Source organism: Mustela nivalis, assembly GCF_964662115.1.
Source record: "Mustela nivalis genome assembly, chromosome: 18".
In the NCBI taxonomy this organism is placed as follows: Eukaryota; Metazoa; Chordata; class Mammalia; order Carnivora; family Mustelidae; genus Mustela; species Mustela nivalis.
The window spans coordinates 50,307,523-50,377,089 of record NC_139037.1 but is presented as its reverse complement, the minus strand read 5'-3'; the positions used below and the strand labels follow the sequence as shown (position 1 = coordinate 50,377,089).

The 69,567-nt window shown below is 49.4% G+C and overlaps 3 protein-coding genes and 1 long non-coding RNA gene across 9 annotated transcripts in view; 1 reads left to right on the top strand and 3 right to left on the bottom strand.

Moving 5' to 3' along the window:
• LOC309852805 (V-set and transmembrane domain-containing protein 1-like) overlaps positions 1-6,238 on the bottom strand; it is a 16,902-nt gene extending 10,664 nt beyond the window's left edge. For 2 of the 3 annotated variants that reach the window (XM_082710135.1, XM_082710136.1), the window contains exons 1-3: positions 5,998-6,238; positions 805-840; positions 394-678 (exon numbers count right to left, since the gene is read on the bottom strand). In XM_082710135.1, the coding sequence (XP_082566261.1) occupies positions 394-678; positions 805-840; positions 5,998-6,031 (355 nt within the window). In that variant the 5' untranslated portion in view covers positions 6,032-6,238. The remainder of the gene's footprint in view (positions 1-393; positions 679-804; positions 841-5,997) is intronic. The other variant, XM_082710137.1, reaches the window with a different exon arrangement.
• A 5,178-nt stretch (positions 6,239-11,416) lies between these two features.
• On the top strand, positions 11,417-16,707 carry LOC309852794 (T-cell-interacting, activating receptor on myeloid cells protein 1-like). 2 transcript variants are annotated; one of them, XM_082710116.1, is made up of 5 exons: positions 11,417-11,563; positions 13,214-13,249; positions 13,381-13,671; positions 13,947-14,243; positions 15,725-16,707. In XM_082710116.1, exons 1-5 carry the CDS (start codon positions 11,530-11,532, stop codon positions 15,856-15,858), a joined length of 792 nt encoding a protein of 263 aa, XP_082566242.1. In that variant the 5' UTR covers positions 11,417-11,529; the 3' UTR covers positions 15,859-16,707. The 2 variants fall into 2 exon arrangements, 1 of the variants encoding a protein (XP_082566242.1); XR_014305389.1 differs by having other exon boundaries at positions 11,437-11,563; positions 13,947-15,085; positions 15,298-16,707.
• A 7,730-nt stretch (positions 16,708-24,437) lies between these two features.
• On the bottom strand, positions 24,438-38,645 carry LOC309852817. Of its 3 annotated transcripts, XR_014305399.1 has the most exons (8): positions 37,695-38,645; positions 37,011-37,271; positions 32,947-33,748; positions 30,528-32,815; positions 30,084-30,489; positions 28,527-28,902; positions 28,009-28,287; positions 24,438-25,014 (listed from the first exon to the last, which is right to left on the bottom strand). It is a non-coding gene; the product is annotated as an uncharacterized lncRNA (long non-coding RNA). The 3 variants fall into 3 exon arrangements; XR_014305401.1 differs by lacking the exons at positions 32,947-33,748; positions 37,011-37,271; positions 37,695-38,645 and adding an exon at positions 25,404-25,524 and having other exon boundaries at positions 28,527-28,614; positions 30,084-30,119; positions 31,998-32,339; XR_014305400.1 differs by lacking the exons at positions 32,947-33,748; positions 37,011-37,271; positions 37,695-38,645 and having other exon boundaries at positions 30,084-30,119; positions 31,998-32,339.
• A 1,983-nt stretch (positions 38,646-40,628) lies between these two features.
• Positions 40,629-68,260, bottom strand: TARM1 (T cell-interacting, activating receptor on myeloid cells 1). Its single transcript, XM_082711140.1, has 13 exons — positions 67,997-68,260; positions 65,401-65,436; positions 64,998-65,288; positions 64,426-64,722; positions 59,512-59,556; positions 59,002-59,085; positions 58,872-58,899; positions 58,121-58,442; positions 46,401-46,641; positions 45,926-46,216; positions 45,354-45,650; positions 43,689-44,063; positions 40,629-43,552 (listed from the first exon to the last, which is right to left on the bottom strand). Exons 1-12 carry the CDS (start codon positions 68,028-68,030, stop codon positions 43,921-43,923), a joined length of 2,109 nt encoding a protein of 702 aa, XP_082567266.1. The 5' UTR covers positions 68,031-68,260; the 3' UTR covers positions 40,629-43,552; positions 43,689-43,920.
• Positions 68,261-69,567: the final 1,307 nt, after the last annotated feature.

Here is a 69,567-nt window from a genome sequence, read left to right as displayed (position 1 = left end):
TGACATAGAGAAGGAGAGCACAAGCAGGGGGAGTGGCAGAGGAAGAGGGAGAAGTGTGCTTTCTACTGAGCAGGGAGCCCGCCATGGGGCTTGATCCCAGGACCCCAGGATCAAGCTGAAGGCAGATGATCCAAGCTGAAGGCAGATGCCTAACCCACTGAGCCATCCAGGTCCCCTAAAACTCTATTCTAAAACACTCCCACATCCACCTCGTTGATCCACACTCAGAATCTCTGATGAGAACCTTTCCCCATACTCACTTCCTATTTCCACCATATTTTACATTCAAGTGGTCACATCTGTCCATTTCCCGGACTTTTCCTTGCCCAGCCAGGTTCCATCACAGCACAGGAATATATGCCTCAAGAGCAAACCTGAGGCAGCCTTTCTCACCTCTGACCTTGAGCTGTAGGTATTCACTCTCCCCTGACCACTCCTGGGAGACCATTGTCTTGTAGGCGCAAAAGTACATCCCAGCATCCTTTGGCTCCAGGTGTGTAAGGAGGAACTCAGCCTTGTGTCCTGTGGACCTCTGCTCCTGCCTGTACCTGGAGTCCTGCAGCTTCCCCAGCATGAATGTCACATTCTGGAAGTGAGACTGGCACCTCAGGGTCACGTTGCCTCTGTATCCCACCACTAAGCTGGACAAGGCACTGAAGGAGGGCTTGGGAAGCGTCTCTGGAAAGAATTCAGAGTTAGTCTGACTCTTCATAATGATGACCACCAGTGCCCTCCCAGAATTCAGAGCATTAAAGAGAAAATCTGGGTTGCAGGAAATGATAGGGTTTATGCAAGAAAACTCACCATTCTTTTTCTCATCTTCAAAGCCTAGGCTGAGTCCTGGAAGAGAAACCCTCATGAAACATGGGTTGTATACTCCTCTTTGAGTACATATCAGGCAGAAAACGCATGGCTAATTTGTTAGAGATCTATCCTGTTTCTTGGAGGCACTTCCTTGGATTGATTTTTTTTTTACCTTTTGCTTATGTCCCATTGTTTTTCATTCAGGAGTTTCGTTTACGTACAAAGTTCCAGCAGCCTTTACCCATTTATGATGTTGCTTTCAGGATCAGTCTTTCTTTCACCATCTAGACATCTTTGCACATTTGCCTATTTTTTCTTCTCCTGCTTTCCATGACTGCACTTTTCACCCTTAAATAACACAGTCATTATTTTACTGTGGAGTGTGAGCAGAGGGCTTCCTCCCTGATTCAAATGGAGAGAAGTCGCTCTCTCTGACAAGATTCTTCTTTTCTCAAGGAGTTCAAGGCATTCATGGTCCTAAATGCTCTTTCTACATGTGACTTTGATCTTTACAAATGTCAGGCCCTACCTCTCCTGTGTTCTGTTCTATGTATTTCATTCTGGGATAGGAAGGTCATCCCTTGGATGAAAATACGGGAAACCTGTCTTGCGGGTCTGTCAAGCAGTGAAGCTAGAATTTCTCTAGATGTGAGAATATCTCAGAACATCTGGCCCTTGCTTAAACTCAGGGGTTAACTTACAACACAGAAACCCCCAAGTTTCACCAAGAAAAAAGGTACACTGAGGCCAAACTTGCAGTGACAGTGGTGGGATTTATAGGTAGGAAATCATCCTCTGAGTGGTCAGGGAGTCCTAGGTCTCATGTTCCCTTTTTAGTCCTCCCCCAACAAACCGGTTTTTAGACTCATGTTGTGTCAGCTCTGGTATCACCCAATATTCTGCTCAAACAGTGACCGCCCCTTTTTAAAGTAAGCACCCAGATGCCTTTAGTTCATTTTGCTTTATGAAACCCTACTGGAGAATAGGAAAATAGGGTGTAAAGGCCAGAGAGAGAGGTTCTCTTTCTTTAACAAATAAAACTATGTGTCCTTAAGTTACACAACATGATCTATATGTATATACACACACATACATAGAAAAATTACGACAATCAAGCCAATTAACACATCCATCAGCTCCTAGAGTGACCCTCCGTGTGTGCGTGTGTGTGTGTGTCCGGGGTGAGAACACAGAATGATTAACTACAGTCTCCATGCTGTGTGTTGGATTCCTCAGAACTTGTCTCTCTTTCCTAACAAGGGACCACAGCGGACATAGACAAGGAGGACTGTCCTCACAGAAGGAACTGTCATTGAGGGGAATGCAGGAAAACTGGAAAAAAATACATTTCTCAGGAAAGAAGAACAATGAAAACCCACCAATTACCAAGTGTCTGTCATTCGATGGACTCATTACAGACTCTGAACACTGACACACTTATACTCTTTAGCAGGTCCTTGGCGGGCCACTGTCATCTACCCTCTACCCGTGCTCTGAACAACGTCCAGCCTCATTGGGTGCTACAACTCTCACTGAGACAGGCAGCAGTGAGGACATGAGAAACCACAGCTCCCTAAAAACTTAGGCAATGCTGTGGTTTATGATAAGAAATACACATTTGGTCTTTGTCCTGGTTCCTGGCACACAGCTGCTACTAAAGCTCTTGGAATTTTCTTAACCATGTTTTTTTTTTTTTTTTAAGACTGTTTGTTTATTTATTTTAGGAATCTGTACACCCAATAAGGGGCTCAAACTCATGACCCCAAGATCAAGAGCCGCATGCTCCTCTTCTTCTTCTTCTTTTTTTTTTTTTAAAGATTTTATTTATTTTGACAGACAGAGATCACAGGTAGGCAGAGAGGCAGACAGAGAGAGAGGGGGGAAGCAGGCTCCCGGCTGAGCAGAGAGCCTGATGCTGGGCTCGATCCCAGGACCCTGAGATCACCACCTGAGCTGAAGGCAGAGGCTTAACCCACTGAGCCACCCAGGCGCCCCTCCCATGCTCTTCTAACTAAATGAACCAGACACCCGCCCTTGGAATTTTCCAATGGTTGGATGCAATGTAAGTGTCTTTCATTATGTTATGAAGTGACTTCTGGACCAGACCTAAGGATAAGGGCTGGTTGCCAGGGGAACCAACCATAGGATGGCAGGCTCGGAACATTCAATTCTATCTCCTTGACCTCTGGGAATGGGGGAGGGGTTGGAGATGGAATCAATTGCCATTGGCCAATGATTTAATCAATTGTGCTTATGTAATGAAGCCTCTATAAACGCTCAGAAGGATGGGTTCAGGGCACCTGGGTGGCTTAGTTGGTTAAGTGACTACCTTCGGCTCAGGTCATGAACCTGGAGTCCTGGGATCGAGTCCTGCATTGGGCTCTCTGCTTGGCAGGGAGTCTGCTTCTCCCACTGACTTTCCCCCTCTTGTCCTCTCTCTCTCTCATCCTCTCACTCTCAAGTAAATAAAAATAAAATCTTTAAAAAAAGGGGGAAGATGGTTTCAGAGGGCTTCCAGGTTGATGAACAGGGGGAGGTGCAGGGAGAGTGGTGTGCCTGGAGAGGACATGGAAACTTGGCACCCTTGCCCCATACCTGGTCCTCCACATCTCTTCCATGTGGTTATCCCTGAGTTATAGCCATTTCTAGTATACTGGCAACCAGTAACTTAAATATTTCTGTGAGTTCTGTGTGCCTCTCTAGCACATTAACTAAACCCAAAGAGGGGGTCCTGGGAATTCCTGATAGATAGCTGACTGATCAGGTGATGACCCAGACTTGCCATTGGCATCTAAAATGGGGGGAGGGAGTCTTGCGGGACTGAGACCTCACCGACAGGATCTGATGCTAACTCCAGGTAGATAGTATCAGAGCTGAGTTAAATTACAGGGCACCCAAATGGTGTTCAAGAATTTCTTGGTGGTGTCCGGGCCCTACCCCCACACATTGGAACTGGGCACCAGAATCGATCTCCAGATTCCTGTTAAATTACGATTTAACAGGTCCTTTGGACGCATCATCTGGAAAGCTTAAAAATTGCATCTAAAGAATTCTTCAGATTATGTTATATAAAATATTCTCCTATTCTATTGTAGAAAGAAATGTTGGGTGACACATCATGGATCGACCTTAAAAATATCATTCCTGGGATGCCTAGGTGGCTCAGTCGGTTGGGCCACTGCCTTTGGCTCAGGTCATGATCCTGGGGTTCTGGGATCGAGTCCCGCATTGGGCTTTCTGCTCAGCAGGGAGCCTGCTTCTCTCTCCACCTCTGCCTGCCTCTCTGCCTGCTTGTGCGCGCTCTCTCTCTCTGACAAATAAATAAATAAAATCTTTAAAAAATCATTCCTAGAGAAAGAATCCAGACATGAAAAGTCCCATGTATGATTCCATTTACATGATAGATGCAGAATAGCTCCATTTAGAGAGACAGAAAGTACATGGGTGGCATCCCCCTCCCCCCGCCCTGGGAAGGGGGATGGCGAGTGGCTGCTTTGTGAGTACAGCATTTCCTTTAAGGGTGATGAAAACATTTTTGGTGGTTACATAACATTGTGTCTCAATGTCTAAATGTGTCTAAAATGCCACTTGATTGTCTACTTTAAATGGTTACTCTTAGGTGAATTGTATCACATTTTAAAAATTTTACGGAAGTTGGGTTCATTTGCCCTCTGTACTAAAGTATAGAGATTGAAATAGCAGAAGTCCACCTGAGGTAAGAAGCGGAAATGACTAGTTGTGTTAGTTTAGGCACAAAACCTCCATTAAGTGCAACAGCAAATCTGGCTTCCAAAGCAGACTGACCTAGGGATTCAGGGCTGTTAGGGTCTTTTCTCTCAGCTGCCATGTTCATTCCCTCTGAGTATCGTCATGACAGGACCAGGAGCCTGGAAGCAAGTCTGTAGGCAGGTACAGTCTGGTATCTTTGGAAGGTCACACTGAGAACCAAAATTTATCTGAATCCCAATGCTAGTCTGAGAATCTTCCTAAAGAAGTGGACAGCCTTGCTAAGCATTATAGACCCGTCCATGGAATAATGATTCGTTGTGTCCTCCAGAAAGGTAGGTTCAAGCCCTAACCCCCAGCACCTGTGAGTGCGAACTTATTTGGAAACAGCATTATTTGGGAGTAGGCTAGTCCCATAATTCAGTATGACTGGTGTCCCCATAAGAGGTGGGGCGATATAGAGAGACAGACACAGAGGGAAGATGGCCATGTGAGGACATGAGGGATTGCAGCAAAGGACCTGCAAGAAAGGAACCCAAGGACTGCCTACCATCCCCAGAAGGGAGGAGAGCCTGGAACAGAGTCTCCCTTGGGGCCTTGGAGTCCTCAGAAGGAGCCAGCCCTGCTGGAACCTTGACCTTGGACATCTCACCTCCAGAACTCTGAGAGAATAGATTTCTGTTGTTTTAAGCCATTTGGTGTTTGGCACTTCGGGAAATGACTATGGGCAGGATGAGGTGAGTCTCTCGACTGTCCAACTTATTCTGCCCTGGGGCTCAGGGTATAGCCACACCTAAAGCTCAAAGCATTACCCAAAGGAAGGGCTGTATCTCAAAAGAAGGAGGAAGGAACTGGGGCAGATGACAAGTCCTGATATCTTCTGCAGACACCCCTCAGCTCCACCTCACAAAAGAGGAACTGGGAGCTTGGTCAGTGGAACTGCTGGCTCACAGTCTAGAGCTCCTATGAGACCAAGCCAAGGTCATAATCACAGGTCTTCCTATTAACAGGCTCAAGTCCCTTTGATTACATCACACAAGTTGAGGACAGTTAAAATCAGTAGAGAATGGGGTTGGTCAGAAATTTTTCTTTTCATCCATTGTCCCCAAACGTAGCCCTTCTTTATAATCTTGGTCTGTGCCCAAACCCATAGTTCCACACCCTATGTATCCCACCCTCCGCTATGCCAACAAACATTCATGGCAAGAGTGGGATTTGGACCAAGCAGGTTTGCAGACTTCATGGGAGCTCTGTATTGCTTAGCTGAGTAAATGAGGGTATCGCCCCATGACTCTGAACCTCACTTCCCCAGGACCCCAGAACAGAGGAGTGTCACACCACAGCCCATGAAACTCTGACAGGTAGCATGTGTCCAGTACACAGAAGATATCATTTCACATCAACCCCCGCTTCACCGTGAATTTTCTCACCCACCCAAACCCATCTGTCCTAGTCCTGGAGACTCACCAAGGCAAAGCAGGGACAGGAATTCTGTGAGCATACTGTCCCTTTGACTCAGACCGAGATCCCGTCTTCAGTTTACAGTTCAAAGGAAGAAGGGGAACTGGGCCATCGCGGGTCCCTCCTGCCCACTTTGTCTCTACGTTGTGTGGGTAGAGGTCTTACCCCAACACGCTGGTTCTCCACTGCCTGGTGTACAGTTTCCTTCTCACAACTAAGCCAGGAAACCATCAGTGACAACATCTCCCTCATAAATGTCGTGTGTGTGCCTCCAGCTCCACCCACTCTGAGATCTGTCCTATCTCATCTGAAGTCCTGACCAAGACATTTTCCTTAAAAAAAATTGTTTTGGAAAATATTTTAGAGTTATAAATAAAAAAAATATTACAGAGCTCCCACACAACCATCAATCAGCTTTCCCATTGGTAATAGAACTGCTGTATATTATGAAAGCCAGGAAGTTGGCATTGGCACAATACGATGCCTGGGCAAGCACGTGGTAACATCCAGAACATCCTTCAGGAGTCTTTGGTAAAAGATGGGAACCCACTGCTCTGAGAGCAGGGTGGTCAACAGGAAAACAGAAATTTTGAGGCTGAGCCACTTGTCTTTCTGTAAACCTTGACAAATGGGTCCCACATCAGAGTTTTCCTGTGCTTTCTGTTATAGAAGAGAAAGTAAACCAAGGGAAATTGAAAAGCTTCTATTCAACATTTTTTCCCAAATGGGAAGAGGGTAATCCCATTTTCCAGGAACAAAGGCGGGAATACTGGTGAATTAAGGAAGCAAATTCCTCTCTAGTAGTACAACACTCATCTTTCCTTCCCAGCTACACATTGCTTCCCAGGTCCATTAAGAACTCTTGTTGGTTAATGATTGCCTCACATAACTGAAAACACGAAGGCAGTGTTCAAGCATGGGTAGATCCAAAGCTTCAAATAATGGTACTGGGAATCTGTCTTTCTCCATGTCTAGGTGCCTCTTTCCACTGTGTAGACTTCACACTCAGGTTGGTTTTCTTCATGTGGTGGGAAGATATCCAATAGCATCTCCAGGGAGAAATAGTGCGTTAGCACTAACACTTGCAATGAAACTCATAAGGCAGACTCAACGTTGTTTTGATCCTGGTTTATATGCCCATTCCTAAATCAATAAATGTAACCAAAGAGATAGATCACACTAATTGGCCTTTCTGGTACGTACGAGCACACCTGCAGCTAGGAGTCTGGATCAGTTTCTTTTTTTTTTTTTTTTTTTAAGATTTTATTTATTTGACAGACAGAGATCACAAGTAGGCAGGGAGGCAGGGAGAGAGAGAGGAGGAAGCAGGCTCCCTGCTGAGCAGAGAGCCCGATGTGGGGCTGGATCCCAGGACCCTGGGATCATGACCTGAGCTGAAGGCAGAGGCTTTAACCTACTGAGTCACCCAGGCGCCCCTGGATCAGTTTCACTTAAACACAGAGAGTAAGTGACAAGTGGTCAATGTCCCAGTGAAGACAGTTATTCCAGGATACACTGGATATGAATAGGTAGTCATGCAAAAAGTCAGTACTGCCCACTATGTGCGTTTATCTGCCCATCTCAGGCTGTGCCCAGGCAAGACTTTTTCTCCTTCCAAGGACTAATCTATGATTCTTCTCTCCCTTAGCCATGGGTCTTTAACCATGAGATTGCTGAAACCATATGCAGATGCCACAATGTTATCACTCTACATCTGTTTTCTAGAATTATTAGGTCCCCTTTCTGAAGGTATGAGAGGTGTATCTACTGATACACAATGTTACAAGTATTGAAAAATCCTATACTACATCTCAAAGCAGATGTCAGCACTTCTGATACACAATACCCTAGCAGAGGTAACAGACAGGCGAGCCAAAAATGAAAAGTAGATTCTCATACACTCTCTGAAAGGGCAGCGAGGTTAGATTGAAATTATTAGGTTGGATTGAAATTATAGATTGAAGGGACTAAGACTGGAAGAGAAGATAGAGTAAGAAGAGAAGATCCCCAACTCTGGGCCACTACAACTCTGGACCACTATATGTCTATCAAAGACATCTTGTTTGAAGTTCATACAGGCTCCTTGCCTTCTGACTCAACCTCAACCTTGCCCTGCAATTATTTTTTCAGTACAATTCTTCAGAAGTTACGTTTCTGATAAAACGCCAAGGGAAAGTGAGTCCTGATTTTTATTAAGATTTGAAGTCACCAACGTTCCACACTAACTAGTAAGAGGGATGTATGTGTGAATGCACTCGTGCACACTTTCCCTCCATGTCTCCCAGATCCACTTATTTCTGGTCCAGCTCTTTCTTCCATCAGATGGGGTGACTTGGCTCCAGTTCACATGTCCTTCATCTTCCCCCGAGAACAATGTGCTAGCTGTCACATGTTCTTCTCGTGGAAAGGGAAGATGCACAGGCACCAAATCAAAATATGCAGTACCCCTGAAGACCTGGGCTGGAGTGAAACTGTTGCTACTTGCACCTTATCCTGCTGACCAAAGCAAAAAACATGGCTGAATCCGCAGTTGAAGGGCTATTGATGTGATCTATTTCACTCTGACTTCTTGGCCACAGTTACTCATATCCATCCCACGTACAAAATATGCTCATTCCCACCCCAGGACATGGTCCCCCAAATTTCCATCCAATAATGGCATCAGGCTTTAAATCCAGGATCTAGTGATCATTATCAAGTCTATTGGTGGCTCCTCTGGATCCAGGACTCGTGAACTAAAACACAAATTAGCTGCCCCATACATCTGCCATATGATGACAAAACAGAAGTGGGAAAACCACAATACTCCCACTTGAGAAAGCTTCCTCCTTATGTGTGTAGGTGACATAAAGCAGTCACTGGTTTGCAGCAGCTTCAAAAATCACTCTGGGAAAATGTTGCTAGATGCCACAATTCTGGGGGTGGAAATGTTCCTTCACAAAGTTTCATTTCTGTTCTTCATGAGGAGTTTCTCAGCCCACTGTCCTGTGAGGTCTTGGTTCCTCCTTCTGAGATGTCTTTCTTTTATCAACCTTCCTGTCCACTTCTGAAGAAGACCTTGGAGAATATGACCCACTTGATAGATGGCCCATTTTCTCAGCTTGCTTTCTGCACACAGGAAGTTGAAACTTCAAGTCTTTGTATAATTTTTTAAAGCTTAGATTGGCAACAGTTTTGCCAGCATGGCTTTCAAAACCATTGTGGCTTTCAGGGCACCTGGGTGGCTCAGTTGGTTATGCCTCGGACTCTTGATTTTTGGCTCAGGTCATGATCTCAGGGTTTTTGGAGCAGAATTCAGTGATCACTTACCTACAAGACCTAGTGTTCATCACAACAAATTCCCTCCTTAATCGCCATCACCCATCTGGCCCATCCCTCACCACCTCCCTCCAGCAACCCTCAATTTGTTCTGTATCATTAAGAGTCTCTTATGCTTTCCTTCACTCTCTTTTTTCTTTTTCCCCTTCCCATATGTTCACCTGTTTTGTTTTTTAAACTCCACATATGAGTGAGATCATATGGTATTTGCCTTCCTCTGACTGACTTATTTCGCTTAGCGCTCTAGCTCCATCCATTACAAATGGCAAGATTTCATTTTTTGATGGCTGAGTAATATATATATACCACATCTTTTTGATGGACATTTGGGTTCTCTCCATAGTTTGGCTATGGGAACATTGCTGCTATAAATATCAAGGTGAGTGTACCCCTTCAAATCTGTGTTTTTGTAAATTTTGTGTTAAATACCTAGTAGTGCAGTTGTTGGATCCTTGGGTAGTTCTATTTTTAACTTTTTTTATTTTAGATTTTATTTATTTATTTGAGAGAGAGAGAGAGAGAGTTTGAGTGGGTGGAGGGCCAAAGGGAGAGGGAGAAGCAGATTCCCTGTTGGGCTCAATCCCAGGAGCCGGGGATCATGACCTGAGCTGAAGGCAGACAATTAATCCACTGAGCCTCTCAGGTGTCCCTATCTTTAACTTTTTGAGGAACCTCCAAACTGTTTTCCAAGTGACTGCACCAGTGTGCACTCCCACCAATAGTGTAAGAGGGCTCCCTTTTCCCACATCTTGATCAATACCTGTTGTTTCTTGTGTTGTTAATTTTATCCATTCTGACAGGTGTGAGGTGGTATCTTCTCCTGGTTTTGATTTGTAGTTCCCTGAGGTTAGTGATGTTGAGCATCTTTTCATGTGTCTGTTGGTCATTTGTGTGTCTTCTGTTTTTTTAAGATTTTATTTATTTATTTGACAGACAGAGATCACAAGCAGGCAGAGAGGGTGGAAAGGAAGCAGGCTCCCCACTGAGCAGAGAGCCTGACGTGGGGCTCGATCCCAGTACCCTGGAATCAAGACCTGAGCCAAAGGCAGAGGCTTTAACCCACTGAAACACCCAAGTGCCCCTAGATTTTGGGTTTTTAAAAAAGATTTTATTTATTTATTTATTTGTCAGAGATTGAGCAAAAGCAGGGGGAGCAGCAGGCAGAGGGAGAAGCAGACTCCCCACTGAGCAAGGATCCCCCCATCACAGGACTTGACCCTGGGACCCTGGGATCATGATGTGATCTGAAGGCAGACACTTATTGACTGAGCTACCCAGATGTCCCAGTTCTTTATAGATTTTGAATACTATGCCTTTATCAGATATATCATTTGAAAATATCTTCTCCCATTCTGTAGGTTGCCTTTTAGTTTGGTTGCTTATTTCCTTCACTGTGCAGAAGCTTTTAATCTTGATGAGGTCCCAATAGTTCATTTTTGCTTTTGTTTTCTTTGCCTCCAGTAACATGTCTAATAAGAAGTTGCTGTGGCTAAGGTCAAAGAGGTTGCTGCCTGTGTTCTCCTCTAGAATTTTGATAGTTTGTTATCTTACATTTAGGTCTTTCAGCCATTTGGGGTCTATTTTTGTGCGTGGTGTAAGAAAGTGGTCCAGTTTCAGTCTTCTGCATGTTGCCATCCAGTTTTCCCAACACCATTTGTTGAAGAAACTGTCTTTTTTCCATTGGACATTCTTTCCTGCTTTGTCGAAGATTCATTGACCATAGAGTTGAGGGTCCATTTCTGGCTCTCTGTTCTGTTCCATTGATCGATGTGCCTGTTTTTGTGCCAGTGCCATACTGTCTTGATGATCACAGCTTTGCAATACAGCTTGAAGTGTTGTCTCCAGTTTCATTTTTCTTCTTCAGAATTGCTTTAGCTATTCAGGGTCCTATAGACTGGGAATCTCCAACAGTGTCTGCGCCAACCTGTTTCCATCTCCTCAGTGGAATCATTTGGACCCAGGTGTCCAGCGCCTCTGGCTGGGTTAGAATTTGAGCCCTGAATTCACTGTGTTCATATAAAGAGTTTGCATAAATTATGACCTCATGGAGCATTTTTATTCCTTCTCGTTTCCTGGATGTGGTTGGAACACAAAACCTGTAGGTCACATGAGAGGAAGGAAGGGAAGGGTTGGCCAGAGATGTCACCACCCACATCCAGCTTCCCTCCCTGTCGTGGATGAGACCAGAGAGGGGCCCCCAGAGCAGCCTGCAGGGCCAGTATGATCCCTGAATTCCTCTGCCTCCTCTGCTTTGGTAAGTCTCTTGGGCCCGTCTACTGGGATTAGGGGTGAAGGTGGGTGGAGAAAGATGGGACCACTCGTAATGGGAAGAGGGGCAGTAAGGTCTGCTTGTCTCCACTGATTGCTTCGGGTGTGTCAGAAACCCAGGGGGAGTCTTGAGACACACCTTATCGGTCAGATGTTCGCCGGTAGGCAAATACATTTCACGCCATAACCTGTCCTCTGCCTCTGTCATCCCTACTTACTTAAAATGTTATTGACTCAATATCCTAATTTTATTTTGTTTTATTTATTTTTTCTATGTCTTTGAACAAGCACATTCATCTGAAGATGGGAATTTAATGCCAATAGCTTAAATTTAAAAAAATAAAATTCAAATGAAAAGCCAGGGTCACTTAGCAAAAAATAGGTTGGTATAAACATATATGCAAATTAAAGGAGGAAGGCATTAGGACAGTCTAGCCATGGGCTGTTGGCCATCACATTTCTGAGCCCATGCCCAGCTACTTAACTATCACAAAGGGCAGTTGGCCAGAGACAGATGTGTGAGAAGGCTGATCTCTAGCCTAAGGAATTCATTCTTTGTTGTTATCAAAGGAGTGGAAGTGACTGGAAAGGGTTTCAGCTTTCTGATGCCTTGATCAATGCTATAAAATACTGTGTCACTGCATCCCGTGACATCATCTGTAGGGCCCCGTGGTTTGTATCCTACCCCAAGGGAAATACCACTCTGACCCTTGCAAACAGTCCTACATGATGGGAATCAAACCCATGTTGATAAACGAGGACCCTGAGACTGACAGTTCAGGGTTCCTGCTCAGGGCTGAGCAGTGAGTGAGCAGAAACCTCAAAGTTCAAACCCAGGCCTGTCTGGATCCAAAGTCACTGCTGTTTTCACTTGGTCATAATGGGATATTAAGAATGAGGCATGGTGGGTCTTCAGAATGGGAAAGTCCCCAGGGTGAGTCAGCAAATGTCAGCTGGGAAAAGCATAAGAAGATGAAAGATGAGTGCTTCAAAATGTTCAGGGGCATGGTAAAGCTGGGGCACCTCCGGATGTCGATCTGCTGGTGCTAAGAAAACCTGCTTCCCACAAATAGGGACAGCATCATCTTAGCTTGATTGGGTCCCAACGATGTGATTGATTTTCACAATAATCGCTGACCCCTAGATTCTAGGGTAATCCATGGGGCTTTTGTTGCCTTCAGGCTGGTCTATCTGGTGAAATGAAGAAAGGACGGTATTATAAGTTTGAATCTTTCTACCAGCCTTGAAAAATCTGAGCCCTGCTTAAATTGGGACATCTCTTCAGTTGGCCAATGTGCTTTCTTGATTCTTACTGTGTTCCAGGGTGGTTTACACACGGGGGATGCTAAGGAGAACAGAATAACTTCCTTCCAAGTGTTGATGGGACAGTAAAGGCTTGTGTCTCTCAGAGCATGAGTACATAAACTCTCTTAAGAATTCAGGGGTCAGGTCCTGGGGCAATGGGAGGAGCAAGCTACACAGAACTTCTGGGAGAAGTGAGGAAGGAGCCGGGAGCAGAGCTGGAACCACAGACCAGTGTGGGGAAATGAGAAGTCCCATATGCCTGACCTCCAGGGAGGCCCCGGGGGACGGGCTCTGGGCAGGTGCTCATGTCTCATGGACGGTTCTCTTGCAGGGCTGTGTGCTGGCCAAGGAAGCAGGGGGACTGACGGTGAGTTCCTTCAGACAGATCTTCCTTCTCCTTCACTCCAAACTCCCTGTATCACTTCTCTTTCCTTCAAGGGGTTTCCTGGGAGCAGACAAGGGCACCAAAACCCCGTCCTGATCTCTGCTTCCTTCCAGAGTCCCTTCCCAAGCCCTCCCTCAGGGCCTGGCCCAGCTCGGTGATGCCTCGCTGGAGTAATGTGACACTGCAATGCCAGACTTCTACCAAGAATGTCAACTTTGTTCTCAGAAAGGGAAAAGTTCCTTTGGAGTCTGTGCAGTCATGGGTTTCCACAGATGGGCCGGCTGAATTTCAACTCACTGACCTAAAAACCAACAGTGCTGGAGAGTACACCTGTGACTACTACAGACGGGGGCCCCCCCACACACGTTCACAGCCTAGTGACGTTCTCCTACTACTGGTGACAGGTGAGGAGGGTGCCTCAAAGGGACAAAGGGTCTTCCAGGGACGGGTGTTAGGGGGGGACCAAAGGAGAGAGGGGGCAAGGGGCGACGGAGAGACACAGAACAGAAAGAGCCAGGGCTTGAAGGGGAAATCGCCTTCCCGTAGTCAGAGTGGAAAGAGGGTGAGATCAGGGATCTGTCATTTCCCCCACGTGGCGGGAACCCCTGCTGGGAGAACAAGGGTGGGTGGGGGACACAGAGCTTCTCCCCATGACCTTGGAGCCCTCCTTCTCTTTCAGGAGATTTACCTAAACCTTCCCTGCAAGCCCACCAAAGGGGTGAGGTGACCGCAGGAGACACAGTGACCCTGCAGTGCCAGAGGCCAGACAATATTTTTGCGCCTGTAATGTTCGCTCTACTGAAGGAGGGAACGGCAGGGCCCATACGGGTCCAGAGTCCAGTAGGGAAGGAGACAGACTTTTCCCTCCGGACTGTGACAGTCAATGATGCCGGGAACTACAGCTGTGTGTACTTTCAGATGAAGGCTCCTTTCTTGACCTCACAGCCCAGCAGTCATCTTGAGATCCAGGTGACAGGTGAGGCGACAGGTGCATGACTCTTAGGACTTTTAAAAATTTAACTTATTTCTTAATTAAGTTGTTTTTATTTGGGCTATTTTACTGGCTTTCTCCAGTTTTGTGGACCTATAACTGATTTATAACACTGTTAGTTTAAGGTGTGCATCCTTTTTTTCTTTTTTCTTTTTTTTTAACCGGAGAGCATTTCCTCTGTTAATTTCAGATTCCTGTTTCTCCTTCGCTGTCCCGATCATCTCCTTTTTAAATCTCTCCTTTCCTACTTTCTAGTCTTTGGCCTTTGTTGCTTGGCCTTCTGGGAGATGTTCTCAGCTTGTTCTTCCAAACGACCCATCCCGCCCCCACCAGAACCCCTTCTGCCACCCCTGGCGTCCCCGAGAGCGGTGGTCCATCCTGCTGACGGCAACTTCATGGCAGTACCTTTCTCAGTCTTGGAACACGCTGCTCCCCGGCCGCCGGCTGTCGTGACACAGCTGCAGTATCTTCTAAACTTGCTGCTTCGTGGGAGGCTGCTCCCGCATCCTCGGCCTTGTGCATGTTTGTGTGTGCGCTGTGGTCAGCAAACGTTCTGTAGTTAGGACGCAAGGTCAGGGTGGGCAGTGCTGAGAGGTACAGAGGGCATCCTGGGCCCGGTGGCGTCCTCAGGGCCTCTCCCCACTGACTCTGTCTCCTGGGAGCATTGTTGCTGATGGGTTCAGACTCGAACTCTGCACTCCTGGCGTGTGTGAGCTGGAGGAGTCAGATGCCAGTTCCCTCTGGGAACCAGAGCCAATGGTGAGCCCGAGCTCTTCTTGGGTGAAGCTGAAATGAAATGCACGGTGGTCCCGATGCCCAGCTACTAAGCTGGAAATTTTTTTTTTTTTAAAGATTTTATTTATTTGATAGGCAGAGATCACAAGTAGGCAGAGAGGCAGAGGCAAGCAGAGAGAGAGGAGGAAGCAGGCTTCCTGCTGAGCAGAGAGCCCGATGTGGGGCTCGATCCCAGGACCCTGGGATCATGACCTGAGTTGAAGGCAGAGGCTTTAACCCACTGAGCCACCCAGGCGCCCCTAAGCTGGAAATTTTTTGAGCTCGCTGGTTACACTAAGTCTTTCCTACGAGGAGGGGAGCAGACACAGCCCCTGAACGACTTCCCTTCTCTGTGCGGCAACGGTGGGTTTTGGGGTTGCTGCTAAGCCTGGTTCCTACTACGAGGAGGGAGAAGGGGAAAGGGCAGTGCGGGAGGGTGGAAATGAGATGACGAGCAAGGACAGGAAGGGGGAACGGTAAGGCAGAGAGACTGGGAAGGAGACCAGGGAAGAGCCACTACAACTCTCCGGAAATCCCACGTTGTGTTGAGTGACGACAGCGTCGGGAGGTAGAGCTGAGCACTGACCAGGAAACACCAGCGGGTGCAGGACAGTCACACTGGACAGGTCCGCGTAAGAGGAAAGCTCCTTTCCAGCTGCTGCTCATCCCCTCCTCTCTACCATCTCCCCCAGGGGCTGCGTCCCGGGACTACACCTTGGGCAACCTCATCCGACTGGGTCTGGCTGCCGTGATTGTGGTGATTATGGGGGCTCTCGTGGCGGAAGCCTGGTGTGGCCAGAAGGAGTCTCCACGTGGATCCACATAAAACAGCTGAGCGCCTCTCTTGTTTGGGCTGGTGTCGCGGCACGGGGCTCTCTCAACACCAGACTCCACCATGGGACTTCTTGTGGTTCTCAACATAGACATAGATGTCATTTTGGGTGGGTTAGTTCTTCATCACAGGGGACTGTCCTGTTCGTTGTAGGAACACTTAGCACCACTTCTCATGCCCATTAAAGAGAAGTTGAAACCCCAGTCATTGTGGAAGAAGATAGCAAGCAAGTTCTATCGTCCTTTTCCCAACACCCCTAGATGTGGAGGACAGGAGTATGTGGTGTTCCCCTGGTGGACAGCCTGTGTTTGGGGACCAGGAGAAATATTTCTTCTCTTCCTCCCTCTCCTGATCTCAGGTCTGTCCTTCTATGCATAGGCTCCACAGCTATCTGGGGGAGTGAGGCATCCTTGGTCAAGTTAACAGCCTGTGTGAGATTTTGGGGGGAGGTTTGGGAAGCTTGCAGATGAAATGTAACCTCACTTATTTCCTGACATTATGGAAGACCCAAAGTGGCCCCTGTGAGTGTCATCTAGGATTGAGTGAAGGCTTCTTGGACCCCCATATTGAAGGCTTCTTGGTGCTCAGGATGACAGAGATTAAGACAGAATCACTTGGTTGCAAAGTTGTTCATGTATCAAAATCAAAATTAATAAAGTATATGGTACCAGCTCACTTTTCCTGGAACCAGGATATGGAAATGTGGACTTTAACCAAAAAAACTCCATCCACACTAGTTAACTGCGATACAGCATTCCACAATGTTTTAGTAAAAGTAAAAGCATCATGACTTCTTGGTGTTCCATTATCAGAGAAACTTGAGAATAAATATCTTTTACTTAAGTGTGATCTTGGTTTCAGAAATCAGAAGATAAAAACAAGTGGCCTGGAAAAGGATTTTCTGAACCGTGGGTTTATGTCTAAGCCATTGCAAGACATCAAAACTGCTCTCATAAATCATCCCTTGCTCCCAGGACCAAGCCCCAAAGCACACATGCTCCTTTAGGACAAGAAAGATTGGGGTTCTCTTCCCTTGAGACTTCTGGTATATGAAAACTGAATAAATGCCAAACAGTTACAAAAATGGAAGCATCTTTTGAAGGCTTTTATCTAGCATGCACACAACTCAATCCTATTTTGCTACTTACAAGTTAATGATCGATTTGTATACATGTATCGAGTCTTAGAGCAACAGTGTCTTAGAGCAACAGTGTCCAGAAACTGGAAACTAGCAGTGAGATGTTCTCTTTCATTTAAACCTGAAGATGCATCTCCTTGTCTGTACCAATAATCTCCCTTAGAGGGAAACTCAAAACTGATATCCTTTCTTTTTCTTTTCTTCCCTTTTTAAAGGATTTTTATTTATTTATTAGAGAGAGAGAGAGCACAAGCAGGGCAGGGACAGAAGGAGAATCAGACTCTCTGCTGAGCAAGGAGCCCAATGTGGGACTCAATCCCAGAACCCCAGGACCATGACCTGAGCTGAAGGCAGACGCTTAACTGACTGGAGCCACGCAGGTGTCCCTTGGAGGGCCTTTCTGAAAGTGAGACCCAAAGACACCGGTGACCACATCCCCACCAAAGCCTTGCTCAGCATTGTCTGTCATGAACCTCTCACTACAGGCAGACCACTCTCCTTTGTACTCCCTGCCACCCTCCTCTCATCTAGAACATTCGCTTTTTTTTTTTTTTTAAGATTTTATTTATTTGAGAGAGACAGATCAGAGCGGGAGGGACAAGGCGACTCCCCTGCTGAGCAGGGAGCCTGACACTGGGCTCCATCCCAGGACCCTGGGATCATGACCTGGGCCAAAGGCAGAGGCTTAACCAACTGACCCATCCAGGTGCCCAATCATCCAACATTTCAAAGCCTTACTGGAACCCCACAACCTCCGGGAAGTTTTTTTTAACCCCGTCTCTGGCCCTTGGGTGACCTCCAACAGCACTTGGAATTTGTCATTTTTTTTTTAAGATTTCATTTATTTATTTGACAGAGAGATCACAAGCAGGCAGAGAGACAGGCAGAGAAAGAAGGAGGGAAGCAGGCTCCCTGTTGAGCAGAGAGCCGGATACGGGACTCAATCCCAGGACCCTGGGATCATGACCTGAGCCGAAGGCAGGGGCTTAACCCACTGAGCCACCCAGGCGCTCGGAATTTGTCATTTTTATTCCTGATCTTCTTCCTTGCAAGTTCATCTTCCTGCTTAACCTAAAGTGCCCACGAGCTCACCGACCCTCCCCCAAGTCCAGCTAATGAGTTCAGCATACAGCAGACACTCAGTCAGTAATACAGACCCGGACCTGACGCAAGGGAAGCACTGCGCTCTCCCACACTGCAAAATGGAGCGGTCCCCAGCCCTACTGTCTGCCAGAGGGGCGCTCGGCCGCGTCGGCCGCGTCCTGGGGACTACAAGTCCCAGCGGCCCGTGCGGGCCGGACCCTGTTCCCGTGGTGGGGGTGGGAAGGGACGCAGATTTGTCCCTCCGAGCGTGGCTCCAGCAGGAGGACGTGCTGGGGACTCTCACAGGGCAGAGTCTGGGGCAGTTCGGCATGCCCGCGGATGCACAGGGCACCGTTGCTCAGTCCCGGCACCGGTCGCGGGACCGGGAGAGGGCACCTGCGCCCCGCGCGCTCCCAACCTGCACCCCGCACCGCAGAGGCTGGTGCTCGGCTCTCCGCCCCTCTGCCCCTCCGCCCCTCCGCCCCTCCGTCGGTCGTTCCACCGTGCGCGCCGCGTACACCCCGGCGTCCTGCGCGTCTGCGCCGGCGGCAGCCTGAGATCGCGCTCCCGGGCGGCGGGAACCCGGCCTGTCGCGTCCCGGGCGACAGGGACGGGGAGTGGCGTCCCGGGCAGGTGAGTAGCGGCCGCGAGCTCCCCGGCGTGGCCAGGTGCGCGGGCGTTCCCGGGTGGACGCCGCTCAGCCGGCCCTGGGGAGCGCTCCCCGCGCCCTGGGGTGCGCCCCGTAGACCCGCCTGCGCTGGACCCCCGCCTCCGCCTCGCCGAGGAAAGGGGGGGGGGGCGTTCCTGGGGTTCAGGTACTTTGGGTGTGGCATCTCAAGGGCGCCCTGAATATGCAAGGGGGTCTTTTCTCCTCAGAGCTTTCCCTTAGTGTAACCAGTTTAATACCAGTCTTAAGGGAGGGCGCGCCGGACATTTAGCGTTCCTGCGTAAATTTCATGTGTAACATTGTGTTGGATTACGGTGTGCACCTGTTGTTTTGATACATTTATATGTGGTAAAAACGATTGCTGCACCAACAGTGGTCCCGCCGTGTGATTATAAGTGTAATATTGTGTGTATTCATTCCGCCGTGCCTTGGGTCTCCGTGGTTTCTTTACTACTCATTACAGTTTTGTGCCCTGAAAAACGTTATCTAATCCCTGCATGCCCTGCTCATCACCCTTTACTCTGTCGTTTTACGGGTTTGACTTCTTCAGATTCCACATGTGAACGATAGCATACAGAACCTGTCTTTCCGTCTGACTTACCCGGCTTAGCTCAGTGCGCTCTGGGTCCGTCCATGTTGTTGTGAGTGGTGGGATATTTACCTTTAATATTACGTTGTGTATATGTATTACCTTTTCTTTTAAAGATTTTATTTTCAAGTAATCCCTACACCCAGCCTGGGACTGGAACCCATAACCCTGAGATCAGGAGTCGCATGCCGCAGGGACTGAGGCAGCCAGGCACCCCGGTACTGTATCTTTTTACCCATTCATCAGCTGGTGGACATCGCTGTTGTTTCTGTATCTTGGCTCTCGTGAATAATGCTTCGATAAGCATGGGTATGCAGAGATCTCGTTGAAATCCTGTTTTTGTTTCAATTAGGTATATTCCCAGACGTGGAATTATTGGTTCATTTCATAGTTCTATTTTAAATTTTTTGAACATGCTCCATATTGTTTTCCATAATGGTTGGACCAATTCTCATTCCCACTACAGGGAAAAAGGGTTTGGGTTTGAGCTTGGGTTTTTGGGTTTTTTTCACCACATCCTCGCCAGCATTGTTATCTCTTGTCTTTTGGATGCAAGTCAATTCTGACAGGAGGTGACATGTCGTTGTGGTTTGCATTGGCATTTCCCTGATGATGCGTGATGTTGAGCACGTTTTCATGTGTCTGTTGGCCATCTGGATGTCTTCTTTGGAAAAATGTCTGCTTACTTCTGGCCATATTTTAATTGGATTGTTTTTGTTGCTGTTGTTGTTGTTACTAAGTTGTCTGAGTTCTTTATGTATTTTGGGTATTAACCCCTTATCTGGTATTTCTGTTTCTGTCCACCTTTGTAAGTTGGTGCTTTTCCGTTGTGATTTGCTGAGTCTGTGCATTTTTCCATGTTTCATGTCTGCTCTAGATTTTTGCTTTGTGATTACTGTGAGGTTTACATCAAACATCTCCTAGATAACACAGTTCTCTTTCTGCTGATAGTTTATCTTCATTTGCCTGTTCAAAGTCTCATCCTTTTCCTCCTTCCCTTGTACATTTTTGATACCACAAATGATTTCTTTTTATGCCGTGATTTCATTACTGAATTGGTGACTTTTAAAAAAAGATTTTATTTATTTGACAGAGAGAGAGAGATCACAAGTAGGCAGAGCAGGATTCAGACAGAGAGGGGGAAGCAGGCTCCTCGCTGGGTGGAGAGTCTGATATAGGGCTCCATCCCAGAACCCCGAGATCATGACCTGAGCCTAAGACAGAGGCTTAACCCACTGAGCCACCCAGGCACCCCCGAATTGGTGATTTTTAATGCTCTTTTTTCTTTAACCTTCATGCTGTATTTAAGTGTTTAATATACTATTTTAAAAATGTTACGTTTTTCTAATGCTATCACCTTAATCAGAATTTTGTGTATTTTTGTCCGTTTCAGTTTGAAGAACTGCCTTCAACATTGCTTGAAAGGCAGGTGTAGTGGGGGTGAGCTCCCTGAACTTTTGTTTGTCTGAGAAAGTCTTTACTCTCGTTTGTATCTGAAGTTTACTTGGCTGGCAATTTTTGTCTTTCAGTATTTTGAATATGTCTTTCCACTGTCCCCTGACCTGTAGAATTTCTGTGAGAAATCTGCTTATAGCCTCAGGGAAGTTCCTTTACAGGTCTCTGCCTTTTGCCCCTGGCTGCCTTTACCTTTCTTTCTTTATCACAGTCTTTTGACAGCATCATTGTAATGTGTCTTGGAGAAGGTCTTTTCTCTTGAGATAATAAGGTGATCTGTTAGCTTTGAGGATTTACTTATTCCTGTCGGAGAGAGAGCCTGAGCACAAGCAGGGGGGAGCTGCAGGCAGAGGGGAAGCAGGCTCTGTGCTGAGTAGGGAGCTGGATTCGGGACTCGATCCCAGGATCCTGGGATCATGATCTGAGCCAAAGGCTGATGCTTAACCCCAGGTGTCCCTGCTTTGTGGACTTTTATGTCTACTTCCTTCACCAGGTTTGGGGAATTCTTAGCTTTTGTTCCTTTAAATACTGTCTCCTCTCGCCCTCTCTTCTCCTTCTGGTATACCCTTTAATCTTGGTACTGTTTCCTGTAATGGAGTCTGTTGGTTCTTGTAGGGGTTTTGTTTTGTTTTGTTTTTAAGATTTTATTTTTTTGGGGGGATGCCTGGGTGTCTTAGTTGGTTAAACATTGGCCTTCAGCTCAGGTCATGATCCCAGGGTCCTGGGATCGAGTCCCACATCGGGCTCCCTGCGTAGCCAGGAGTCTGCTTCTCCCTCTGCCTGCTATTCTCCCTGTTTGTATTCTCTCTCTTTCTGTCTCTGGCAAATAAATAAATAAAATCTTAAAAAAAAAGATTTTATTTTATGTTTTTAAGTAATCTCTAAACCCAATGTAGACCTTAAATCCAGAATCCTAAGATCAAGAGCCACACACTGCACCATCTGAGCTGGCCAGGCGCCCCTCCTGTACGGTTTATTTGCTTTAAAAATCTTAGTTCTTGGGGCGCCTGGGTCTCTCCTCCAAGTGATCTGCTCTATTTCCAGTGCTTCCTAATGTAGTGTCCATCTCATTTATTGAGTTTTTCAGCTCTAGAATTTCCGTTTGGCTCTTTTTTAGAATTTCAGTCTCTTTGGTAAGATACTCCTTCTGTTCATTAATTTTATTCCTGAGTTCATCGTACTGACTTCCTGAGTTTTCTTGTAGCTCACTGAATGTCTTCATCGCAGCTCTTTTGAATTCACTTTTTAAAAAGATTTTATTTTTAAGTAGGTTTTATGCCCAACGTGGGGCTTGAAATCACAACCCCAAGATCAAGAATTGCACACTCCACCCACTGAGCCAGCCATGTGCTCAGTTTTGTTTTGTTTTGTTTTTAAGAGAGCACAGAGAGCGGGGCTGCAGCGTGGGGAGTAAAGGGCCAGGGGGAAAAGGAGGGAGAATCCTAACCAGGCTCCACGCCTAGCACAGAGCCAGATGCAGGGCTTAGTCTCAAGACCCTGACATTGACATGAGCTGAAAGCAAGAGTTAGTCAGACACTTGACGGCCTGTGCCGCCCAGGTGCCCCACCACAGCTCTTTTGAATTCTTTCTCAGATCTCAGTATTGTCTTTGGATTCGTTGGTTATTGGGAAATTGTCATTTGCTTTTCGTGATGCTGTGCTGCCGTGATTTTTCCGTGTTTGTTGAGAAGGCTCTCTGCACCTTCTCTGATTCTCAGGGTTCAACCCGCTGGTCGGTAGCATCCTTTCTTCTGTTTCCCAGAAGGTGGCGCCAGGGCACCCATCTCGGCAGCACTGCCTCCCAACCGAGACTGGGAGCCTGTGAAGAAGCAGGCTAGGTATTATAGAGGGCACGGATTGCATGGAGCACTGGGTGTGGTGAAAAAATAATGAATACTGTTTTTCTGAAAATAAATAAATTAATTTAATTTTAAAAAAAAGAAGCAGGTTGTGGGGGGAGGTAGGGTGGCTGAGGGGGGTGTGTGTGCTTAGCACTGCTGTTCCGGGTATGTCCCAGCTGTAGGGGGGTCCTCGAAGCGGGGATCCCGGAGCTCCTTCTGGGCAGGCAGGAGGAGCCTGGAGGAGAGACCTCCTCCGAAATGGGGGTGTTGCTGAGGAGCGGCAGCCAGGCTGCAGACTGTCACCCCGCCCTTTGCTGCCCCCCTCTTCCAGTGCAGCCACCCACCTTCCGTGTGCACGGGGATGGGTCTCTGGCATCCCAGTGAGCTGTGCAGAGGCGCTTTCGTTCACGTAAGGACGTGGATTTGTGCTCGGAAGGGAGCGAGAAGCGGACTGACTGCTGTCACCAGGATGCTAACATCCCTCTGGTTGTAAAGTCTCGAGCGGGTTCATAGAAGTGGATGTCCTCATGCTGCGGGAGGTGGGATGTCCCTCGCCCAGAAAGCAGGGACGCTGTGCTGGGAACCTTGGCATCTGTGGACAGGGGTCCTGGTGCACAGTAGGGCCTCAGCAAATGCACAGTGGCTGACTGAGAGGATGCCCAGTGGGAGCGCCCCTCAGAGATTTTTCCATGGATGTGAAAAGATGCCAGGTCCCCAGAACTCACCATCTTCCTCCGCGAAGTGAGCACCACTTCTAACACCATCCCATAGTCACCCACGCCGACCTGAGGGGAGAAGGGCTGCCTCAGAGATGGGGATAACCCTGTCCTTGCAGAGAAATGCGTGTGTCAGCTTTAGCTCTGGCGGGGAAAGGCTTTTGAAGCCATCTTTTCCATTGTCTCTTTTCATTCCCCGATACTCCAAACAGGACAGGGCTCACTGCTTGGTGACCTAAAACCACAGAATCCCAGTGGGTATTCCAAGAAAGGGAGGACTTGCACTCCTCCCCTGTCCCACCTGCGGGGGTCCGTCAGCTCAGGCCGCCCTAACGGAGGACCACAGACCGGGTGGCCCGACCAGCACATGTTTACTTCCCACTGTTCTGGAGGCTGGAAGTCCCAGACCAGGGTGCTAACACAGGATTCTTAGTGAGCGCCTTCTTCCCAGTTTATAGATGGCTGCCTTTGCCCTTTATGCTCACATGGTGAAGAGAGATCATCTTTCTTATAAAAAGAGACTCTTATAAGAAGAGACTAATCCCATTCATGAAGACCGCATCCTTATGACCTTATTACCTCTCAAAGGCCCCACCTCCCAGCACCATCACATTGGGGGGTTAAGGTTTCCACCTGCAAACTTGCGGGAACACACACACACAGTCCTAGAAGGAGGAGACTTCAACTCAAGTATTCTTACTCTTTGCCTCCCACGCATGCGCACACTTTCTTGCTAAAATAAATAAATAAAAATAAAATCTTTAGAGAAAAAAAGATTAAGATGTAAATGTAGTCTGAAACTATAATAGTTACATAAGAAAATGTAGGAAAAAGATCTTTGTGACCTTGAGTTAAGCAAAGATTCCTTAGGACACAAAAACTCGAACCACAGAGGACAGAATAATTCATAATTGGTGAGATTAATCAAAAACTTAAAACTTCTCTTTAAGAGAGGTTTAAAAATGAAAAGACAAGTCACAAACTATAAGAAAAAATACGGGTAGAGTAGGTGTTTGTTAACAGACTTGTGGCCCGAGTATGTATATATTCTTGCAATTCAGTATTAAGAGGACAAAAAATCCAATTAAAAATGGGCAAATATTTAATCAGATACTTTATTGGGAATTAAAATAAAGGTCGTGTAGTGACAGATGGTGACTGTGCTTACCACGGTGAGCATCAAGGAGTGTATAGAATCGTTGAATCAGTGTGTTGTGTGCCCGAAGCTAGTATAGCATTATATGTTGATTGTATTTTAATAAACATCTTTAGAAAGGTCAGTAGTACATGAGCAGACACTCAGTATCATTCGCTATCAGGAAAATGCGAAAGAAGGACACAGCAAATAGCTAGAGTAATGATCCCAGAAAAAGGTTCGTCTGTGTATGGACATTCGGGGTGGGACTCAAGTGGCATGTCCTGTTGGTGCAACAACAGGAGTGCTGGAGTGTTCAGCGTCGCATGAAGTAATCATTTGTGGGATGAATTCTTAGGTGCTGTCCTGTTCTCTGTCCCAGGTGAGGAGTACAGAAGAGGAGACCGACATGTAGTCCCGGAGTGGCTCTCAGCAGAGGTGAGAATGCGCATTCTACTGGAAATTGTTCACGGTCAGTGGGTCCAACTTCATCAACACCCATCATTCCCCTCAACAGCTGTGGGGTCTGAAGGTGGAGAAGGACAGAGAGAGGTCAGGGGAGGGAGGAAGAAGAAGATATGATTTCTCCTGGCCTCCAAACACAGGTTCTCCACCAGGGGAACTGTATCCCACACACTTCCTCTGAATCTGGGGATGCGTGAGAGGGCATGGGAGTGTCCGTTGGCTTGTCAGCACAGTGAGTGGGGCTTCAGCTGCTTGAACGAGAGATGCAAGAGATGCTGAATGTTCTTGCAATGAACCAGACAGTCCTATGTGGTAGGAAATATCCCACCAGAAATGCCAGTCATGCCACTGTTGAGGAACATAGGAGGTCCCCACAAGGAAAGTTTGGTGTTGACATGCCCCCCCATCACTAGGACAGCCCATGAGAAAGAGGGGTGCTCAGTTGTTTACTTGGGTCTGCGCAGAGGCTCCTTGTGGAAGCCAGGCTTCAGCCAGGACGTAACAATCACAAAGGGGGCCGCCAGACCCAGTCGGAGGAGGTTAATCTTGGTGTGATTTCCTGGTGCCATATCTGAGGAAATGGAAAGAGACAAGCGCTCACCCCTGACCGCAGAGCACCCTCCCTCCCTCCTACTCTGACTGTCATGTTCAGAGCCCGCTTGTGCCTGCTGGTCAGTGAGCTGCCATCCGGAGTCATCAGGGAACAGAAACAGAAGCACCAGGACACAGAATGCATTATATACCATGGCCTCTAGGACAATACTTTCTTAAAATTCATAATCAATTAAAAATATGTAAAATGTACATTGGCGAGGGCCAAAGAAGAGGTCTGCTCTGCGTGTGCTGCATCATGACAGGGAACAAATAATGCAAGGAGGAGAATGGATGGTGAAAGGGGAAATCCTCAAACCCCCAAAGGCAGAGAGTGCTACTAGTCACAGGTTGGGTCATGTGGGGGAGAAAGTCACTGTCCTGCCTCCCACTCTGTGCGCAAGGGTCCCTTCCAATGTGTCTCAGCTCGTGCTGGCTCCCAGGGCCTCTGTTCTCCCAGCGTGGTGCTGAGAACAATAGACTGAAGAGACAGTGCTCTTGTGTGTGTCCTCTCTGATGATGGAGGCCCTGGTCCCTAAGCAAGACGGAGTCCCTGACTAAGGATTTCCCCAGATCGAGATGACAGAGGTCTTGGCTTCTGGTTTCTGGTTGAGCATGGAAGTCGTCACTCCACGGTAACAGAGTAAAAAGCAGAACAGACTGAGAAGTCTCTAACTCTTGTTAGATCTGAAATGGCAATGAGGTCACAGAGCAGCCCTCTGCGGGGCTCTCAGAAGCCAACCTGGGAGTCCAGAGAATCACAGTTTGCCGAGCAAGATCCCACAAGCCGAAACCTCCGTGGGAACCCGTGCCAGGTAGGGATACTTGGCTTGGACAAGTTTGTAAGTTAGGAACTCCGGGGAGCTGGTCACAGGGGCTCGGGCATTGGGGTCTGGGAGTTTCACCTCCTGGAGCTCTGTCAGGTTCTTCTGGTGAAGAGCCAAGAAAAATCCCCCTCTGCTTCTGGCGGGGAGAGGGGAAAATCTACTTGGAAATAAAGCAGAGTTCTACTACACGTAATATTACACAGAAAAGAAAGAAATACTGAGCCTCGCCTCCTGGGGTTTGATCAGAGCCTAAGTGACCTGGAAGGAGAGAAACACCCAACCCTAGCCAGCTCTGGCCACCGTGTCCCACCACAGCAGGGGGACTGAGAAGCCCTGTGAGGGTCACAGCCCAGGGACACAGGTTCCTGCAAGCCAGAGCCATGATCCCAGGACCCTAGAAGGCTCCCAGCCCCTCAGCACCAGGTCACTAAAGGCCAGTTTCCAGCAGTTCCTTTGCCTGGCGCATTGTGGCTGGCCATCAGGAGCGAAGGACAGGGTGTACCAAAAGCCAAACAAGCGGTTGGAAGAGACACAGCAGCAGCAGAACCAGATGCAGATCCGGCGGAAATGTTGGAAGGATCATCTCAGGAGCTTAAAACCACCCTGATTCACATGCTGGGGCTGCCCCAGGTAAAGCAGACAGCAGGCAGGAACAGATGGGCGGTGTAAGCAAGCAGGTGGAAATCCCGAGAAAGACTCCAAAAGAAGCTCTGGAGACCAGAAACACTGTGACAGAAACGAAGAATGCCTCGATGGGCATGGCTGAGGGAGGAAATCGGTGCCTGAGGAGTCGCCAGCAGAAGCCTCCGAACCCAGGAAGCAAGCAGAAACCAGCTGGGAAGAACCCAGAATGGAGGGTCCAAGGGCTGTGGACGATGGTGTGACCCGCACGTCATAGGTACCAACATGAGCAGAGAGGGAGAAACACAAGAGATAAGAGAAATGACAGCTGAATTTTCTCCAAATTAATGTCAGACACAAAACCGCAATCCAAGAAACTGAGAGAACAGCAAGGAGGATAAACATCGGAAATAAAGCCCGAGAAACTACCTCTGTGCATACCCTTTCAAGGTAGAAAGTCAGAGGGAATCCTGAAGGAAGCGAGAAGAGAGGGCTCGGCTGTACAGGAGCGACAGTGAGGCTTGCATCCGACTCCCTGGGAACCACCTGGGAAGACAGTGCTGTGAGATGTCAGCGTGTTGAGAGAAATAAAATGCTGATCTAACATCCTGGACCCTGAGACATTGTCCTTCAAAGTGAAGCAGTAAAGCCATCCTTAGACCGACAGAAACTGAGGGAATTTGTTGCTGGTACACCTGCCTCGCACGGAGTGTTACCAGAAGTTCTTCAGTGAAGGGAAGGTGATGTGAATCAGAAGCTTGGGTCTGCGTGGAGAAGGGCAAGGCATCAGAGGAGGAATAAGGGAAGGTAAAAGTGAGAAGTTTCATTTTTTCCTGTTCTTCAGTGATCCAGCAAGTAACCGGAAAGTCCAGAGCAACATTGTATCCGACTGTGTCTGCTTCTGTCTGCGCCTGTGTTTGCGTAAGGGAAGTGACCATGGCAAGGATACAGGGCACAACAGTGAGGGGTTAGGGTTATTTAATTATAAATTCGTCCTCCCTTTACCTCTCACCTACAGTTTTAAGCTGTTGCTGGGCTGTGAGGCCCAGAAAGGAGCCTCGGCTTGATAGTAGACAGTAGCTGCCACCGTCCCTGGCTCTCACAGTCCCGAGGGCGAGGTGAGCCATGTTCCCGATGGTCTTCAGACATCAGCAGGCTCAGGAGCACCTGGCTTCAGCAGAGCAAACGTGACAGATGCCATCATGAGGTCTGTCTCCTGGCACTGAAGAGTCACGTTCTCTCCTGGTGTCACCATCAGCCTCTCTGAGTCAGGAAGGAAGGTTTAGGTAAACTTCCTGGAAGAGAAAGAGGGTCAGAAGTGACGGGGAGAAGCAGAGGGTCCCCGTCATCCCTGGTGTCCTCAAAGGTGTTTCCTCAGGGCGTGTGAGCCAAGAATTCCAGATGCACCTTTGCCCAACTGGAAGCAAAGCCTTGTCGAGGAATCAGGACCTCCCGTTCGCTAATCCCTGATCAAACCAGTGTCCTCAGACCGTTCCTGCCGACCTCGAGCCCTGCCGTGGGAGAGACCACTTACTGTCCTCTCCTCTGAGTCCCTCTTCATCCTCTGATGTGGGAGGGCTGGATGGGTCAGACCAGATCTTTCTGGGATGCTTCCTTCCCACCTGGAACCACGAGAAGGACGTCTGTGGCTGGGGAGCACTGGCGCGGGACCTCTCTCTGGCAGTATTTGCAGGTGTATTTCCCCGAGTCTGGCTGACTCAGGTTAACGAGGGGGACTTCAGCCATCCTTCCTGAATGGCCCACGGACATCATGGACTCAGAGGGCAGCGGGATTCTCCCTTGCTGAGAGTGGATTCTGCATTCCTGATAGCAGTCCAGCATCATAGGGTCATCCTCGGCAGGTGCCAGAAAGCTGGGCCAGGTGCTGAGGAAGGGCTTGGGGAGCGTCCCTGGAAAAAAGCAGATTCTGGGGCTGGATCTGATGAGTTCGCCGGTTCTCAGCGAGCTCTTTCATGAGATGTCACCTTGCACCTGTCCAAATGGCGCTCACCCAGAAAACAAGATGGCAGGTGTCGGCGAGGATGAGGAGAACAGGGAACCCTGCGCGCTGCTGCTGGGAGGGTAAGGAGTGGCAGCCGCTGCAGAGAACAGTCGGGAGGTCCTGAGTAGATCTGCCCTAGATCCAGCGGCCCCACTACTGGGAATACAGCTGAATGAATTGGAAACACATCTGCGCCCCCGTGTTCTCTGCAGCATTATTTACAACAGCCAAAACATGACCACTGATGAGCAAATGGGTAAAGAAAATTTGGTGTGGGTAATTGTGTAATGGAATATTACACGTAATATTACACAGAAAAGAAGGAAATATTGCCACTTGTGTCATCGTGGATGGGTCTGGAAGTATTACACTACGATAATTGGACGTGGGAACGTAAATACTGTATTTACTGTATTTATTATGACATCACTTACGTGTGGAGTGTCAAAGAAAGGAAGAAAAGAAGGAAAGAAATCGGAGATACAGAAAACAGATAGATGGTTGCCCGAGTGAAACGGGCGAAGGGGGCCAAAAGCTCCGAATCTCCAGTTACAAAGCTAGTCCTGGGGCTCTAGCGAGCAGCACAGGGACTGTAGTGACCAGCCGTGTAGGGCTTACTTGAAAGCAGCTGAGAGAGTAGAGCTTATGAGTTCTCATAACCAGAAAAAGCAACCAAAAAATTGTTAACTGTGTGGTGTGGATGTTAACTACATTTATTGTGGTGGTCATTTCCCAATATATACAAATTTTGGCTCCTGTTGTACACCTGAAACTAATATGATGTCATATGACGTTTGTATCTTTTAAAAATGGGGCGCCTGGGTGGCTCAGTGAGTTAAGTTTCTGTCTTCAGCTCAGGTCATGATCCCAGGGTCCTGGGATCAAGTCCTGCATTGGGCTCTCTGCTCAGCAGGGAGCCTGTTCCCCCTCTGCCTCTCCCCCTGTTTCTGTGCTCTCCCTCAAATAAATAAATAAAATTAAAAAAAAAAAAAAAGAGGAAGGAGAATCCTCTGCCCCTTGACAAGAGCTAGAGAAGAAGCCTCAGGGCTGTAAACAATGGTGAGGAGGGTATCCACAAGAAACACTCACCGTCGGTCCCCCTGCTTCCTCGGCCAGCACACAGCCCTGCAAGAGAACCGTCCATGAGCCATGTGCGCCCGCCTAGAGCCCATCCCGTGGGGCCTCCCGGGGGCTGCCGCTGAGAAGGGACCCTGGAGGTCAGGCCTCTGGGGCTTCTCATTTCCCCACACTGGCCTGTGGCTCCAGCTTTGCTCTCGGCTCCTTCCTCGCTTCTCCCAGAAGGTCTCCTGTGCAGCTCACTCCTCCCACGGCCCCAGGACCTGTCCTGGTTCCCCAGATGTCCACAAGCCCTTCTTCCATGCACATCCTCTATCAAAGGACCCTTATTCCTAGCGTTTGCTGCTAGAGTCAATTTCCTTGACTCCCCATCCCCCAGGGAAGAAGGCAGGATCGTGCAGGAGACTGTCGAACCAGCCTAACTCCTGCTGATGTGCAGGAGACTGTCGAACCAGCCTAACTCCTGCTGATATGCAGAGCCTCGGTGGGCCTGGAAGCCCCCAGACAGTCTGCTCTGCAATGCAAGTGTCCCCCATAATGAAGGCAGAAGCGAGTGGGTCATAAAATCTTCGAGTTTGTAAAAGTCTGCACCTCATGCCACAGGAGACAGAAGATATCACTCTGTGTGAGCAGCTGGAGGGCTGGGACCCTGTGTTCTTCCCCTCAGCATGCCCAGTGTCCACACAGGCCCTGGCCCATAGTAGGACCCCCGTGAGCACACACTGACCGGCTGGCGAGGTGCCCGGGTAAGCACAGCTCAGACTTTATGAAGATGGTAGAAGACGCAAAGTCATAGGGCTGTTTCAGTCCTGTCCTAATCCTCAGCAGAAAATGCCAGAACTTTCCAGATAGACGCTGGCTCCATTTTGAATCCGAGTGATGCTGGGTCCTCGACTCAGTCATAATCGTCTTAGAGGTGACAGCTGTCTGTTCATCTCACTGTGTTCTTGGCACCATCTAGAAGTCTCCACCCAGTAGATGGTCTGTTCATTCAGACAGTGCAAACTTATAACAACTGCCCTTGTTCCTCCCTCCCGGTGCCAGGGTGACATCGTCATCACCCACCTCCACGTGGCGGGAAGGTGCAGCATGTCCTCTCGGGGGAAGGAGCTAGTGAGGACAACCGCAGCCTTTTGTGCTGGAACGTTTCTGAGCCCATCTTTTCTGTTATGTATTTTCATCCCTTATTTCTCCAAGCAGGACAGAGCTCCCTGTGTAGCGCCCTAAAACAGGTCTCAGGAACAGACCGTGTTTCTCCCCTGTCCCACACAACACTGTCCCACACAACAGCTGTGTGTGGGGTATGCTCCAACACTGGCTACACGCGGGGCTCCCCGGGGGGGCTGTGGAAACTCCCAGAGCAGATGGTGACATCAGCAAGATGGTGGGCTGTGGGGGCCCCGACGCTCGGGTCCCCCACAAAAACAAGAACGGTTACAAAACACAGCTACAGACGACGGAAATAGCTCTGGGGAATCTCCGACTGCGGCGAAGAGGCAGCAGAACTGCTGAGAGCGCAACAGGCAGGTGTGGTCACGTGGAGAAGTGAGGGCAGCCTTCGACCTGCAGCCCTGTGTCCCCCAGTGCAGAGCAGCTGGGCCCCGGGGGGGACATCCCCTTGGAGGGGCTGCACTGCACGGGGGAACCCAGCAAGCCTCACCCCCATGAGCCCCACAGTATTCACCCGAGGCCAATCCCAGCTGACAGTCCACAGTCCCAGCCGCTGGGGCTCCCTGGGACTGGGGCTGTCCCTGTGGCAGGGACCTGCCCCAGGAGCCTCAGCTGCTGACGTGCCCTGTCCTCCCAGGACCTGTGCTGCTGCTGCGTCCCCCTCCCCGGCTGGAAGCCCCGAGACCCAGTCCGATGAGAGACCTGCTATCACCCACACCTCCGACACCCCACAGCTGCCTTCAGGGGAGAGCCCACCTGCGCCAGCCCAGAGGGGCCGGGAGAGGTGTCCCGGCACAGCCCCGCTGGAAGAAGCCTGAGGAAGCAAGCAACACCATCAGGGAATGTGGCAACTTTCCAGGGATGGACTCCAAGGAAACGGAGAACTCGAAGTTCCTGGAGAAGGAATGTAAAGTGATGACATCTCAGGGAGCTCCCAGCTCCCAAGAGCACACATGCCGGCAAGTCTGTGAGTTCCGGCAAGCAGGCGTGGGGAAGACACATTCGGCACGAAGCAGGACCCCCAACCGACAGCCCGGCCTCTGTGTGCCAGAGCCCTGGGGTTTGGGCCCCTGTCCCTCCTGCCCAGTGCCTGCAGACAGGTGGCTATAGCTGTGTGAGGGTGGAGGGCTCGCAGTATGGATGGAGCAAAGGGAGCGGACAGGGCAGTGGACACCAGAGTGGCGGCCGAGAGATATGGAGGATCAGGGCAGAGGACAGATTGAGGACCGAGGGTCCAGTTTGTCTCGGTTAAGGAAGGAGTCTCAGCATCATGAAGCGCGTCCTGAGTGATTCCCACTGGAACTCGGTGCCCTTGACCTGCCGTCTCCCGGCTGAGCACCACGCAGCGTTCGGAAACCTCCAGACCTCTTCAGTTCCTGCCTGCTCAACACCCTCGCGCACCCCTGTAGACACGGCTGAGGGGCACCGGGACCCTCCACTGCCTCCCGAGTTGGGTGTCCCTCTGAGGCTTGAGGGCTTCAGCCAGCATTGCTGGAAGAACATGTTGGTTGGACACGCTCTGGAACACCTGGCTTCTTGTCTGACTGGCGTCTCGTGTCAGCTCTGCACGTCACCTACACAGTGATGAGAGGAGACACTCTCAGAACTCTTACCTCACGAGGGGCGGGTGCCTGGGAGCCGGATGACAGGGCACACGTTCTGTCAAGGACAGAGGAGAGCAAAGGGACATGCTTGCTTCACTCACCGATGATGGACAGCTCTCTGTGGGGGATTTCCAGCAGAAATAGCGCCTGAGCCAGGGAGGGGGATGGCAGGATTCCTTCCGCCATGGGAGTAACAGTAATCTTCCTGTGCGTGCACAGCCTCTAGTCACTGCGGTGGGCCTGCAGACGGTCGTCGTTGCCCTCACTGTGTGGATAAGGAAACCAAGCCCCAGCACCACGGATGTATTTCAGAGTCACTCGACCAGCATGTGCAGGCGTGGAGGCTGCAAAGTGCACACCTGATTCCTCCTCTCCTGGAAACACAGGTGGGCGGCTTCAGTGTGGACCCCGCTCACCTTCCCAAGACGGGGCTCTTCGATCTAGTCTGGAGTATCGGGATCAGAGGAACGTGGTGAAGACAGAGCTGGGCCATGGTGACCACTGCCTGGTGATCACACCCACCCGCCTTGGGGACACCAGGCTTCTGTGGTGCCTACGGACAGACTCGAGAGGCCAGACGTCCTGAGAGCCTCCCTACGCTTGTGTGACCCACTCCTGTGTCACCTCCGCAGATGAGCCACTGCCCGTCTGTACACTCCGTCTGAGGACATTTGCACTCTGAAGACCCCATACACGCATTCCTCTTAATGTCCCACTGTGGCTGGCCAGAGACAGCAGGGACTCTGGAGCCAGACAGGCCTGGGTCTGAATGCTGACTGCTGCTCCTTCTCTGTGTGACCGTGAGCAGGAGCCCTCGGCTCTCAGGCTGCAGGCCCTCGTTATCCCTGCGGGTCTCAGTCCCTTCCCGAGGATACTTGACATGGAGGATCCATGTGGTGTTTCCTGCAGCACAAGAGAAGAGCCATGGGTGCTCTGTGGGATGATTTGAGGGGATGCAGTGACCTCGCATTCTGTGGTATTGATCACACATCAGAAAGGCACTTCGGTAACTTCCAGTCACGTTAAGGGGTGGGCACCTCCGTGTCTTGCTAATCACCCTTCTGACAAGAGGCGAGCCACCCTGAGCTCCGAAACCTGACCAGCAACTGCAGGCTCCCCACTGAGCAGAGAGCCCGATGCGGGGCTTGATCCCAGGACCCTGAGATCACAACCTGAGCTGAAGGCAGAGGCTTTAACCCACTGAGCCACCCAGGTGCCCCAAGATTTTATTTTTAAGTAATCTCTACACCCAATATAGGACCTGAACTCAACCCTGAGATCAAGAATCACATGCTCTCCTTATGCTAAGTGAAGTAAGTCAGAGAAAGACAAATACCAGATAATATTACTCTGATGTGGAATTTAGGAAACAAAACAAATGAACATGCAGGGACTAGGGGAAAAAGGAGAGGGAAGCCATAATAAACTCAAAGAGAATGAACTGAAGGTTGATGGAGGGAAGTGGGGGATGGGCTAGATAGGTGGTGGGTGTTAGAGAGGGCACCTGCTGTGATGAGCCCTGGGTGTTGTATGTAAGTGATGAATCACTAAATTCTACTCCTGAAGCCAATATTACACTGTATGTTAACTAAATAGGGTTCAAATAAAAATTTGGGGGAAAAAAAAAAAAAGAATCCCATGCTTTACCAACTGAGCTAGCCAGGCACCTCGCCATTCTCTAATTCTAATTTTTTTCGAATATTTTTATTATGGTAAAGTGCACATAATATTTAGTACCTTGACCATTTTGAAGTGTACAATTTATTGATACTAAGTATGTTCACACTGCTGTGCAATCACCACCACCATCTACTTCCAGAGCTCTCTTCTTGCACAACTGAAACTCTTGTCTCCATTAAACAGGTCCCAATTAAAAAAAAAAAATTCTTTACTGTTGATATTAGAGAGTTCTTGATTTATTCTAGATAAAAGGCCTTTGTCAAATACAGGATTTGCAAATTTTTTCTCCCAGACTATAGCTTGTCTTCCGATCCCCTTCTGAGTTGTGCAGAGTGGTGACTCAATTTTGATTCAATGTACCTTACTGTATTTTTCTTTTTTTTTTTTAAGATTTTTTATTTATTTATTTGACAGAGAGAAATCACAAGTAGATGGAGAGGCAGGCAGAGAGAGAGAGAGAGGGAAGCAGGCTCCCTGCTGAGCAGAGAGCCCGATGCGGGACTCGATCCCAGGACCCTGAGATCATGACCTGAGCCGAAGGCAGCGGCTTAACCACTGAGCCACCCAGGCACCCACTGTATTTTTCTTTTATGGGTCATGATTTGGGGTCGTGTCTGTTAACTCTTCACCAAACCCTTGATCCAGATGATTTTCTGTCATGTTTTCTTTCAAACGTTTTCTAACATTTTAAATTCAAATCTTTGATACACTTTGATTTCATTTTTATAAGGCATGAAGTTTCAGCAAACCAGGAACATAGAAGGGAACTTTCTCAGATGTATGAAGGGCATCTGTGAAAAACCTAAAGTAATAGCATACTTAATGGTGAACAACTGAATGCTTTCACTGTAAGATCATGTAAAAAGCAAGGATAGTCATGCTCACTCATTTCCTCAACAGCATCCTAGATATTCTAACTAGAGAAATCAGCCCCCCCACGCCAAAGTATACAGATTAGAAGTAGAAGGAAAACTGTCTCTAGTCACAAAGAATATGATGGAGTATGTAAAAAACTTTAAGAAATGTATAAAAAGCTATATGAAATAATATATGAGCTTGGCAAGATAGCAGAATGTCTCAGTGACAAAATTTAAAAATTACTATTTATGTGCACATTGCAGGGAACCACTGCAGGTAATAAATCTGGAGGCAGTATCATTTAGAGCATGTCAATGAGCATGAAAACCTAAGGATGAAATTTAATTGACATATGCCAGACCTGTAGTGTGAAAAAGGCCAAACACTGATAGAGAAATTGGAGAAGTCTAAATAAAGATACAAACTTGTACTGGACCAGATACTCAGTATTAAGATGTCCCTTTTCTCCGAGTGATAGAGAGTATAAACACAAGCCCAACCAGGATCCCAGTAGCCTTTGGTAGAAATTGACAAGTTGATTCTAAAATGTACATGGAAATTTAAAAGATCTAGAATTGCCCGAGTAATTTAAAAACCTGATGACCCAATAGCCTCTGTTGTTTTTTCTTCAGCCTCTGTTTTCAAGACTTTAAAAAAACTACAATAGTTAGAATGGCCAAAATTAGCAAGACAGGAAACATGTGTTGGAAGGGATGTGGAGAAAGGGGAAACCTCTTACACTGTTGGTGGGAATGCAAGTTGGTGCAGCCTCTTTGGAGAACAGTGTGGAGATTCCTCAAGAAATTAAAAATAGAGCTTCCCTATGACCCTGCCATTGCACTACTGGGTATTTACCCCAAAGATACAGATGTAGTGAAAAGAAGGGCCATTGCTACCCCAATGTTCATAGCAGCAATGGCCACGGTTGCCAAACTGTGGAAAGAACCAAGATGCCCTTCAACGGACGAATGGATAAGGAAGATGTGGTCCATATACACTATGGAGTATTATGCCTCCATCAGAAAGAATGAATGCCCAACTTTTGTAGCAACATGGACGGGACTGGAAGAGATTATGCTGAGTGAAATAAGTCAAGCAGAGAGAGCCAATTATCATATGGTTTCACTTATTTGTGGAGCATAACAAATAGCATGGAGGACATGGGGAGTTAGAGAGGAGAAGGGAGTTGGGGGAAATTGGAAGGGGAGGTGAACCATGAGAGACTATGGGCTCTGAAAAACAATCTGAGGGGTTTGAAGTGGTGGTGTGTGTGTGTTTGGGGGAACCAGGTGGTGGGTATTATTAGGGCACGGATTGCATGGAGCACTGGGTGTGGTGCAAAAATAATGAAAACTGTTAAGCTGAAAAAAAAAAAATCTGGTGCCTAGGTGGCTTAGTCCCTGAAGCTTCTGCCTTCGACTTAGGTCACAATCCTAGGATCCTGGGATCAAACCCCACATCACGCTGTCAGCTCAGGGAGGAGCCTGCTTCTCCCTGTGCCGCTGCCCGCTGCTCCCCGCTTGTGCCCTCCCTCTCTGTGTATCAGATAAATAAAAATCTTTGGAAAAGTAAATCTTTCTTAACATCACATAAAACCTTGCCCTTACCAAGATTTCAAGGGGCTTACTGGGGTCTGAGGCCAAGAAAGGAGCCTTTGGTAGTAGACACAGCTGTAGTTTCCAGTGTCATTGACTGTCACGTTCCTAAGGGAGAAGTCTCCTTTGTCTTTCAGGTCGCTGGTGCTATCCACGCTTTCTGGTACTTGTTTTCAGGAGAACAAACATTACATTTTCGAGCATATTGTCTGGCCCATGACACTGCACAGTCACGGTTCTTCCCGGGGTCTCATGCCTCCGAAGGGCCTGGAGAGAAGGTTTGCGCAAACTTCCTGTAAGGCAAGGTCACTTCCTGTAAGGAAAGGTTACTTCCGGTGGTGGAAGATTGCTTCCGGTAATGGAAGGTCACTTCCGGTAACAGTGTTAGAGGTATCCTCATTTCTCTCCTTCCCTTGAACTTCTGGGAGGGAGCTGTCACATCGGAGAAAAGATGGCTGACCCCTGATTACTCCCACCTGGGCGTGGATTCAATCTCCTTCTGGAAATTACTCCCACCTGGTGCAGTATTGACCTGCACCTCTGGACGGACCCTGGGCCCTGTGCAGACTCTGGATTATTCTGTTTTTCTATGCGGGGCAAGGAGGTTGAGAGCTCCTTATCTCCCAGTCTTCTGTTAGTTCTGCCTCGCTCTGTTCTCTGTGTCAAGGAAGCCTGTGTTGGAGGGCTGGAGTCATCCTAATGCACCCCCTCCTCACTTGTAGCCATCAGTACAGGGGTATGGCTGGAGAGCGTCTGAAAGGGGCCTTTTCCGTGGAATCTTCACAGGTGACTCCCTGGCATCACTCTGACTCAGATTAAAGAGGTAGATTTTAGCTGTAGATCCCCGTAGAACTGGGTAGCTGCATGGGATCCAAGAGCAGCTTTCCTTTCTGAAAACAAATTTTACCTTCCTGGTGAGAGCTGAGCACTCAGGAATCATGTTGCCCTTGGGAGATACCACCCACCAAGTCACTGAGAGAAGGCTTGGGAAGTGACCCTGGAAAGGAGTAGAGCACAGGTCAGATTACGCACACACCTTACTTTCCCCTTAAAGGAGAAGGGAAGGATGGGGGAATTTCGGATGAAAAAACAAGTAGCATCTAAATAAGAAAAAACACTCACCGTCTGTTGTACCCCTTTGGCCAGGACAAAGCCCTGTAAAGGAATCACCCATGGGATATAAGCTGTTATTGAGGGAGAAGATTCCTGGTCACTTTATGCCAGATGGCCTTGGCTAATGGCAGGAGGTGGCTAGAGTCAGACCCCATCACCAGTCTTCCCCACGGTTACTGCCTTCTCTCTCAGGTACAGCAATTTAGAACATGTAATGCAGGCTGTAGAATAAGTGGCTAGATTAGATGCAGTTTGGGGTAAAGGAGGGTGATACTATCATTGTGGAGTATCTGTGTGGGGAGGATACTTTGGCCTGAGTGCTAAAATTGCCTAGAAATTGACATCATGCCTGTACCTGAATATTATTGTAGTAAGGATATTATGTTAACAAGGAGGAGTAGGGGTTTAGTTATCCATGTGATTCCAAGAACAGAAATTTCCTTTATTTCTCCTGTATGGAGGAACAGTTTGAGATGTTTCAGGGAGAAAGTGGGAAGTTATTAGGACTTTTAGGTGCAAACACATGCATACCTCATGCAAATTTAATCTGTAGTCTGAGAGTGCTCGCTTCGGCAGCACATATAATCTGTAGTCTGAGAAAATGGAAGGTAGTGGACATGTGCTGAGGTATGTGAAGAAATGTTGCAAAGTTAGAGGAACCAGAAAATGGAAAAAGGACAACTACAGAGACAGCAGGGGCATGTGGAGACCCGAATCCACTTGGAAGCTGCACATGGGAAGCAGCATTGACCTACACCTCTGGACCTCTGGGCCCTGTGCATCAAAGCCCTGGGGGCCTGAACCTTTGTCCCTCCTGCCCAGTCCCTACAGAATGGGTGGAGCTCCCAGGACAGACCCTTCCCCACTGAGCAGGATATGTGCCCCTTCCGATACTGCTGAAAGTAGGTAGATGGTAGGCCTACATCAGACAACCTATTGCAAGTGCACAGAGCAAAGTGAGCAGAGTTCGCGATGAAGTAGGATTACCTGTGGGAGTGAGTGTGATTATTTTAGAGTCAAAGAATTTGAAGGTACTTTTAGTTGTTTATAGTTGTTGGGAAAATCAGAGCAAAGGGAGGAATTCGGGGGTGAGAACCCAGCTTAACCTGTAAATTAAACTTAGTTAAGAAAAATATCATCATGGGGTGCCTGGGTGGCTCAGTGGGTTAAAGCATCTGCCTTTGGCTTAGGTCATGATCTCAGGGTCCTGGGATCAAGCCCCTCATTGGGCTCTCTGCTCAGCGGGGAGCCTGCTTCCCACTCTCTCTCTGCCTGCCTCTCTATGTACTTGTGATCTCTCTCTCTCTCTCTGTGTCAAATAAATAAATAAAATCTTTTAAAAAAAAACTGTTAAAAAAAGGAAAATATCATCATAAAGCATCATGAAGTAATTTTAAGTGAATTCCTACCAGAATTCAATTCCCTCAATGTGCCATCTCCCAGCTAAGGACCATTCAGGGTTCTGAAACCTCCAGACCTCTTCAGTTCCTGCCTGCTCAACACCTGTCTTCACGCACTCCTGCACACACTGCTGAGGGGGCACCGGGACCCTCCACACCTCCCGAGTTGGGTGTCCCTCTGAGACTTGAGGGCTTCAGCCAGCATCGCTGGAAGAACATGTTGGTTGGTCACTCTCTTGACCACCTGGCTTCATGTCTGACTGGAATCTCGTGTCAGCTCTGCACGTCACCTACACAGTGATGGGAGGAGACACTCTCAGAAGTCTTACCTCACGAGGGGCGGGTGCCTGGGAGCCGGATGACAGGGCACACGTTCTGTCAAGGGCAGAGGAGAGCAAAGGGACGTGCTTGCTTCACTCACCGATGATGGACAGCTCTCTGTGGGGGATTTCCAGCAGAAATAGCGCCTGAGCCAGGGAGGGGGATGGCAGGATTCCTTCCGCCATGGGAGTAACAGTAATCTTCCTGTGCGTGCACAGCCTCTAGTCACTGCGGTGGGCCTGCAGACGGTCGTCATTGCCCTCACTGTGTGGATAAGGAAACCAAGCCCCAGCACCACGGATGTATTTCAGAGTCACTCGACCAGCATGTGCAGGCGTGGAGGCTCCGAAGACACACACCTGATTCTTCCTCTCCTGGAAACACAAATAGAAGCCTTAAAAAAAGAATACTTTTCATTTTCCCAAGGTGGAGTTCTGACGTAAAGAGCCCTATAGACTATCCTAGAGTCTAGGGTTCAGAGAAATGTGGTAAGAACTCAGATCTATAGTCATGGTGCCCAAATATGAGCCAAGAACCACACGCTGTCCTTGTCTGAGGAAATGAGGGGTTTTGGCACCTGTAAACAGGCATCCTGAGCTGTACCCTGTTCCACACCCAGGAATTATTTTTTCGAAGATTTTCTTTATTCATTTGACAGAGATCACAAGTAGGCAGAGAGGCAGACAGAGAGGGGGAAGCAGGCTCCCTGCTGAGCAGAGAGCCCGATGCGGGGTAGATCCCAGGACCCTGAGATCATGACCTGAGCCGAAGGCAGCGGCGTAACCCACTGAGCCACCCAGGCTCCCCACACCCAGGAAATTTTAAAACAACTTTATCGAGATGTAATTCACATGCCATATAGTTTGCCTATTTACTACACAGTTTATGGGCTTTCCTACATTCACAGATATGTGCAAACTTCACATAGTCAAATCTAACACACTTTCATGGCTTCAAAATGACACCCCGTTACTTTTCAACTTCTGCTGTATTTCTTTCCCCCGGCAGCTGCGGTCCTAAACAACCACTAACCTACTTTCTCTGTGGGTTTCCCTGTTCTGGACTTCCATATGAATGGAATCGTGTAGCATGTGGCCTTTTGGGACTGGCCTTTCACCTGCCATGATGAGCTAATCCTCTTTTATGTCTCTAGAATTTCCCCTTGTCAGCATGTGTTCAGTCACTCCAAGGACATTTCTGTTTTGAAGACACCATACTTGTATCCATCTTAATTTCCTGTTCTAAGCTGGTGGAAGTAGTCATGACGTTAGAGGCAGGCAGGCTGGGCTTGCGTTTTGCCTGTTCTGCTCATTCTCTGTGTGGCCCTGAGCAGGAACCCTCAGCTGTCAGTCTCAGGGTCCTTCTTTAACCCCTGGGCCTAATTCCCACCACACAGGACTGTTTGCAAGGGTCAGAGTGGTATTTCCCTCAGGGTGGCGTATGAACCACAGGTGCCCAAGGAAGTGATTTTAGGCCACATGGTGGCACAGTGCCCTATAGCTTTGGTCACAGCATCGGAAAGTTATTACCCTTTCAGTCAAGCCCTTCTGATCCCATCAAGGGGAGAAGTTCCATTTATGGTGGACTTAGAACAGCTTTCTCTCTGGCTTATCACCCTTTATAGCTAGGAAGTGGTCAGCCATTGGGTCAGAAGCATAACAACCACAAAAGGCTAAAATGTCCTAACATTTTCTGTTTTTCCTTAGTATTCTATGTTTATGTTAATTCCCTGCATTAACATAGGTGGTGACCCTGCATTATTAAACTATTGCTAAGTAGTTTCTATTTTCAAATAAATACCTTTATTTAAAGAAAAAATGTTGACTCACTGTCAGTAAATCATTAAATAAGTGAAGGTGATCTAGGCACAGCGTATGTCATGAATGTGGAATGTATATATGTGGATGTTGGAGAAAACTCAAGCGTGGGTCCTAATGTGTGTGAGGCAGTCAGTAAACACAAGCTGGCATTGTTTCTTTTGCATTCTTCATGTCTCTCAGTCTGTCAGTCCACCCTCCTCTGGAACCCCACCCTCAACTTGAACCCTCATCTTAAGGAACTTACCAAAGTTCCTACTAATCGCCACAGTCATGGCCCTGACCCTGCAGCTTGCTGTAAGGATCCCTCTTCAGCTTTGTGGTCACCAACAGGACAGAGGGAAGCTCGGTGTGGGCAGTGATCTCTTTCTTCCAGCTTTTCCCTTCCTTCCTCTTATGTGACCCACAAGTTTTTGTGTCATGCCCACATTGAGGAAATGAAAAACAGGTAGTAGGATGTAGAACATTCTGAAAATGACAAAATTTTAAAGGTTGGGAACAAGCCCATGGTCACAGTGGTGTTAGGGGGAGAGGTGGGGTGTGATAGTAAGACACACCGTGAGGGACATCTTCCTGGTGAGAGACTGTGGCCGTATGTTGATTGTGCCAGTGGCCAGATGAATCTAAACATGATAGAATGGCCTAGAACCCTACACGCTGTCCTAGGGTCAACTCTTTGGTTTTCATATTGTGGTGGACATACAACGGCGCCATCGGAGAAACTGGGTCCAGGGTGCCAGTATCTGCATTGAGTTTGCAACTTCCTGGGAACTGGATGATTTCAAAGTAAAAGTAGGATCTGACGGAAGAGGAGACACAATCTGAAGGAGCCATGGGCAGTCACATGTGAGGGAATGGGCACATCACGAACCATGCATGGCCAAGGTGGCCGGAGGCTGCGGCAAGACGCAGCTATAGACCGAGCAGCTGGCATCCGGTGTGCCGGCCTGTGCCGGCTGTAAAGCCAGAGTTCTGTCCTTTTCAACCACTCGTGACCAATAGCAATGCAAGGAGGAACCCAGGAGGAACCCTGAGTTTTACTACTCATTGGGTCGAAGGGGGAGAAATACTGAACTGCTGCCTGAGCCTCACCGAGTGTCTGCACTGAGAAAGCCTGCCACGAGATACACAGCCCAGGAGAAGCTCCTTCCTGCCTCCAGCACCCCGAAGGAGGCTCAGCCATGATCTGCGGAAAGCCGGCGTACTGAAAGGAAGAAGACGCACTGAAGAATTACATCCACAAGAACCATTTCTACTCTGATCAGAGCTGGGTTCTTATAAGTGTCTCTCTCGGGTTGTAAGGGAGGCGATACCAGCTCTAAAGTAAGAAGGGGTATTTGTGAAAAAGAACAAGATTGTTGACAAACAACAGATCTTGAACGTGAAAATACTGTGGAACATTTTACAGCTGCACCAGGAAATGAGTCATGCGGGTGCACCTCTGGGGCAGCTCAGTGCCACGAAACTGAGAGGAAATCTTCCAAATGAGCTGGAATGTTGGGACTCTGGGAAATCAAAGTCAAAAGACATGTGCGATGAGTATGGAAGCTTAAATACCCAACTCATTGGTCCAGAAGCACGAAATAGAGAATGGAGAAGAGTCCGTAATGGATACGCGGGAAACAGTGTTTTCCCCACTTCTCAGTGGATTGACAGTTCCTACGGAATTGACGACACAGGTTACCCAGCCTGACTCTGAAGCTTTAAGCATTTTTTTAGGTCCTCCAATTTTATGAGGTGCATCTTTAGGCTCCAGCCTGTCCTCTGCCCCAGGCGAAGCTGCAGCAGAGGGAAGCCAAGTCTCGTCCACGAGTGGTTCTTCATAGAGCGAAGAGTGCAGGTTCCATGGGACTCAGAATCCGCAGGGCTTCCCGCCAGTGCTCATCCTTCCTGGGCAGCCAGGGGCATGTGGGCAGTACAGACCTGAGGCCAGGAGAGGGAGGAAGAGGAAGAATATTATTTCCCTGGCCTCCTCACACAGGCTGTCCACCAGGGCAACACCACCCCCACTCCCATCCTCCACATCTAGGGGTGTTGGGAAAAGCACGACAGAACTTGCTTGCTATCTTCTTCCACAATGGCTGGGGCTTCAACTGCTCTTCAATGGAAACATGAAGTGGTGTTAAGTGTTCCCACAATGAACAGGACAGTCCCCTGTGATGAAGAACTATCCCACCCAAAATGCCATCTGTGTCTATGTTGAGAACCACAAGAAGTCCCATAGTGGAGTCTGGTGTTGAGAGAGCCCCGTGCCGCGACACCAGCCCAAACAAGAGAGGCGCTCAGCTGTTTTATGTGGATCCACGTGGAGACTCCTTCTGACCGCACCAGGCTTCCGCCACGAGAGCCCCCAAAATCACCACAATCACGGCAGCCAGACCCAGTCGGATGAGGTTGCCCAAGGTGTAGTCCTCCGACTCGGCCCCTGGGGGAGCTGGGAGAGAGGAGAGGATGAGCAGCAGCTGGAAAGGAGCATTCCTCCTTCTCACGTGGACCTGTCCAGTGTGACTGTCCTGCACCCGCTGGTGCTTCCTGGTCAGTGCTCAGCTCTACCTCCCGACGCTGTCGTCACTCAACACAACGTGGGATTTCCGGAGAGTTGTAGTGGCTCTTCCCTGGTCTCCTTCCCAGTCTCTCTGCCTTACCGCTCCCCCTTCCTGTCCTTGCTCGTCATCTCATTTCCACCCTCCCGCACTGCCCTTTCCCCTTCTCCCTCCTTGTAGTAGGAACCAGGCTTAGCAGCAACCCCAAAACCCACCGTTGCCGCACAGAGAAGGGAAGTCGTTCAGGGGCTGCGTCTGCTCCCCTCCTCATAGGAAAGACTTAGTGCAGCCAGTGAGCTCAAAAAAATTCCAGCTTAGTAGCTGGGCATCGGGACCACCGTGCATTTCATTTCAGCTTCACCCAAGAAGAGCTTGGGCTCACCATTGGCTCTGGTTCCCAGAGGGAACCGGCATCTGACACCTCCAGCTCACACACGCCAGGAGTGCAGAGTTCGAGTCTGAACCCATCAGCAACAATCCTCCCAGGACACAGAGTCCATGGAGAGAGGCCCGGGAGGACGCCGCCAGGCCCAGAATGCCCTCTGCACCTCTCGGCACTGCCCACCCTGACCTTGCGTCCTAACTACAGAACGTTCGCCGACCACAGCGCACACACAAACATGCACCGACCACAGCGCACACACAAACATGCACAAGGCTGAGGATGCGGGCGCAGCCTCCCACAGCAAGTTTAGAAGATACTGCAGCTGTGTCATGACAGCAGGCGGCCAGGGAGCAGCGTGTTCTAAGAGTGAGAAAGGTACTGCCCTCTGCTCTAGTTGCTGAAGTTGCCATCAGCAGGATGGACCATAGCTCTCAGGGACGCCCAGGGTGGCAGAAGGGGCTCTGGTGGGGGCGGGATGGGTTGTTTGGAAGAGCAAGCTGAGAAAGTCTCCCAGAAGGCCAAGTAACAAAGGCCAAAGACTCTAAAGTAGGAAAGGAGAGGTTTAAAAAGGAGATGATCAGGAAGGCGAAGGAGAAACAGGAATCGGAAAGGAACAGAAGAAATGCTCTCCGGTTTAAAAAAAAAAAAAATGTTGCACACTTTAACACAGTGTTGTAAGTCATTTACAGGTCAAGAAAACTCAAGAAAGCCAATAAAATAGTCAAAATAAGAACAAACTAATTAAGAAATTAATTAAAATTTTAAAATGCTCTAAGAAAATCATACAAAACCTCACCTGTCACCCAGATCTCCAGATGATCGCTGGGCTCGGAGGCCCAGAAAGGAGCACTGGTCTGGAAGTACACACAACTGTAGTTCCCAGTGTCACCAGCTGTCACATTCTGGAGGGAGAAGTCTGTCTCCTTCTCTACTGGACCCTGGAGCTGAATGGGCCCTGCTGCTCCTGCCTTCAGTAGAGCAAACGTTATAGTCTCATAAACATTGGCTGGCGTCTGGCACCTCAGGGTCATGGTGTCACCTGCGGTCACCTCACCCCTTTGGTGGGCTTGCAGGGAAGGTTTAGGTAAATCTCCTGAAAGAGAAGGAGGGCTCCAAGGTCATGGGGAGAAGCTCTGTGTCCCCCACCCATCCTTGTTCTCCCGGCAGAGGTTCCTGCCACGTGGGGGAAATGACAGATCCCTGGTCTCACCCTCTTTCCACTCTGACTACGGGAAGGCGATTTCCCCTTCAAGCCCTGGCTCTTTCTGTTCTGTGTCTCTCCGTCGCCCCTTGCCCCCTCCTTCCCTCGATCCCTGCCCCACACCTGTCCCTGCAAGACTCTGTGTCCCTCCAAGGCACCCTCCTTACCTGTCACCAGTAGTAGGAGGATGTCACTGGGCTTTGAACGTGTGCGCGGGGCCCACTGTCTGTAGTAGTCACAGGTGTACGCTCCAGCATCTCTGGGTTGTAGGTCAGTGAGTTGAAATTCAGCCGGCCCATCTGTGGAAACCCATGATTGCACAGACTCCAAAGGAACTTTTCCCTTTCTGAGAACAAAGTTGACATTCTTGGTAGAAGTCTGGCATTGCAGCGTCACATTACTCCAGCGAGGCATCACCGAGCTGGGCCAGGCCCTGAGGGAGGGCTTGGGAAGGGACTCTGGAAGGAAGCAGAGATTAGGATGGGGTTTGGTGCCCTTGTCTGCTCCCGGGAAACCCCTTGAAGGAAAGAGAAGTGATACGGGGAGTTTGGAGTGTCTGAAGGAACTCACCGTCAATCGACCTGCTTCCTTGGCCAGCACATAGCCCTGCAAGAGAACATTTCATGAGCCACGAATGCTCACCTGGAGCTCGTCCCGCGGGGCCTCCTGGGGGCTGCCGCTGAGAAGGGACCCTGGAGGTCAGGCCTCTGGGGCTTCTCATTTCCTCACACTGGCCTGTGGCTCCAGCTCTGCTCTCGGCTCCTTCCTCGCTTCTCCCAGAAGGTCTCCTGTGCAGCTCGCTCCTCCCACGGCCCCAGGGCCTGTCCTGGTTCCCCAGATGTCCATAAATCCCTCTGTTCGCAGCTTCCGTTGTGAACCACTCTCAATCTTGCGTTTCTCTTGAGCTGGTATTACAGTCTCTGGACTCCCCGCACCTCACCCTTGGGGGGTAGAAGGCAGGAACCATGGGAAAGATGTGGGAGCACAGGACTGGAGTGGGAGCCTAGCCCACCTCTGAAGTTGTTCGAGACCCTGAGTGGCACCGAGGGTCTGCTGACAGTCTCGCATGAGCTGGGAGAAGCCCCTGCCGAAGGCTGCTGGGTGCTGCGAGTGACAGTTTATAACTAAGCGCATAGAAGCTGTGCACCTCGCACCTCGGGAGCCACAGGATGTCACTCCCTGTGAGCAGCTGGCCGGCGGGGCCTGTGTTCTTCCCCTCAGCGTGCCCAGCATCTGTGCAGGTCCCGGCACACGGTAGGACCTCCGCAAACGCACGCTGATGGGCTGATGAGATGCGCGCGTAAACGCAGCTTCTCGGAGAATGTGACGCGATGCAGCATCTCCCTATCCTCCCCATCCTCCTCCCGCCAGGCCAGCTCCATTTCCAGACCTCACCAGGTCACCCACGTCCACTTGGGAGTCGGGGCTGGCTCAGAGATGGAGAGAGCTCTGTCCCTGGACAAGGCCAGTTAAGTCAGCCTCAGCCTTTAATCTAGTGAGTTTCTGATCCCATCTTTGCCATGATCTCTTTCCATCTTTTGGGACTCCAAGTAGGACAGAGCTTATTGCTTTGTCCTCTAAAACAAGCCTCAGAGATTCCCCGTGGATATCCCAGAACAGGGAGAACCTGCCTCCTCCGCTGTCCCACACTTGGGTCCATCTGTAGGGTACCCAAGCTCAGTGGTTCCTGGCCTTGGCTGCCCATGGTGCTCCCCTGGGAGGCAGGGGCGCTTAGAGATCCCAGGGCCCAGACCAAAGCATGAAAGCCTTGAATCCCAATCACTTGGGATAGGGTTCAAGCACCAAACTTGCGAAATCTCCCGGGAGATACAAGTATTTCCCTGAGTGACCAAACCTAGAAAAACATTTCTCAAGGCTGCAGCACAGTTGTTCGAAATCCGTTGGCGTAGAAAGAGACTTGCAAGTGATGGGGGGCATGTGCCTCTCTGACCCTCACGGGCACCACCAATATTGCCCAGTTGTGGTGGTTAGAGTTTGGCCTGAGTTCTAAGATCTCATTAAAGATAACATCAAGCCTGTTTACAGAATTTACCAGAAGAGAGAAATTGCTCTCAGTCCACAGATACTTGGTTGGACCTACGATTTCTAAGAAATTTACTTTTTTTTTTTTGCCTGTGTGAAACAGTTTTGTGGCTTAGTTGTGAAAAGGGGGGAAGTTACCCTTGTGTTAAAATTGCATGGACCAATCAAAAATATTACTCTCCACGGGGCGCCTGGGTGGCTCAGTGGGTTAAAGCCTCTGCCTTCGGCTCAGGTCATGATCCCAGGGTCCTGGGATCGAGCCCCACATCGGGCTCTCTGCTCCGCGGGGAGCCTGCTTCCTCCTCTCTCTCACTCTCTGCCTGCCTCTCTGCCTACTTGTGATCTCTGTCTGTCAAATAAAAATAAAAAAAAATATATTACTCTCCACGTTTTGAAAAAGTGATAATGAGTCCAAAGTTGAAGAGACCCAAGCATCCACCAGCAGACACCTGGACAGAGACCAGGTGTGTGGTCTGTAGACAGGGGAGGACGATTCTGCCATAAAGAGGAATGGAATTCTGATAGATGCCACAGCACCAGTGGTCTTGGAAAACATTATTCTGTGTGAAATCGGCCAAGCGCAGAAGGGGAAATATTGTATGATTCCACTTACACGAAGTACTTAGAATGGGCAAATTCATGGAACATAGAACAGAGGTTATCAGGGGGGCTGGGGACAAAGAGAAGAAGAATGCTTTTCGATTAACGAAGGCAGAGTTTATGTTGGGGATGATGAAAGGTTTTGGGTGAAGGCTGCGCGTCATTGTGAATGCATTAAGTACCACCGACCAGACACAGGAAGTTAAGAGGATAAATGTTATATATGTGTAATGTGCTACAATAACATGGGGAGCATAATGGGTGTGTTTAGGGTATTGAAAACTCTCGCAGTCAGTGAATCCACAGAGAACGGAAACAGGAAAAAGGTGGTCAGAGCACACATCGGTGGACACCCGAAGGTATTAGAGGTCCCCACGCCCCATGCCTGGGAAGCAGCATGACCCGAACTCTGGGCTGAGCCTGTTCTCTGAGCACGAAAACCCTGGGAGCCCAGATCTTCATTCCTCCTGCCATGCTTGGTCAAGAAGAAGAGGAACCCGTGGCACAGAGCCTGTGCCCTCTTGACGGACCGCACTGAGTGGGAGTGGGAACCCCTTCTCTCCGCACAGCAGGTGAGAGCCATCTGTGAACAGCAGCCTCGTGTTGTGGTGGAGAGCAAGGGAAGGGCACAAGCTTGCGGACGACCCTGCAAGAGCCTGTAAGTTCTTAGAGATGCAGGATGTCTCTGGGCTGTGTGAGATGACCAGAAGAAGTGGGCATCTGAATAAATTCCCGATGGCATGGACACTGCAGGGGGGATTGTGGTCAGGGCCAAGAAGTCTGCGTGGGCACGCTCTTGGCTCATGGGGCATGCTGAGGCCTGTGGGAATTTGGAGTTGGGGCTGGCTCAGTGGGTTAAGTGTCTGCCTTCGGCTCAGGTCATGATCTCAGGGTCCTGGGAACGAGCCCCACATCAGGCTCTCTGCTCAGCAGGGAGCCTACTTCCTCTCTCTCTCTGCCTGCCTCTCTGCCTACTTGTGATCTCTCTCTGTCAAATAAATAAAATCTTTAAAAAAGAAAATTTGGAGTTTTTGCAAAACCTCCTCCATCAGCCCTCTCCTGCACTCGCCCAGACACTCAGGTTCCAGTGCCTTTGAGGGAGGTGTTGTGAGGGATGTAGGAGGTGATGTAAGGAACGCTCTCTGGGGCAGCCTGACTTCTTGGGATCAGAGAACTTTGGTGGTAGGGAAGCAGTTTTAGCACAAAGACCTGGTAACATCCCCCTTTTCACTTCCAAGACACAAAACTGGTCCACATGGGGTAAAAAGGAATCTTTCAGAAACACGGGTCTAACCCCTTTAATGGCCTGTGCTCTGGTAGCTCAAAGCGGATTCAGGGCTTTGCAGAGCTGGGTGGTTGGTGGTGGGACACACCCTCAGGTCACGTGGGACTCATCATGGGTTCCCAGGCCCCAGCACAGCACAGCACAGCTTAGCTCAGCCTGTCTCATTTCCTCTTATCTCAGTCTTCAGCTCAGAAACCTTGATGCTTAGGGGAGCAATAGGAAGTCCACTAGGAGACACTCACTATTTCTCAAAGACAACATGAAAAAAGGTTAATCCTGGATGCCGGGTGGTGTAGTGGGGTAAGCGTCTGCTTTCAGCTCAGGTCATGATCCCAGGGTCCTAGGATCAAGTCCTGCATTAAGCTCCCTGCTGAGCAAGAAGCCTGCTTCTCTTTCTACCTCTGCTGCTCCCCTTGCTTGTGATTTCTCTGTCTCTCTGTCAAATAAATAAATAAAATCTTTGAAAAGTAAAAAAAAAAAAAAAAAAAAAAAAAAAAGGAAAGATTAATCTCATTATCGTGAGAAAGATCAGGAACCTTCGAAAGGTCGAAACAAGCCAGGGGACCGCCGCAGGTGGACGGATCAAAGGGGACCCATACATGAGCAGCATAGTCCTCAGCCACGAGAAGGAAAGAAAGTCTCATACGTGTGTCCAGGGAAGCTCTCCAGGGCGCGAGTGGAATCAGCGTCTCACTGGGCCAGAGAAGAATGAATGATGCAAGGAATGGTAAACATGAAAAGAGCATCTTTTTGAGCAGGGACTGGTCGTGCAGGCTTGAACCTGACTGTGAAAGTAATTCCAAAAGATGAGGGAAGTTGCATCGATGGGCATGTGTTCCCTGAGGCCCCCACAAGGACTGTGTGCGTGAGCGGAGTCCTCAGAACTCGGTGGCGGTCGCCATGTCCCTGCCTTCTCTCTGCACACAAGCAGCTGTGTCTTCCCGAGGCGAGCCTCTGGTGTCAGGGGCGCTCCGGGGAGGAGCCTGAGGTCTTGGGATCAGAGAACCGTGGCCAGAACAGGAAGCTGAGTGCATAGGGCCACATGGAGGCGAGTCCTCATCCCCTGACGTTATGTGGCTATGATCTTTGTTGGTTTCTGGAAACCAGTTCATTCTGAGGTACAATTCCAGTCTTGTAACTGGGGACATTCTGAATCATCCCTCTCTACATCCTCAGGCTTTTTCCAGCCCAGAGTCCTTCCAGACATGCCTCGAGTGCTCCATACCGTGGACCCCGTGCATGTGTCCCTCTTGGTTTAATGTCGTGGTTGAGTGGAAACATTTTTGGGGCTCGACAGCTTTGGGTTGAGATTTGGCTGCCCTTTGGCACAGGGGGCAAGTCTGCGCAGTCTGAGGCAAATCTCTTCAAGTGCGAGTCCTCATTTGTAAAAGTGAACCTTGTTCTCTTTCATAGGTTTTTGGGGTTTTTTGAGGGGGATGCGTCAGAGTGGTATTCCCCAAATGAGGAATACATCCCATCTGTGTTTTGTGTGATGATTTTAGGTGGAAGGAAGGACAGTCAAAGCAGTACATGGGGGTCCCTGGGAGGCACAGTTAAGCTTCGGACTCTTGGTTTCGGCTCAGGTCATGATCTCAGCGTGCTGGGATCGAGCCCCACGAGGGGTTCTGTGCTCCCCTGACCCTCCCCCAACTCTCACACGCGCTCTTGAGCACTCTCTCACGCGCGCGCTTGAGCACTCTCTCTTAAATAAATAAATCTTTTAAAAATAGGCACTGGGGGGCGCCTGGGTGGTTCAGTGGATTAAGCCACTGCTGTCCGCTCAGGTCATGATCTCGCGGGTCCTGGGATCAAGCCCGGCATCGGCATCGGGCTCCCTGCTCAGCAGGAAGTCTGCTTCCCCCCTCCCACTCTCTTTCCCTCTGCCTGATGTTTCCCTGCTCATGCTCTCTCTCTCTCTCTCTCTCTGTCATAAATAAATAAAATCTTAAAAATAAAAGAAAAAGCAAGCCTCCTTGAATCTAGTCTGATATATATGGATTGTAGCTAATTGCCTTTATATTAAGATACTGTTTATTTGTCAGAGAGCAAGCTAGCACAAGCAGGAGCAGCAGCAGGCAGAAGCAGATTCCTGGCTAAGCAAGCAGCCTGAGGCAGAACTCGATCCTAGAACCCTGGGATCATGACCTGAGCTGAAAGCAGATGCTTAACCAATGAGCCACCCAGGTGCCCCGTGGCTAATTGCCCTTATAGCAAAGAACTAGCAGGTCTCAGGCTCGGAAGCTGACGAGGACCAGCGCGTGTAGTTATAATATCTTAACATTGTTTCCTTATTGTTGTGTTTACTTTATAATTCTTGTATTTGACCTGGATTTTTATTCATAGTATGGAGAGTTTGTATTGTAAGCACTTTACTTTAAGCACAAAAAGCCGACTCTGTATGAAAAACAAAACTCATTAAGCCAATAAGAACAGGTATAAAGGCATTTGGCAGAAATCATGAACTTGGAACAAGAGTGAGTTTTCTAAAGCCTCGGTTCAGAGGTGACAAACACATCACACTCCACAAGATTTCTGATTCATAGTATTCGCTTGATAAACCCAAGTTGGTGTTACCTTTTCTCTTCCTGTCCTTAGTCCAAACCTCGTACCAGTTCTGTTGTTTTCTATGGTCCCAACATGTTTCCACCGGATACTTACTGAGACAGAGAAGCGTCACTAGCTTAGAGATCATGGCAGCACGTCCCTGTCAGCTTTCGATGCCTTGCTGGATTTGCCGTCCGCAGATGGGCAAGGAACTGGGCTGGCTGCAGCTTTGCTCTGTGTCAACAGCGTGGGAAGTAATGATTTTTCTGAATTTCACTTCCTCCTTCCACACTGTGTTCTGAAAACAGTGTTGGTCCTGCTGATTACAACATATTTCTTACACACTGAGCTCCGAGGACGTGGCTCACAGCAACTCCTCCTCTGTCTCAGACATTAGAGGTCAAATGTGCGACTCCCACCAAGTGCCCAAGGCTTGAGTCTAGAGGGTTCCTCAGAAGACATAAGGGTACTCTACTGTCGAGAAGATTGGAAAATCCTGGACAGACAGATTGCTAGACATTGCCCACTTTTTTTTTTTTTTAAGATTTTATTATTTGAGACAGAGAGCGATAGAGAATGTGAGCAGGGGGGAGGGGCAGAAGAGGAAGGAGAAGCAGGCTCCACACTGAGCAGGGAGCCTGATATGGGCTCCATCCCAGGACCCTGGGATCATGTCCTGAGCCGAAGGCAGATGCTGCCCTGTCTGAACCACCCAGGCACCCCAACATTGCCCACTGTCTTAAGAGCTAAGGACTACAGTCAAACAGTTCCTTTTTTCTTTCCTTTTTTTTTTTTTTAAGTGGACTTCCTGCCCATCATGAGTCTCGAACTCACAGCCCTGAGATCAGGAGTCGCATGCTCCACTGAGTGCAGCAGCCGGGTGCCCCACCTGACAGTTCTTCCGCTGACTCTGCCAGTGAGGTTCAATTGCTCAAGCAGGCATGTGTGACCCAAACACCGAGTGTGGCCGGAGAATACAGGAGAGCAGCTGCCTGGCATTGAAGTGGGAGTGTGTACCCCAGGCAAAAAGGATCTCTCTCCTTTCACACAACTTCCTAGATGGACTTTCTCTCTTGAGGCAGGCATCACTAGCAAAGCCCCCAGAACCGGGAGACCCAGCACGGGTCCTTAGCTGAGGTTTCCTATTCCATGATGGGCGTGATGTTGGTCCCAGCCACAGAGCCCTCTGGAGGGTCTCACAGGAGCCGGTTTCAATCATCGTGCCAAAGTTTATGAGTAAATTATGCTGAGAAGCTGGCACAGAGTCCTCCAGGACTGTTCGGATCCAGGGTTACAGAGCAACCCTACTAACCAGTAGGTTTCATCCCATGAGCAGAGGTCGGTGTCGTGGGGTACATTTGTGTGTCAGCACAAGAGCTCAGACAATTCCTGCTGGAACGAATCTCACAGCACCACGCTCAAATAACCAGCATGCATGGGCCTGGCGCCACGTACCAGCATGCATGGGCCTGGCGCCACGTTCTTCATGACTTGCCATGACTTTCATGAGGCCACAGTCTCTGTACCCCAAATCATTTTTGTCTGCTGGAAAAGCTGTGTGTGACTTGCTCTTAGCCAGGAAATGAAATTATCAGAAGGTCTGAAATGACAGCTTCCCATTTTCTTTCCCCGCCCTCCCTGATTTTATCTCTAGGTAGCAAAGTGTGTCTCTGCCACTTACAAATGTAAGTCCCCGTCCACTTACATTTTGACCAACTTGCTGAGTTCATGATGCAGGTGAACCAGTGTGCCAAACCGTGTTTGGTAAAATCCAGGCAGCAGGGGCAAGTTAACTAGAAATATGTAAAGTGAGGGCAGCGGGGTGGGTTCCCTTGTGCAAAGGCATAGAGGTGGGAGAGGCAGGGGCAAGGGTTGGGACCCAGCTTCTGGAACCCAGAAAACCATTGGAGGCTCCCCTAGCAGTGGTGCAGGTGTGTCCTCGTCTTGGGCTCAGTATGTGGAGGGTGCACACGAGGGTTTCAGCATTTTGGTTATCTGTTGCTGTAACAACCTTACCACCAATACAGTGGCTTCAGCCACACACCTTCACGATCTCATAGTTTGTGAGGCCAGGAACCCAAGCACTGCAAGCAGGATCCCCCATGGGCTGCAGTCACCACTTCAGCCAGGGCTGGGGTCTGATCTGAAAGTTCAGCCGGGGAAGGATCGACTTCCGAGCTGCACTGCCGTTCTGACACCACCCACCCAGAGTCAGCACAGACTTCGTGGCTGAGGGTGCAGCACCCACGAGACCTCCTCGCTGCAGACACGAGCCACAGGCTCGGGTGTTCCCAAGTCACCGGCAGCTCTGAGCTGATGTCCGAAAATACTGGAGGGTCCTGTACTCCTGTCAGGTGCATGAACTTGCTAGAACCACTCGAAGAATTCAAGAAAGCACTGTACTTATGATAATAGTTTTTATTATAAAGTATACAAATCAGGACCACCCAGCTGAAGAGACACACAGGGGAGAGTCTGGGAGGGCCCCCAAAGCGAAGCTTCCTATGTCCTCAGGATGCATCACCAGCAGGCAAGCTCCCCGAATGTCCCCAATTTTCATCAGGATTTCCTCTCACAGGTGTGATTGATTGACTCATTGCCCACATGCCCAGCTCTGTCTCCAGCCCCCTGTCATCCCCCGAGGTCAAGGCTGTAACCCTGTAATCACAGGGTTAGTCTTTCTGGCATCACCAGCTCTCATTCTGGGTTACCTCGCTAACCTAAACCCGGGTGTGGTACTAAGCGTCCACCGCAAAGAACAAAGATGCTTCTGCTATGCGAGAGGTTCCACGCACGTCACATGGAGATTGCCTCCCAAGAACCAAGGACAAAGACCAGTCCGCTTCTTTATTATACAACGCAGGCCCACATGCGTGCTAGCAGGGGTCGGTTCCTCCCTGGCTGGAGACTCTTCGTGGTTCCTGGCCCAGGGGGCTTCTCCAAAACGGGGAGCTCACATCATCGTGTGAGTGCACAGTCCAAACAGGCAGGAAGGAGCCTTCCGGCCAGGTGGTGGGTATATTCTTTACCAACATGACTGCTGAAGTGACATCCCGTCTCCTTTGCTGTCTTCTGTCGGTTAGGAGCAAGTCTCTGAAACCAGGGGAGGGGATCACACAGGGGCACGGATACCAGGAGTGAGAATGATTGGAGGTCACAGGCCACAGTGGAGGCTCATCAAGCCCACAGATGTGTGTGGGGTTATGGGGGCAGTTTTGTGGAGAGGAGGGAGTGGGAGCAGAAGGGTGGCAGTCAAGAAAAGCACTGGGCACTTGAGAAGGAAGCAGGAAGAGGGACAACCCCTCTGGGAGATTGTTCAGAAGTGTCTCATGGAATGAGGCACACACCTGTTCTTTGACCCAGCCGCCCCACTGTGTATAATCCAGGGAAGGCCTGCGTACGCACCTGTTATACAAAGATGTAGCTAAGAGCGTTCGTGCAAGCTGACGCATGGAAGCCTCAGCCTGGAAACAACCCAGATGTCGTCCCACCAGAGAACAGATCGACAAATTGCGGCATGAACACACGATGGAGTAATACTCATCAGTAAAAAGCGAAGGAGGAACAAGGCGAGTAACTACATCCGGAATGAACCTCAGAAACAATGTCTTCGGGTGGAAGCAGCCCGTGTGGAAGAGTGCACATGGTGTCATGCGTGTGTATGAGTTCATACGAGGAACGGGCCCAAATCCTCCAAGGTGATGCACGTCAGAAAAAGGAATGATCTCAGGGGAAGGGTGGTTAGCCAGAGAGTGGCACAAAGAAGCCTTCTGGAGTGCTAGAAATACTGTTTTTATTTGGACAGTGGTTATACCCAAGGGGATAGGTAGCAATATCCTATATATATACATATCTATTTACTTAGCAAAGTCTGTGTAGTTTTCTCTATGCAAATGATGCCTCTCGTTTAAAAATAAATAAATTTTTAGAAGAAGGAAACACGTCTTCATTGGAGATTTGAGGAAAGGGATTCCCATTCATCGAGTGCCTCAAGGGTCCTCTCTCCTTCATCCATCCCCTTGTTGGGGTCTCCTGGCTATGCCTTAAGAGTTGAGTACACACAGGCTTCCAGAGGCTGCTCTGTCTGGCTGGAAGGACGCTCGCTTAGGGCTCTGGTGTTCAGCTCAGCATAAGTCACTCCGTGGGGCTCCTCAGCTCTTGAGACCAGGGATGCTCTATCCTGAAGGGAAGCAAGGAGAAGAGGACCAAGTATTCCTGGGGAGGAGGTTGGTGATGAAGATTCAGCATTTGCGACAGCAGTGTGGTAGATAGCTGTGTTAGAAAGAGCCTCCTGCTCTTCGAGTCTTGGTGCATTCCCCCACCCTCTGGAAGGTTGGTGGGACCTAGGGTCATGCCTGTGTCCAACGGGATAAGTGAAAAGGATGGGCTGTCCTGTGCTTTCGTGTCCAAGACTAGGTGATGAAAGACAGGACTTCCCTCTTGTTCCCACCTATTTTCAGGTTGTTCGCTCATGCTGACCGAGCCAGCTGCTGTGTTACGAGCTGTCCTATGGAAAGGCCCATGTGGCCAGGGTGGTCTCTGGTGGATAGCCAGTGAGGAACAGAACCCCACCAGCCACCACCTGAGTGAGTGTGGAAACAAACGCTTTCTTACTGAAGCCTGAACCAGCCCTGGCCAACCCCTTGATCCCAGGCTGTGGGACCCAGCCTGAGCCACACCCAGATTCCCGACCTGCAGACCCCGCTGAGATATAAGTGTTGCCCTCAGTCGTGTGTTTGGGGCTGATTGGTTATGAAACCATAGATAATTCACACAAACAGCCGTCAGAGAGAGTGTTAGTATGAAATGTCCGGAATAGGTCCGTCCTTAGGGACAGAAAGCTAGTGGTGGTCAGGGGCTTGGCCAGGGCAGGGGGTGGGCATGCGGACCGTGCTTACAGGTGTTTCCTCTGGGGTGATGAAAATGTTCTGGAACTAGATGATGGTGATTCTTGCCCAACATCATGAATAAATACTCCAACAGTCGCTAAACTGTACTGATTAAATGGTGAATTTTGTGTTATGAGCATTTTGCCACAATTTTTTAAAAATTGGAGTGTAAATGCCAAAAGCAAGGGCTACTCCAGGCTGTTCTACGTGGCCACTTCACGGTCGGCGGCTGCCGTATTTTCATAAATAGCTCGCAGATGTGCGGCACCTTGTTCCTTTTGCCCAGATGAAGACACAGAGGCTCAGGGTGGGATGGTCACCGGCCCATGATTGAAACAGATAGTTTATAATAACAGCAGCATCAACCCCATGTCAGGCGGGGGAAATGTTCCCCGAAAGGACTCGTCATGGGATGGAGGTTCCCTGGTCAGAGAAACCACAGAAGATTTCAGACCAGATTCTCCTGGACAGTAGAGTGAGGGTAGGGGTGGAGGATGGCAGATGTGGAAACCACTAACAAAGCCGGAGGGAGGGAGTGACGGAGAGCCTGGGACTACGGGTAGAACGGGAATGGCCCAGGGGAGACTTACCAAGGCCAGAGAGCTGCTCGTCATAGCTGCGGACGGATCTGAGGGGGAAACATGGCACTGTTGCTTCATCCCAGGCTCTGGGGGTTAAGTCTGCACACATACAGCCACTCACATGCCCACTCACCGTACATACTCTCATGTGCACACACCTACACCCGTGTGTGCTCTCACACGCATGCACATGCATGTGCACACACGGACACTCAACACACACACGCACACTCAAGTCATATGCACACAAACATGCAAAACACACATGTACACATGCAGCACACACACAACCACACATGCCTACACACATGCACACATGTGTGTGTATGCACAAACACTCATACACACACCCACACGCATACAAACATGCAAACCACACATGTACACACATGCCCACACACATACATTCTCTTAATGCACATGTGTGTGCATGCACAAACACTCATACACACACCCACGTGCACATGAAGGTGCAAACCACACATGTACAGCGCAGCACACTCGCACACACGTTCGCACATGCATGCTCTCGCATGTGTGCGCACACATGTTCACACGCACACATGATCCCCACACGCGTGCACACTCGCATGCACACTCAAATGAATGTGCATGTGAGCACAGGCCGCACACATGGCCGCACAGCACACCCATACAAGTATGCACACACGTGGACTCACCGCCGTTCTCTTTCTCAGGCTGAATACTTGTCCACACTTCTTCAGGTCCCTCAGAGTGGGAGCTAAAGGATAGAAACTGAGTCGCATTGGAGGTAAAGGTAGTTGGAGTGAGACATTGGGATCATTGTGGGTAGGTGGAGGGAGGTGTCAAGCCAGATCATGTGTAAACCAAAGTCCCCCCACTTCCTGCACACTCTAACCCCCCTCTGTGGTCCCCACATTGTTCAGGTGCTCAGCCCAGTCTTGAGAGCTGAGGATGGGAAATGGTTGGGGTCAGTGTGGTCCGTGAGGTAAGGACCCAAGGAAAGAACGCAGGGTGAGAAGTGGAGGGTGGTCGTAAGAAGAGAGGACATGGAGAGACACTTGGGAGGGTCGCTGGGGCTGGTTGGGGCCACATAAATTGTTGAGGGAAGAGAGAAGGTCTTGAGTAGTCAGGGCAGCAATGGAGGAAGCGTTCAGTAGGGCTCATGGGATCCGCTGAGCAGCCCTACCGTTTGGTCACCTTCTGAGGAGCTGCCCCTGGGGACAAAAAAGAGACGGGATCAACCCCGTGGTGTTCCTTCCCCGTTCTGTTTCTCCCGTTTCCTCCCAAATATTTAGCTGTTGTTTTTCCGAACTCACCACACCGGGTGTATTTGCAGATGAGGAAGGCTCCAAGGAGGACGAGAAAGATGGAGATGACAAGGAGGGTGATTCCAGGGGTCCCTGGGGAGAGGAGAGGGGTAAGAGGGCCCGCGGTCTCCTGAGACACGTTCTGGTGCCTCAGTGTGTCTACCATCAATCAAGTTCCTACCCACGCGCCGGAGAGCTCACTACATTATGTTCATACCTACAGGTCTCCTGGAAGAGAGGCAGCGATGCCCATTTTACAGATGCAGAAGCTGCACATCAGAGGGTTGAAGTACCATTTCCAAAGTGGCCCAGCTACCGAGGAGGTAGAGCTGTGCCTGTGATCCTCCCCACCTCAAAAGACCTTGCACTGAGCCACAGCCTTCAGGCACCACCAGAAGACAGACATCCTCCCGAATGGATGGAAGGATGACTCGTGGGTGGAATGGAGTCGTGGCTTCGCAAGGACATCTCATCCCGCGGGTGGATGAGTGCATATTCCGGGAAGCTCTGCTCTCTTACCTATTCCTGTTCCCACCGTCTTGGGACGCTTCATTTCAGTTTTATCTAGAAGACAGAATTCTTTATTCAGGTTTTCAATTTAAACAAATTAAAATAAAATTTCAAACTCTATACATTATTTACAAAGGCATGCCCATGTAGTAAAAAAAATATATAAAACCATGCACAGAAATAACACGAACTTCAGGGCAGAAGGTTCTACTGGGAAGGGGGAAAATCATGGGATTAATGTTGAGAAGGAAAGAGGACTCTCTTTTTAAAAATCTTTATTTGTGGAAAGAAAACAGCTTGGAACAAATATGGCAAACTATAAACAAGTCTAACTCCAGGCTGTGGATATGGGACTGTTATTTGATTGTTACTTCTATTAGGCAGTATTTTTCAGATTACTCAAAAGAAAGGAAATTCTTATCAGGTCTCTTGCTGGGTCATGGGAGGGTTTGCTGAGTTTTGGGTCTATCTAGGGAACAGAACAGAAAGAAAAGGCAAGTGTATTTGGAAGTGTCCGGACCCCACTCAGGGACCCCAAGACTCACGGGTGGCGGGTGTGATAGTGAAATTTCTGTGTCAACTTGACTAGGCTACAGTACCCAGTTACTTGGTCAAATACCAGTCTGGACTGGTTGCCAGGAAGGTGACCCCAGAAACTAATATAATGCTGCATGTTCACTACACTGGAGTTAAAATAAAATAAAAGAAATGCAATCTTAACTAAATTCATTTTTAAAAACAGACGTAATTAACACTAAGTCAGGAGAGTGTAAGTAGAGCAGATTATTCCCCATAATATGGGTGGTCCTCATCCAATCAGTTGAAGGCCCAAAGAGAAAGACCGATCTCCTTTGAGGATGAAGGAATTCTGCTTCCAGCTGCCCCCAGACTCAGCATCAGCTCTCTTCCACGCGTCTACCCTGCCGACCACATGAGTTGCCTGGGGACGCACAGCTAGTGAGTAGCAGAGCCAGGGGTGGGACTCCCACTAATCTGATGATACTCACCATGTCACTCTTCATTGCCTTTACCGTCCACAGCTGTGCTGGCTGCGAGTGGACCAAAGCAGAAGAAGCACATCCCTGAGACCATCTGAAGACCCCACCTCCTCCCCCAGCCTCATGCTTCAAAAAAGGCAGCAGGCCTGGGATGTGTGCTCACTCCGGGCCACTGTGTCCTCTGTTCCGGGTGGTATCACCCGCAGCTCTTCGCCTCTGTCCTACGGAGCCACACCATCAAGAAGTGGGACAGTTGGACTCAACCCCCTCCTGTCTACTCACTCTCTCTCCTCCTGCCCCTGCCAGCTGCCTTCTGCTCTCTGCAAACCAGAGACTGCACTGATCTCATTCCAGCTTTAGAGATGGTGAGTAAACCCCACAAACCATCAGGACCCTAGGGTCTGGCTCTGAAGAAATCACTGGGAAACTGGAGACAAACCATACTTTGGAATAAAAGGGAAAAACGCCTGGAACACCGCAAGTGACTTTGAAGGAAGGCAACGATGCCAGTATTCTGGTAGGTGGTTTCTGGAACAGCTGCTGGTCTCGGGCACATAGTTTAAGTAATCAGAGGCTTCAGGAATTGGAGGAGAGTGTGGTCTCCACTCTCAAAATCCCTGCAGGCACTCTGGTGTCTAGCTGGAGACCAGACAGAGGGTCTGGAGCAGGGTTGCTTGACTTGAGCGCCATCAATTTTCAGAGGCTCTTGGTGGGGAGGGGTCCTGGGCATCCCGGGGTGTTTTGTGTCTTCCATGGTCTCAACCTCCTAGATGCGGGGAGCATCCTCTATCCCCCATCCCCAGCGGTGACCACCAGAAATGCCAGAAGGGCTCATGAAAGGCTCTGGCGAATCCCACAGGGAAACTCTTGGGCCCCATTTGCAGTAATCTGTCCCTGCACCTGTATCCAATCATCTCTGTGCCAAACACCCCCCTCCCCACAGATGACACCCTCCTGTCTTCCTCAGCCTGTTGCCCCTGGTGACGATTGTCAGGGTTTGAATGGGGGCTGAAGGAACACGGGAAGGGTGGCGAGTGGGCGTGATGACAGCTTCCTGGGTCCCTCCAGGTGAGCCGTTCTGTCACTCACGTACTCAGGCTAGGGGCAGCCTGTGGATGACCATCACGCAAGAAACTCAGAAAGTTCCTTATACACCAAGGATCAAGAAGAGAACCAAAAAAGTGATTCGCCAGTCATTGAATACCCCGAAATTATTTAAAATTTCTGCCTTCTGCAGAGAGCAGGTCCAGCCTACCATATTTTTCTTCCAGTTTTGTCTCTTTGAGCGTTGTGTCTTGAAAAGACCATCTCCTCTGTGCTTAGCCTTGTCACATGAAACAGAGCTGAGTTAGAGACACAGATGGGCACCCTTGGCCTTTTTAGACCCTGGAAGACCTCAGGAGGTCATGTAATGCTCCACTGATATTTGTAAGTCACTATAACGGTGAAGATATTTGCCATCAGCTTTTGCAGTGCACGCACATTCTCTGTTTCCTAGAAAGTCTCCCACTAGGAGTGCAGCTCTGAGCAGAGCTGCTCTGGCATGCAGAGAGAGAAGTTCTGGGCGTTCATAATGACAATAATGGGAAAGACTTAGATGATACTTGCCGTCCACCAGATGCAGTTTAGAAAGGAGTTAGGTAAATTAACTCCTCAAAATCTCACCTCTGAGGCCCTTGTGTGTGTGCTACTATCAATCCCATTCAACAGGGACAGAAGCTGAGGCAGAGGCTAAGTAATCTGAAGGCAGATAGCTTGTTAACGGGCTAAAATCCAAACGCTTGTAATTATTTGCAAAACAAGAGAGGGTACACAGCCTTCCAGGCAGGGGGGCCATCTACCCAAGTGGCAGGTGCTGTCCCTGGTCAAGTGGCTGTGGTTGTTAGACTGGTCTTCCTTTTCTCCTGATTACCTGACTTCTCCCTGGGGCGGCGGGGGGAGGGGAGGGCGGGTGGGGGGGCGGGGATGTCCTTCACGTTGACCTGGAAGACAACAGAGTAGCTGGGTCTTAGATGCAGGGAAGGGGTCCCTAGGCACGTGGAATTCCCTGCCTGGGCTCCGAGGCCTGACCCTGGGGTAGAGAGAAAACTTCTCCTTCACCTGCTGCTGCCCATGGTCTCCAGATCAGCATCGGGACCTTGGAATTTTCTTGCTCTGGCCAGGGCTCTATAATTCTGTAGCAAACAGCTTTGCTGAGCACTCACCCTCATTAGACATTTTAGTCCCTTTGGGCTGATCTAATGGCATGCCACAGGCTGGGAGCAGGGCAGGTGAACGAGAGACATCTTTCTCTCACAGATCTGGAGACTAGAAGTCTGAGATCAGGGTGCCAGCATGGTCCACGGGTGGGAGCGGGGCTCTTCTGGGTGGCAGAAGGGGACAAGGGAGCTTCTGGGGTCTCCTTTAATAAGGGCACTAGACCCATCATGAGGGCTCCATACTTATGACCTAAACAGCTCCCAAAGGCCCCGCCTCCAGTGCTGTCCCGTTAGGTGTTAGGATTTCAACATGAAACTGTGGAACACACAACTTTTGTGTTTTCTGCCCTGTGCTGATATGACTGGTCATCCTTTCAGGACTAGGGAGCTCAGCCCCCATCTAGGAGGAGGCCTGGTTCCTAATGGTCTCTCTTCCTCCCCTTGTCCTGGACAAACTCAGTCATCAAAAATAGCCCTCATACACAAGGGTCAGGAAACATCCCTCTCCTGAACAAACCAGCAGAATCCTTGTGCACTGTCGGTTGCAATGTAGAACCGCGTGGCCATTCGGAAAAACAGTATGATGGTGGGTTCCCAATGAAGGGAGAACCATCCTACGATCCAGCAATCCCGTTTCTGCATAAACATCTGGAAGAACTGATAGCCACTTGGTGGCCAGGAGGTGACAAGCCAATAGCCAAATGGGTGGAAAGGACCCAAATGTCCATTAGCTGATGACAAGGTAAGTGAAATGTGGTCTGTCCCTAAAATGGGACATTCTCAGACTCAATAAGGAAGGAAATCCAGCTACATGCTGAATGTATGGGTGAGCCTTGAGAATGTATTTTGGAGTGAGAAAGGCCAATCCCAGAAAGACAAGTAGCATATGAACCCAGTGATGTGAGGTTCCTGGATTAGTCAGATGCACTGAGACAATGTAGGATGGTGGGAGCCAGGGGCTGGGGGCCGGTGGGTACAGAGAGGCTGTCTGATGGGGACAGAGTTTCAGTTCTGCAAGACGAAGGGCTTTGTGGAGGCAACTGGTGTAGGTGCACTACTACTGAGCTGTGCACTTGAAAATGAGGTGGTAACTGTTACCTTATGCACTTTTGCCATAACTTGTAAAAAATCAGGTGTCTTGAAAGAAAGGGCTTGGCGGGAAGAGAAAAGCTCGACTCAGCTAAGCTAAAAGGCAGGAGTGCTGGAGTCCCAATGAAAATGGAACACAGATCCTCCTGGAGTTTGCGAGTCCTTCTCAAGAAGATGCTCCTGGGCTCTGTTATTCTCTCCCTCCTCCTATGCCTTTTTGCTAGAATCTCCACCCACATAACCCCAGGAGGTGTCATTCACACTTAAGTCTAAATGAATTGCGCCCTGCCCAGGAGATGTGTGATGGTTTTGTGGCTACATCTTATTTGCCTGGGGGGGGGGGTCAATTATTACAGATCTCCCCTCACCCCGAAGGCTGCTCCCCCTCACCCAGAGCACAAGTGGCCACCTACAGTGGGAAGCCCTCAACCAGCCTCTCCACCTTCTGTGCTCCATCTTGGCAGAAGATCCTCCATACTGTTCTGCAGAATCCCGGCCCTCCCTTGGTTCTTTCTCAAGATTTCTCCAAGCTGCAGAGTCTCATGGAGACAGACTGTGCCCACACCGCACTCCCTCAGGTCCCAGCATCTCAGCAGCAGGTAATCCAGGTATGGTCCACCCAGCAGTACAAACCTCACCTGTCACCCAGATCTCCAGATGATCGCTGGGCTCGGAGGCCCAGAAAGGAGCACTGGTCTGGAAGTACACACAACTGTAGTTCCCAGTGTCACCAGCTGTCACATTCTGGAGGGAGAAGTCTGTCTCCTTCTCTACTGGACCCTGGAGCTGAATGGGCCCTGCTGCTCCTGCCTTCAGTAGAGCAAACGTTATAGTCTCATAAACATTGGCTGGCGTCTGGCACCTCAGGGTCATGGTGTCACCTGCGGTCACCTCACCCCTTTGGTGGGCTTGCAGGGAAGGTTTAGGTAAATCTCCTGAAAGAGAAGGAGGGCTCCAAGGTCATGGGGAGAAGCTCTGTGTCCCCCACCCATCCTTGTTCTCCCGGCAGGGGTTCCCGCCACGTGGGGGAAATGACAGATCCCTGATCTCACCCTCTTTCCACTCTGACTGCAGGAAGGCGATTTCCCCTTCAAGCCCTGGCTCTTTCTGTTCTGTGTCTCTCCGTCTCTCCTTGCTCCCTCCTTCCCTCGGTTCCTCCCCCACACCTGTCCCTGCAAGACTCTGTGTCCCTCCAAGGCACCCTCCTTACCTGTCACCAGTAGTAGGAGGATGTCACTGGGCTCTGAACGTGTGTGCGGGGCCCACTGTCTGTAGTAGTCACAGGTGTACGCTCCAGCATTGCCTGGTTGTAGGTCAGTGAGTTGAAATTCAGCCGGCCCATTTGTGGAAACCCATGATTGCACAGACTCCAAAGGAACTTTTCCCTTTCTGAGAACAAAGTTGACATTCTTGGTAGAAGTCTGGCATTGCAGCGTCACATTACTCCAGCGAGGCATCACCGAGCTGGGCCAGGCCCTGAGGGAGGGCTTGGGAAGGGACTCTGGAAGGAAGCAGAGATCAGGATGGGGTTTGGTGCCCTTGTCTGCTCTCGGGAAACCCCTTGAAGGAAAGAGAAGTGATACGGGAAGTTTGGAGAGTCTGAGGGAACTCACCGTCAATCGACCTGCTTCCTTGGTCAGCACATAGCCCTGCAAGAGAACCGTCCATGAGCCGTGAGCACCCGCCTGGAGCCTGTTCCGCGGGGCCTCCCGGGGGCTGCCGCTGAGAAGGGACCCCTGTCATCACAGTCAGCAGCAGTCCTAGCCTCCTGCCAGAGAACCCATCTAGCATGAGTGCTGGTTTGCCCTTAAGCTAATTTCCTGGGGCTGCTGGTGTCTCAAGGTGTCACAAGTTTAGTGACTTATGACAACACGGATTTCTCATCTTGCCATTCTGTGGGTTAGGAAAGCCCAACAACACAAGTCCCACTGGCTCCAACCAGGGTATTTTCAGGGCTGCATTCCTTCTGGGGGCTCTAGATGACAACCCATTTCCTGGCCTTCTCCAGCTTCTAGAGATGCCCACACCTCTTGGTGGCTCCCTCTGCCTCTGCCTCTACAAGTAGCAGTGGTTGGTGCATTGACACCCTCTTCTGCCTCTTTCACTGCTCTAGGGACCCTGTGGTTACACTTTGACCACTCAGATAATCCGGAAGAGCCTCCTCCTTTAAGACCAGCTTATAAGCAACTTCAGTTCCACCTGCCGCCTTGCATTTCCTTACATGATAAGTTCCAGAAATGATGAGTTCCCAAATTTCTCTCTGAACACAACAGCATAACCATCTGAGTCAACCGAGAGTGAGGGAAGGGGGTGGCGAGATCCCTGCCCTATGAGAAGGGACAAATAGCTCCCGAGAACTCAGTCCCTTGCATGGAGAAGCTTCTGTCTGCCCCCTGGGGAATGGCCTAAATGCATTCCTGATGTTGGGTTTGGCCATGAGTCCTCTCTTTGGTGCCCCAGAGTCAATCTCAAAAGTCTAAGATTGGTATTACCAGGAAGGGTGAGGTGCATGTTCCTCACCTTTCCCCTCTGGTGGCCTTACTTTCAGATCTAGACCAAACTCATCCTAAGTGAGGTCATACAGTATTTGTCTTTCTCTGCCTGCCTTGTTTCACTTCAGGTCACACCCTCAAGGTCCATCCATGTTGTCACAAATGGCAGGATTTTCTTCCTCCTCGTGGCTGAATAATAGCCCATTATACATACAGACCACATCTTCTATAACCGTCTGTCCATGGATGGACACTGAGGTCATTTCCACGTCTTGGCTGCTGTGAATAACGCTGCAGTGAACATGGGGACACAGACCTCCCTTCAATTTCCTCTTTTCATTTCCTTTAGATATATAACCCCAAAGTGGGGCTGATGATCATATGGCAGTTCTACTTTTAGCTTTTTAAAAAATTATTATTAGAAAGAGAGTGACAGCATGAGCACATAGGGGAGGGGCAGAGGGAGAGAGAGAATCCCAAGCAGGCTCTGCGCTCAGTGAGGACCTGACCTGGGGCTCAGTCTCATGACCCTGGGATCATGACCTGAGCCAAAATCACAAGTCAGGTCCCCAACCAACTGAGCCACCCCGGCACCCCCACTTTGAACTTTTTGAGGAACCTCCATACGGTCTTCTGCAGGGCTGCACTGGTTTTCATTCCCACCGCCAGTGCATGAGTCCCTATTCCCCATGTCCTCACCAACATGTCTTGCCTCATGGCTTCTTGGTGAGAGCCATCCTGACAGGTGTTGGATGGTAAGTAACAAAGACCACGCAAACCACAGAGCCTGTCTATGAGGCCCTCTACAGGAGAAGGTTGTTAGCACCCACTAAGATCACTGGATCCACGGTTCATTTACTTTCTTGAGGTTTTTCTAATTGCGACTCCCTTCATCCACCCTCCAGATAGTTCCACCCCCATGTCCCCAAAATAGGACCTTTTTGATTCCTTCATATGAACCAGTGGAAAACTATGGTCTTTGGCACTGTGCGGACCAGAATTTGAATTCACCTTCTCTGCTTAGAACCTGAGTGACCCTGGCACATACGTCAGCTGTGACTATCAGATTCCTTGAATGCAGTATGGTCAAGTGAACTATTTGGGAGACTTTTTCTAAGAGATGGAAGGTGACTTCAGGTCATACAATGACGGGAGAGGAAGGGTCACTGAGCCTGTGTGAGAAAGTCTCTCTTCTCTGTTCTTGGTTCTCTCTTGGATCCCATGGAAGAATATCACAGCCAGCTGCTTGATGGAAACTGGCTTCCCAGAATCACTGCCTCTTCTCAGAAACAGGACCCAGGAAACCATGGACCAGAGGTGATCAGGGTCTGTTTTTGATGAGGGACACTGATTTTCTACTAATAGAAGTGTTTTACAGGTTTTCTTTTAAAATAGAGTTGAGTACAAAAATAATAATATAAAAACCTGGGAAATTTGAAGAGGAAGATCACGTGGGAAAGAATACAGTGATCACATACATAGAGGAAAATGTCATGGGGGAAGTTCAGGGATGACTGAGTTTGGGGAAATGGGAGAATGTGTGTAAAGCACCCAACACCTCTCCTTGCACCTAATTTGCATTCAGGGAATGGAAGGTTCTAGCCTGTGTTTATTCACCCCACACCATTACCCACCTCACAAGCCCCACCAACTTCAGCTGCTACCGCAGCCCAGGCCCACCCTTCCAGTAGCTGCCCCCCGCCCCCTGACAACATACCAGTGCAGAGCAGAGCCAGCAGCTGGGACATCATGGCGGCACCCACAAGCTTCTTCCAAGGATCTTCCGTCAGTCTTTTTGTCGGTGAGAAGCCAAGATGTTGTCTTGACTCCAGGACGTGCAGGAACAGCTTTGCCCCTGGTGTTTCAATCCTCCACTCTGCACACCCCGTTTCTGTCTTCTAGACTATCCGGAAATGACTGTTGCAACACGCTCTCAAGCCACTTCCCATGGGCTTGACACACTGAGTCCTCCCAAAAGCACGAAGTCAGTCACCCACTTCTAGGGCATAACCATGAATATGCAAAACATGGGAGATGGGGCCGGTGGGACCCCAATCACCATCATCCCCTTCCGCACAGTGACAGCAAATAATAATAAGAACTACATTTCTTTCGGGGCACTGGGTGGCTGAGTCATTTGGGCATCTGACTCTTGGGTGCAGCTCAGGTTGTGATCTCAGGGTCGTGAGATGGAGCCCTATGTTGGGCTCTGCACTTAGTGAGGAGTCTGATTCTCTCTCTCCCTCTTCCTCTGCCCATCCCTTTAAATAAATATTAAACAAACAAACAAACAAACAATAACTCTCCTTCAGGAAACTGTGGGCCCTTTTGGTCACAGGATGAGAGTGAAGTGACGTGCACAACTTCTGGGTAATGCCCCAGGGACGCTGAGGGCAGCAATGGGGTCAGAGCTGAGGGCAAAGAGGTGGGAAGTCGTAGGGCATCAGGGAGCGGTGGGGATCCAGGAGAATGTGGCAACAGCCCTATAAAAAGAAGGTAAGACAGAAGAACCCTCACTGGCAGGCAGGACACGATGGGAACTATCTCCTCCGTGAAATCTCTTCTGTGAAATCCCCTGTCATTAGGTCTCGGGTGGAAGGAGGCTCTTCAGGAGAACCCGAGGAGCTGTATTCTACATCTAGTGGTGGTGTAGACAGTGAGAGACAACCCAGATGGCCGACCCAGGTGACGGGCAGGGGCTGATGTGCACATGGAAAAATCTAGAAGGTAAATCTAGTTTATTTAAAGTGTTTTACTCTGAGTAGTAGAATCGTGCTCGATATTTTTTTGTTCCTTTTGCTTATATGTGCTTTCTAAATTGGCTGAAACTGATAAGTTAATTTTACCCGATTAGATGTTACTGAAATTTAAGCCTTTAGAAATTTTAAGTGAGGTGTTGTGGGATGAAAAAACTCAAAGTTTAAAAAAGAAGTGAATTTTTGTAAAGCTTAGAATCTGGGACTGCTGGATTTAGGGACAGATACAAGAACTTCCACAGAACCATGCAGATGGGGCAGACATATCTCTTCCCAAAACCTCACTGAAACACAGTAAAGGGATTCATTAGGAGGGCAAAAGCTAAGAAGGAAGAAAGGGAATGAGGAAGGAGCAAATGTAGGACAAGAAATGTTGATACAATTACAGGAACTGGAAAAGAAGCAGGCGCATGCCTTCCATGGGGCACCAAAAAGCAAAGTCACAACCCCTGACTCTGGGGCTTCACTGCAGCTCGAAAACAGAATTAAATTAATCACCAACTAGCAATTCCGCTTCTGGGCGTATATTCAG

Excerpts from the sequence above, each read along its gene's own strand:
- TARM1 (XM_082711140.1), bottom strand. The coding sequence starts at position 68,030 with ATGATGTCCCAGCTGCTGGCTCTGCTCTGCACTG. Across the intron at positions 64,723-64,997 it reads CCTCCTACTACTGGTGACAG|GAGATTTACCTAAACCTTCC; the intron begins GTAAGGAGGGTG and ends CTTCTCTTTCAG. Across the intron at positions 58,443-58,871 it reads CCTCAGAAGGTGACCAAACG|CTCCCACTCTGAGGGACCTG; the intron begins GTAGGGCTGCTC and ends TCTATCCTTTAG.
- LOC309852794 (XM_082710116.1), top strand. The coding sequence starts at position 11,530 with ATGATCCCTGAATTCCTCTGCCTCCTCTGCTTTG. Across the intron at positions 11,564-13,213 it reads CCTCTGCCTCCTCTGCTTTG|GGCTGTGTGCTGGCCAAGGA; the intron begins GTAAGTCTCTTG and ends GTTCTCTTGCAG. Across the intron at positions 14,244-15,724 it reads TCTTGAGATCCAGGTGACAG|GGGCTGCGTCCCGGGACTAC; the intron begins GTGAGGCGACAG and ends CATCTCCCCCAG.